The 70006-nt window shown below is 33.2% G+C and overlaps 8 protein-coding genes across 14 annotated transcripts; 3 read left to right on the top strand and 5 right to left on the bottom strand.

The window, feature by feature from the left end:
* Positions 1–5090: 5090 nt before the first annotated feature.
* On the bottom strand, positions 5091–6610 carry LOC108826072 (uncharacterized). Its single transcript, XM_018599450.2, has 3 exons — positions 6451–6610; positions 5581–6308; positions 5091–5486 (listed from the first exon to the last, which is right to left on the bottom strand). The coding sequence occupies exons 1-3, from the start codon at positions 6505–6507 to the stop codon at positions 5165–5167; spliced, it is 1107 nt and encodes a 368-aa protein (XP_018454952.1). The 5' UTR covers positions 6508–6610; the 3' UTR covers positions 5091–5164.
* Positions 6611–6899: 289 nt separating this feature from the next.
* LOC108825734 (uncharacterized) lies at positions 6900–8535 on the top strand. Of its 2 annotated transcripts, none has more exons than XM_018599082.2 (3): positions 6900–7091; positions 7291–8027; positions 8110–8535. In XM_018599082.2, the coding sequence occupies exons 1-3, from the start codon at positions 7035–7037 to the stop codon at positions 8423–8425; spliced, it is 1110 nt and encodes a 369-aa protein (XP_018454584.1). In that variant the 5' UTR covers positions 6900–7034; the 3' UTR covers positions 8426–8535. The 2 variants fall into 2 exon arrangements, with proteins under 2 accessions (XP_018454584.1, XP_018454583.1); XM_018599081.2 differs by having other exon boundaries at positions 6902–7091; positions 7285–8027.
* Positions 8536–9806: 1271 nt separating this feature from the next.
* On the bottom strand, positions 9807–11672 carry LOC108823652 (uncharacterized). Its single transcript, XM_018596906.2, has 5 exons — positions 11285–11672; positions 10908–11208; positions 10670–10828; positions 10287–10582; positions 9807–10209 (listed from the first exon to the last, which is right to left on the bottom strand). Exons 1-5 carry the CDS (start codon positions 11489–11491, stop codon positions 9964–9966), a joined length of 1209 nt encoding a protein of 402 aa, XP_018452408.2. The 5' UTR covers positions 11492–11672; the 3' UTR covers positions 9807–9963.
* A 28785-nt stretch (positions 11673–40457) lies between these two features.
* Positions 40458–44207, top strand: LOC108828311 (metal-nicotianamine transporter YSL3). Of its 3 annotated transcripts, none has more exons than XM_018601957.2 (8): positions 40458–40607; positions 41025–41081; positions 41168–41588; positions 41677–41849; positions 42272–42369; positions 42475–42615; positions 42696–43003; positions 43090–44207. In XM_018601957.2, the coding sequence occupies exons 3-8, from the start codon at positions 41213–41215 to the stop codon at positions 44016–44018; spliced, it is 2025 nt and encodes a 674-aa protein (XP_018457459.2). In that variant the 5' UTR covers positions 40458–40607; positions 41025–41081; positions 41168–41212; the 3' UTR covers positions 44019–44207. The 3 variants fall into 3 exon arrangements, with proteins under 3 accessions (XP_018457459.2, XP_018457461.2, XP_056851221.1); XM_018601959.2 differs by lacking the exon at positions 40458–40607 and adding an exon at positions 40635–40937; XM_056995241.1 differs by lacking the exon at positions 40458–40607 and having other exon boundaries at positions 40635–41081.
* A 347-nt stretch (positions 44208–44554) lies between these two features.
* Positions 44555–45760, top strand: LOC108828000 (cytochrome b5). The gene is made up of 4 exons (XM_018601533.2): positions 44555–44708; positions 44789–44893; positions 45073–45139; positions 45234–45760. Exons 2-4 carry the CDS (start codon positions 44807–44809, stop codon positions 45482–45484), a joined length of 405 nt encoding a protein of 134 aa, XP_018457035.1. The 5' UTR covers positions 44555–44708; positions 44789–44806; the 3' UTR covers positions 45485–45760.
* On the bottom strand, positions 45741–48494 carry LOC108827998 (rab GTPase-activating protein 22). Of its 2 annotated transcripts, none has more exons than XM_018601531.2 (5): positions 47863–48494; positions 47562–47697; positions 47420–47469; positions 47291–47344; positions 45741–47195 (listed from the first exon to the last, which is right to left on the bottom strand). In XM_018601531.2, exons 1-5 carry the CDS (start codon positions 48126–48128, stop codon positions 46031–46033), a joined length of 1671 nt encoding a protein of 556 aa, XP_018457033.1. In that variant the 5' UTR covers positions 48129–48494; the 3' UTR covers positions 45741–46030. The 2 variants fall into 2 exon arrangements, with proteins under 2 accessions (XP_018457033.1, XP_018457034.1); XM_018601532.2 differs by having other exon boundaries at positions 47562–47694; positions 47863–48430.
* Positions 48495–53310: 4816 nt separating this feature from the next.
* LOC108823623 (pyridoxal reductase, chloroplastic) lies at positions 53311–58492 on the bottom strand. Of its 3 annotated transcripts, XM_018596872.2 has the most exons (11): positions 58140–58492; positions 57631–57825; positions 57389–57522; positions 55643–55767; positions 54974–55497; positions 54666–54894; positions 54477–54570; positions 54268–54391; positions 53921–54174; positions 53749–53842; positions 53311–53663 (listed from the first exon to the last, which is right to left on the bottom strand). In XM_018596872.2, the coding sequence occupies exons 5-11, from the start codon at positions 55082–55084 to the stop codon at positions 53478–53480; spliced, it is 1092 nt and encodes a 363-aa protein (XP_018452374.1). In that variant the 5' UTR covers positions 55085–55497; positions 55643–55767; positions 57389–57522; positions 57631–57825; positions 58140–58492; the 3' UTR covers positions 53311–53477. The 3 variants fall into 3 exon arrangements, with proteins under 3 accessions (XP_018452374.1, XP_056851224.1, XP_018452376.1); XM_056995244.1 differs by having other exon boundaries at positions 54974–55767; XM_018596874.2 differs by having other exon boundaries at positions 54974–55767; positions 58182–58492.
* On the bottom strand, positions 57347–58188 carry LOC108824715 (uncharacterized). The gene is made up of 3 exons (XM_018598112.2): positions 58140–58188; positions 57631–57825; positions 57347–57522 (listed from the first exon to the last, which is right to left on the bottom strand). The coding sequence occupies exons 1-3, from the start codon at positions 58186–58188 to the stop codon at positions 57347–57349; spliced, it is 420 nt and encodes a 139-aa protein (XP_018453614.2).
* Positions 58493–70006: the final 11514 nt, after the last annotated feature.

The following is a 70006-nucleotide window of genomic DNA, read 5'->3' as shown; positions in this document are numbered from 1 at the left end:
GTAAGTTGATTAAGATAGAATGTCTCCACTCTATCTTTGTCTGTTATTGGTGCCATAGAACTGTTTATTTTATGGCATCGTTTTAACATTTCTATTGATATTTCTGTCTTTTGTATTTTATTCGATACATTTTTTAAATGTCAATACTTGTTTTTTTTAAAAATATCAGCAGCAAAAGATATGAATTACTTGTATAATAACCCATGTTTTAGAAGTTATATAATATCATTTTTGTTTCTTTACTGAGTTTTAAGAATTATTTTTGATTATGAATTAATTATTGGATGTAGTTATCTATCAGTTTTTATTTATTTTATGTACTTAAGGAGCGAGAAAAGAAAAATTTCATGAAAGTCACTTCTTATTTTATCTTCTATCTTATTTGGTCTTTGATTGATTAGACATGAGATAAACAAAATATTAAATGAATTATCATGTTGTATTTATGAATTTTTTATTTGTTCTTTAAAAAAATAAAAATAGTAAATAATCAGTTTAGAATCTTGAGTAACCTGTCAAAGTGAACTTAGGTTGTTCAGTTCGATGGTCAAGTTCCTCTGTATTGAAATCTAGTGTTGTCCTGTAAGTTGATTAAGATAGAATGTCTCCACTCTATCTTCGTCTGTTATTGGTGCCATAGAACTGTTTATTTTATGGCATCGTTTTTAACATTTCTATTGATGTTTCTGTCTTTTGTATTTTATTCGATACATTTTTTAAATGTCAATACTTGTTTTTTTAAAAAAATATCAGCAGCAAAAGATATGAATTACTTGTATAATAACCCATGTTTTAGAAGTTATATAATATCATTTTGTTTCTTTACTGAGTTTTAAGAATATATTTTTGATTATGAATTAATTATTGGATGTAGTTATCTATCAGTTTTTATTTATTTTATGTACTTAAGGAGCGAGAAAGAAAAAATTCATGAAAGTCACTTCTTATTTTATCTTCTATCTTATTTGGTCTTTGATTGATTAGACATGAGATAAACAAAATATTAAATGAATTATCATGTTGTAATTATGAATTTTTATTTGTTCTTTAAACAAATAAAAATAGTAAATAATCAGTTTAGAATCTTGAGTAGCCAGTCAAAGTGAACTTAGGTTGTTCAGTTCGATGGTCAAGTTCCTCTGTATTGAAATCTAGTGTTGATCTGTAAGTTGATTAAGATAGAATGTCCACTCTATCTTCGTCTGTTATTGGTGACCATATGTATGCAGTGCCGTTCCGGACTTGTCGGGCGCCTAAAACGAATCCAAAAAATATTACCTTTTTATTATATATATTATATTTTTATGTATACGATTAAAATAATGCTCAATATTGTTAAAAACTAGATATATTTTCAAAAAAAAAACATTAAAACATTATAGTTAATTCATATTGTCTTTTTCAGTTCTGAATAAAAGCTTTCAAATCTGTTTTTCCTTGCTTGGTTAATTTTTAATACTATTTTAGCAGAATTTCTTACAAATTCAAAAAAGTACAAAAATCTAGTTGATAGATAAAGAAAACATATGATAAAATATGCTAACATCAACTTCACAAATTTTATTGTTTTCACATAATGATAAAACCTATGATAGTTTTAAGTTTAAACAAAAAAGAAAATTCTAACTAAATTACAAACGCTTGCAAAGAAAGAAATAAAGAAAAAAAGACTTATTTGAGAAACAGAAAAGAAAGAGAGAACTTGACAAAAAAAGAGAGAAGATAAATTGGTTTTAAGAAATAAAAGATAGGGAAATTTGGAGACATAACCATTATTGAAAAAAGATTAACCATATAACCATTACAAGGCATATGCTATGATATACCATATATTTTCTACAATATATACAAAATACCCTCACATATTATCAAGTTAGACACGCGCTTCTTTTTTTTTTTTTTTTTTTTTCATCACAAATAATGAAGCTTTTAGTTTCATGACGAACTTTGCATAGATTGAAACGAATGAATCAAAGTAAGTCATGTTAGATTGAAGAGTCTATCTCATCATTTTCGAAGCCATCCCACCGTAAAGATTAAGAAACAGAGAATACACAGAATCATTGGAGAAGATAAATAGTACACGTTGTATTGTACTATTCTATTTGATAAACATAGAATATAATAGTTTCTTAGTGTTTTCTCCTCTTTCCCCTCCCCTTCCCCTCCTTCACGGCCCCCTTCCCCTCCCCTCCTTCGTGGCACCCCTCCCCAAACCCCCTCCTTCCCCTTTGTCGAGGCAGGACATCACTGTCATTTTTCTTAATCTATAACTGATTTACATTGTGATGTTTTTATGTATTAAGTTGTCTATACTATTTATTTACTCTATATAGTACAGTATAGTATGTTAGTTATGCATAACTGTCAACTGACTACAACCCTATTTGGTTATGTACGAGTGTACCAATTGGGATCCCCTTATGGTTCTTCTACCGGCAGATAACACACTCGTCAACCACATAATGGGTTAGAGTTTACGCTCTAGGGTTTGGGTTTAGAGTTTGGATTTAAGGTATATGGTTTGGGTTTAGGGTTTGGGTTTAGGGTTTATAATTTGGGTTTAGGGATTAGGATTTGAGTTTAGGGTATATGGATTTGTGTTTGTTTGTTTGTCTTTGCCTATACTATATAATATTTGTAAATAGTATAGAATAAATTATGGTATGGGTTTAGAGTTTAGGTTTTGGGTTTATAATTTGGGTTTAAGGTATATGGTTTGGGTTTAGGGTTTAGGGTTTGAGTTTAGGGTTTAGAATTTTGGTTTAAGATTTAGGATTTGGGTTTAGGATATATGGATTTGTGTTTATTTGTTTGTCTTTGCCTATACTATATGATATTTGTAAATAGTATAGCACAAATTATGGTATGGGTTTAGAGTTTAGGTTTTGGATTTATAGTTTGGGTTTAGGGTATATGGTTTGGGTTTAGGGTTTAGGGTTTGAGTTTAGGGTTTAGAGTTTAAGTTTTGGATTTATAGTTTGGGTTTAGGGTATATGGTTTGGGTTTAGGGTTTGAGTTTAGGGTTTAGAATTTTGGTTTAGGATTTAGGATTTGAGTTTAGGGTATATGGATTTGGGTTTAAGGTTTAGGATTTGGGTTTAAAGTTTGGGTTTAGGGTATATGGTTTGGGTTTAGGGTTTAGGATTTGGGTTTAGGGTTTATATTTGAATTTAGGGTATATGGGTTTGTGTTTGTTTTTTTTTTTTTGCCTATACTATATGATATTTGTAAATAGTATAGAACAAATTATGATATGGGTTTAGAGTTTAGATTTTGGGTTTAGAGTTTGGGTTTAGGGTATATGGTTTGGGATTAGGGTTTAGGGTTTGAATTTAGGGTTTAGAATTTAGAATTTGGATTTAGGGTATATGGATTTGGGTTTAGGGTATATGGATTTGGGTTTAAAGTTTGGGTTTATGATATGGTTTGGGTTTAGAGTTTAGAATTTAGGTTTAGGGTTTAGGATTTGAGTTTAGAGTATATGGATTTGTGTTTGTTTGTTTGTATTTACATATACTATATGATATTTGTAAATTGTATAGAATAAATTATTGCATAGTGTTATGGTTTATGCATTTGTTTCGAGTATTCTATACTATGTTATAATATGTAGAGTATAGTCATCTTATGGATGAAACACAACCTCGTAATTAGTTGATTTTTTTGTTTGGATTATACTACATGGTACATAGTATAGTATCAAACTTTTCGTTGTAGAGTGCCAAAATCAAGCGCACGCGCTTCGAAGGAGATTTTAGTCAGATTTGGGTACAAATTGTCTCATCCATCGCTTGCATCTGTAGCATGGCTATATTCTTATTTTTTCCCTCCCTTATGAATATACAGCAAAATCACCCTATAAATTAATTGTTCTGTACTATATATTTGACAAACATAGTATAGTAGGATATCAATCGTTGCATTAATCAAATCTCACGCGCGAGAAAGGAGAACGTGGTCCATTTCTACATCAAATTGACACAGCTTTTCATGAATGGCTATATTCTTAATTGTTAGTGTTTATATGATTATTGAACAAATTGACCCTAAAAAATATAATTAAGTTTTGTTGATTAAATTATTTATCTAATAACATATGGGTCGTTGGAACATGTAACTAAACATTTCATATCTTTGAATGAAGAAATATTTAGTGGTTATCTTATTTCAGAAAAAGAAAATGCTATTAATGTCAATAAAAAGGAGTTAGCGCAGGAAAGGTATCGAACTGTGGGGGGGGACAGAGAATCAAAGAAACTTAAAACCACTAGACTACAGGGATTTTCTGATATTTTGGCGCCCCTAAAATATCTATAACCAGTGGCGCCCAAAACTTTAGTTTTATGGGCTTTAGCCCAGGGCCGGCCCTGGATGTATGACTATATGTTTGATTATCCAAAACATTGAAAGATGCGTGGGAAGGTTTAATAATACGTTTTTAGCGGTTAGGCTTAGTGAGTCTGGAGATAAGGTATGAAGATAGATCGGATGTTAGGTTAAGGATATAACCTCTTAGATGTACTGGTATATGTGTTTCAATATCAAAAAAAATTATATTTATCTGAAATATTCAATATCTTATCAAAAAAAATCTAAAACGTCATGTTTATCCAAATTATTATAAATCATAAAAAAAAACAGGAATTGTGTCCAAATCGACTTAAACTCAAAATTTTATCAAATTCCTAATATTGTTATATGAACCAAACCAAAAACCAAAATAATCATACTGAAATCAAAACCAAATTGACAAATAATTGAATGGTTCTTATATCTCTTAAACTAAAAAATCCAAAATCCACAACTGAACGGGAACAAAAAAAATTATGGAACCGAATAAGAAAAACAAACATCCATGCCGAATCAAAGAAGAAGCAGATAGGTTAATAAATTTATCAACATAAAAATAATTCCATGTTTTGAAAATTGCGGATTAAAATCTAATTTTCAATTATACTTTAATGTGTCTAATGATTATTAAAATTATTAATAATTTTATTTATAGAAATTACAAGATGGAAAGCGTCCTAGCTAGATCCAAATATTTGGTCTCACTTAAAAATCGAACTGAATCATGAAAAAAAAAGAGAAGAAAGAACGTTTTAGATCTTAGCAATCCATACAGGTTAAGAGGAAATAAAAGCGACAGGAATAGTTATGATTACATAGAAAAGGGAGGAAGCCAGTAAGGGGTGGTGATAATACCACCGGGAGCTTTAAAATAATGTGTGTCTCCAGTAGTGAGATCATAAGAACCAAAGCCATGTCCCACAAAATAGATGGTGCTAGGTTTCAGACCAGGGCATGAGCTAGCTGGGATGCAGAAAGCCTCGTTAGTTGCAATGAAAATGCACATATCTCCAGTATCCTCTGTATAACACATGAATTTTCCTTCAGTCGTCTCCTCCACACTAAACACCATGAACCTCTTTGTTTTGTAATCAATTCCATTTAACACCGAGGAGTAGGAGCCATGAGCGTACCTGCACATATGCAACCACAAGTTATTCTCAACAAACACTCCTCTTCTTTTTCTAATGAATTAGCACTTGTTGTTTGATTGATTATAAAGCGTACCATTTGACCACGTAACGTTCATCACTAGAGGATGACTCCACAAGGTATTCCCTCCTAGAACACAAACTCAAAATCTCCCACTCAGACTGATCGAGCTCTGGATGATCGCGGTAGACCAACTGATGGTGCATAGGGTTGACATATGTTGTGGAGTTGAGATGATAGGATAACAAGTGATTACCTCCACGAGAAAGTAAGTATAATCTCTCGTATCTTTTCGAATACATGACATATGAGTTTTCACAGCAGTGGAGAGTGGTTAAGATGTTAGTCCACTCAAGGTCACGATCACGACCAAGCTTGCACAGACTCAACTGTCGACCTGAAAACTTGATAGCCACTACACAGTCTTGCTCACCAAGAGGAGAGGAAGACGACATTGCTACGTTACATACTTGTTCGATTTGTTCACAGGGGAGATCAGTAAGCCGAGGCAGAGTAATCACGGTGGGGTTTGATTTGGATGCCAAAGGGTTGAAAATGTCGCTGACCCGTACCGTACGATCACGCCGGTCATAGAAAAAACTCCATCCGTGGGAAGCTCCAATCATTTCTTCGTCCTTGAGCTCTTTAGGTATTGTTTTGCCCTGGAGAGTCACTATCTGTTCTTTGGCCGGGTCAAACAAGAGAACATCTCCAGTTTTGCAGCCGCTCGGCGAAACTTCTTGAACCCTAGTACCAAGTGTCAAGTACGGGCCGGTGGAGAACAAACGAGAGCACTGGTGGATCTGTCAATTGTAAACTCGGACATCAGATCTTGTCTAACAAAACTCAAACGCAAACTCACTACAGAAAGCCTATCTGAATAAAACCTAACTAATACAGAACTAAACTAATAGAGAGATAGAGAAGGGAGAATCTTTTACATACGAAAACATTGTTGTTCCGGGAAGAGAGCTTGGAGAGACGGATGAGAAGCTGAGACATTTTTCTTTTTTGCAAAATTATAAAACTACAAAATGTTTTGATAAAAAGTCTCGTAAATATTTTTTTTTCCCAGTCTTCACCATTAAAAGAGAGGAGAGCCACTCAAGATTAGTTACCAATTCTAAATTCCACTTTTTTTTTTTTTTTTTTTTGATTAAATCTACTTGTGGAAACTTGCAGAAGAAGGCATTTTTTTTTCAATTTCTCTATAATATATTCAAACTTTCTGTTTTAATTTATTTTATACAATATTCGTTTCAACATGGACCACTCGTTAAGTCTACAATAACTATCTTGAAAGAAAATATGTGGAACACGTGCCTACTACAAACCTTATTCCAATACAAAATCAGTTTTCTTATAAGACTGATTCGGTGATTCCCGATAATTTACTGCCCAGTGTGAAAGAAATATTAGTATTTGGTAACAATTAGTTATCATTCTCTGTCTCTTAAAGTTGGTGGGTGGGATATTGGTGAAAGATATTTTTACTTTGTAAATTCTGTCTTTGAAGTTTTATTGAAACAATGTCACAGCTTCTCCGCCGTCTCACCAAACTCTCGTTCCGGAACAAGGATGTAATTGTATGTAAAAAGCTTCTCTTCCCCTGTTGTTTTAGTTCTAATCTAAGTTAGGTTGGCTTTTGTATGGGAACTTAGTTGAGTTTGTCGCTTGTTACTCTCCATCAAGGATTTAATTATAAACTAGGCTTTAGAGTTAGACACATGAGTGTGTTGTTGGTTCTGATCTCTTGATGATGAGTTTAAATTTTGGCAGAAACAGAGGAGCGTTCGTTTGTTTTCAACCAGTCCTTGTTTGGCACTCGGCTTCGTTTGGGATGATGCTTTGGGTTTGGTAGAAGGTCGCAGCTACATCGGAAAAGTCCTCTTTTTTGATCCGGCCAAGAAAGAGATACTCGAGGTCCCCGAGAAAACAGTTCCGCAAGAGCTATTTAACTCGAAACTGATTGGAGCTTCACAAGGATGGGGATTTTTATCTGAACAGTCCAATCATAACTCTGTACATATCAGCCACCTTTTTAACCATCTGGCTGATTCCAAATCAAACACCAAGAAGAAGATGATGATTCCTCTGCCTCCGCTTAATAGTATTATGCTCTATGGTCAAACCAAAGTGGTTTGGAACGTGGCAATGTCTTCCTCTTCCCCTCATGAGGAAGATTGTGTGGTGGCTATCAAGTTCTTTGGTAGGCAACTGAGTATGTGCAAGCCTGGTCGTGACCTCTCTTGGACTAACAGACTAATCCCTTTCGACTGCTCCTCCGAGAACTCAAATCTCATGTATTCAAAGAGAGATCAAAGGTTCTATTTGCCTGCCCCTGGAGGCAAATACTTGTGCTCTTGGGATCTCCACTCCAATAACAACGACCCTAAGTTCAACGAGTTGGTGTTTCATAACCTTCCCCAGTTGCCACACTACGCTTGGGAGGTGTTAGATTCTTGTATCAGGGAGGACCACTGGGTGGAGTCACCTTGCGGTCAAAGTTTCCTTGTCAAATGGTAAAAAAAAACAAAACACGTAGACAGAGATTTTTTTTTTGGTCAATTCTTGCTAACGAATGTAACATGTGTGCGTGTGCAGGTATTCACGTATAGGAAACAATGACGTGATGGAGATGTTTCTGGTGTTTAGAGAGGAGGAGGAGGACCAAGTCACATCAAAAGGAACAAGAAACATGTGTTTCACACAAGACATTGGAGATCTTTGTATCTTCCTTTCAAAGAACGATCCTTTTTGCGTTGCCGCAAGCTCTTGCCCTGGTCTCATTCCCAACTCCATCTACATGATGGGAAATTGCTTAACTGTTTGTTCTCTCACCGACGGAACTCTCGGTAGTTTTGATCCTCCCAAAGAGATGCCTTTCTCCCACTTCTGGATTCCTCCATTTTCTGTCTAGTTCGTTGGTTGTTGTGTTTGCGTTTGGATTTGCTATGATTTTATGTTCCTTTGACTTGTGTTATTTAGTTTATTTATGTCACTTTTAATCCTCTATAATATTGGCCAACATATATGTCTCATTAATTACATGAAATGTGGGGGATTAGTCTTCAGCCAAATCTATGGATAGCAAATCAGATGTTTTGTCATATTGGTGAGCTATTCCATCAGATGATTTGCAGGGGGCAATTAGAGCCGGATACTGAACTTATAAATGGATAAAAGATGCTTTTTAGCGTCCATAACCACATGATTCCTGATGGTTGCTCCTCCCCAAATGTTGTCACTTACACCACATTAATTGTTGGGCTCTGCAAAAGGAAGGGGACTAAGAGTCAGGTAATGACCTCCTACATCAAGTGTGGAGTATAGGTAATTCACTCTTCAGCCAATTTTTTTTTTTACTTAATTTTCTATTGTCAAGTGGTCTATGTAAGCCAGGGAATATAGATGAGGCAATTAAACTTGTTGGAGAATTTGAAGCTGCGGTACTTGATCCAGATACTATCACTTACACAACCTTAATTTATGCCTAACTTTTTTTCCGATCAAAAAAGAAAAAAAAATGGATGCCTATATATTTAAAGTAGGGGATATGCGTAAAGCTCAAGAGATTTTGAAGGAGATGCTTGAGAGTTGAAACCTAGTGTTGTCACATTCAACGTCCTAATGAATGGATTCTGTTTGAATGGGATCTAAGGAGATGGTGAGAAGCTTCTAAACTCCTAATCCTACTATACATATGTGATGTAAATATATATAAAGACCATTGTATCTAAGTGTCCAAAAAAACATTATATCTACAAATATTTATTAATGACATTTTGGTTACTTTTTATTTTAAATTGTTTTTCAATACTTTTTGGTTATTGCATATCTAGATTATTTTTAATGTTGAGACAATATTATGTGAGTTTTATTACTTTAAGCTTGTTAATATTAAATTTTTAAATGTTGAGACAATATTAACATATGAGTTTTATTATTTTAAGCTTGTTAATATTGAATTTTTCGGTTTTACTTTACAGTTACATTTAAAAGTTGTTACTATGATTTTATCACTTTTACTTTATTATGAAGGTTTATTTATTAAATTTTAATGTTATATATTATTTTTTATTTTTATTTTAATAAAATTAAACAGATCAAATCGAATAATTTGTAACTATTAAAAAAACTCCACATATCCAGAATTTTCCGGATCACAATATTCCGCCACGCTTGTCCGCACCATACCTTTATACATTGTGTATCACATTGAATTCCGTACAACGTTTAGGCGTGAATGTGATATCAATACGCAACACCACTTATACATTGCCTTAGCTATAGAATGATGATAAATGAAAAGCAACTAATTAAATTTGCTAAAAACAGCCCAAAGAATCACAAATGATTTATAAGAAAAATGCCCATAATTCAGACATCTGAAAGAAGTGTAAATTTTCTAGTATATTTTTGTGGTTATACACAACAAACTCCAGATAAAAAAAATTTCTATTCTGAACCTCCTTCTGGATCACGCTGACTTGAATCCTGGGAATCCGACTGATGGTTTACAATCCGAGGGACAAAGAGCTTCGAGATGCCATTTATAGCTGCTTGTACCTCCTCGCTATCCCTTGGACTTCTCCAAACCGAAGCATGAGAGCTTGAACCAGAGTACTCGCTTGCAGCAACCTGTGTCTTCTTAGAAGTAGCAAGAACCTTCTCCAAGTCCAACTGTGTCAATGGCCTAGGCGCCTGAAACAAACAATGCAAGCAACTCAAAAACATCAGTACCCCAAAATCAGGAAAACATTAACATTTGTAATACTTACTGAAACTTCTCTGCCCTTTTTCTCCTCCTCCAGGATCTCTCTGATTGGGAAGTAAGCTGCTTTCTTGCAGAGTTCAAAGATATCCGAACCGGTATAGTCTTCACATAACCCAGCTATACGGTCATGGTCAATACCCGGTTCAACCCTCTCTCCTTTCAAAACAACTTCCAATATCTGAGCTCTCTCCTTGAGGTCAGGCATACCGATCTCAAACGCCTGAGGAAACCGTCTCAGTATTGCTTCATCAAGCTCAGAAGGTCTGTTCGTTGCAGCAAGAACCATCACCCTCGCGTTCTCTATTAACACAAACATCATACGTGCACATACTTAAAACAATTGATTAAAACAGGACAGGGTAAAGACAAAAAAAATTTCCAACTCACGGTCTGTAGTAAACCCATCCCAGAGAGCCATAAACTCAGTCTTCATATTCGCCATCGCTTCATTATCCGTCGCACGGCGCTGTCCAAGAAAACTATCCACCTCGTCTATAAAAATAATGGCAGGTTGGAGTTTCTCCGCCAAGCTAAACACAGCAGCCACTAAAAAGACACATAACAACTCATATTATTACCTAACAACAATACCAATACAACGAAATGAAGGTAAGAGGGGACCTACCAAGCTTCTGTGCATCACCGAACCACTTGCTCATGAGATTAGAAACCTTGACATTGATGAAAACAGCTCCAGATTCTTTGGCAATAGCCTTGGCGAGCATGGTCTTCCCGGTACCAGGAGGACCATAGAGCAAAACACCCTTTTGAGGTCCAAGCAGCTTCCCGTAAGCAAAAAGCTCAGGTCTTTTCAGCGGTAGAATCACAAGCTCGTACAAAGCCTGCTTGATCGACTCTAACCCTCCAATAGAATCAAACTCCACGTCTATGTTTTGTGGGTTTATTACATCACAAGCTATTACATCCTGTTCATGTTCCAACATAAAGAACAATGCTTTTCATTTGTAATACGAATTCTCAGACAAGAGACAAAGCTATTACCTCGTATTGATTGGTCTGGATAAGAGGACGACCAAGACGCTTGGCGAGTTCTCTCTTATGCTTGAGGGCCTTATTGGAAGCTTCACGATTGGGGTCGAAGTGACGGGCGCAGACGTATAGAGACAAGCTAGTAAATGCAGCGCCCGCGACGTAGAGAATCAATTGCTCTAAGAAACTTGTGTCCCTCTTTGCCGAAGATCTCCTCATAACTTATTTTTCTTGACACACAAACCCCTTTGATTACGGAGGATTTGGGGATTAGATCAAGAAAAGAAACCCTGATTCTTGAAGGGCGTGCGTGCGTGCGTGTGTGGGGGAGGGAGGGAGGTCGAGGAGATTAGACGAAGGAAGAAGAAAGCCCTTGACCGAAGCAACAGCGAACAGTTCCCGGTGGTATTTTCGTAATATTTTCTTCTATCTTCTAATAATTTTATTGAACTGGCCCATTAGACCTTTTGTGGTATTTCGATCATGGGCCTGCAATTTTGGATCCTTCGAAACCCTATTTAAATTCTGAAAATTTTTTTAGTGAATGCTATGTGACGTCAGAATAGGTCTAGGCACCTCTCTTCAAAAAAGCAAATTTATCAAATCGATTATAATCAAAATAAATTTTAAAATCAATGATAAATCAACTGAATATCATTACATTATTTGTAGTCACGTGTCATCATTAGATTTGTTTTTAGAATTTTTAGAAAAATAGATCGGTCCATCTAAATTTATATTAGTTTTTATTAAACTAAATATTAAATTAATTAGTAATGTATAAAAGATATTCATTATTCTTTCTTTAAATAAAAAATACAAAAATACTTATGATTAACATATATATGACAATTAATGATTGTAAATAATAAAAATTTGATAATAATTTTTGTATCATTCCTCATTTTTGTTTGATTTTATATTATTAAAAATAAAAATAACATTAACCATATAATAAAATATTTATATTTTTCTTATATGTTATATTTTTAATTTTTCAAAATGCCTCTAAATTACTAAAAATGTTAAAATCCACTTTAAAACTGATCAATGACTTAATTTGTTTTATTATAACAAGATACAAATGATCATAAAATTGTATGAATATGAATTCTTATTTAATATTTATATATATATATATATATATATATATATATATATATATATATATCGTTTAAATTAAACTATGTACCATATAAAAAATACATAAATATGTTAATTTTAAAATTTGCATTGAAAAAGTATTGAGACCTTAATATTTTACTTTTGAAATTTGCACTGAAAAATATCACATCAAAATTTTTGAGATTAATGGTTTAAATTTTTTTGTTACAGCAAATAAACAAATGTCAATAAAATCATATGAGAAGAAAGTCTCAATAATAAATATTTATATTAAAATGTACTATAAATCAATATCACTAGAATCTAATTATATACCATATACAATAAATAATTTGATTATTTTGATTTATTTACCATAATAATATTGTAAATAAACATGAGGCATTGTTTTTGATCTATGTAATTACTCTAATCCTCTATATATTAATTGAGAAACAATTGATTACTCTAGTAAGTGTAAGATTTTATTAATTAATATTGTTCAAAATTTTGCAAGAGACTGTGGAACAAAGCTTTATTTAGAAACTATTGAAATTATCTTAGCGAGAACGTGGATTGCACAACAAATTTATTTTCCTAACCCTAAACTCATTTCTCTTCGTCATATCACCGACAAAGAATAATTTGGAAGTGTCGATTGACAATCTGAAATGGTAACGTTTTTCATTTCAGCTTATTGTTTTCCTTAAATATGCCTAGAACAATTTTTAAAGATGATGAGTATGCAAATTTCTTGTACGATAAAATAGAGTACAAGTACGTGAAAGAAGAAATGAGTAATAGAGAAAGCTTGCAACATCTTTATCTCTCTCTCGTATTTATTCACACACACACATAAATAATCAAGATCACCATTTATTCTCTCCCTCTCTTACCAAGAGGAAATAGTTACACTCAGATGCAGTTTTGAGTTTTTTATATCACAATAAGGCAGTTTATACTATAGATATATATGTGGAAGCACCTTAGCCTAATGGTTAAGGTCTAAAGGCTTCTACACCCAGGTCTGGGGTTTGACTCCCAGACTATGCAATTTATTGCAGATTTTCTCAGATTCAGGTTTCAAGTCCCGGAGAGAGCGCGATTTATTAGACAACTATGCAGATAATGGAAGGAAGGATTACAAGAGATTTTCAACATGGTGCAAGTAAATCTGGTCAGGCGTGGATTTTCATAGGATGGCTCAGATGATGCAGTTAGGCGTAGATCTTCATAAGACAGGTAGTATTGTCGGTTGTCAAATCGTCTTTGTAATGTTCCTAATAATTGTAATATCATAATAAATCAGCGTTAAAAAATACTATAGATATATTTTTTTCTAATTTTAACACATATTGTTCAGGTTTTCAAGTTAAAACGTAACTGTATTGTGAATAGTAGGACCCACTTACATCTCTCTTTTATAACTTTGATCAACTTTCGTTTCTCTCATATCTTCTCTTTCTTTTCTCTAAATTTTTTCCGCTTCTTCATTTTAAAATTTTTGCAAAAATTCAGATTGAACCACAAATACATATTATCGTCACAAACCATAAATCTTCTTTTTCTACATAGATCTCCTCTTCTGCATATCACAATTAAAACAAAATTACATATTGTCCATGTACGTCTATTTCATACTGTAAATATGTACATCAACTTTGAAGTATACATGTGTACACTACATGTGTTCATTTACACCCAAATGAGACATAAAATTATCTAAATAAACTAAAACAACATAATCAAAACCATTAAACTCATCCAATATCATAGTTTAATGTACGAATGAATCAATGTATATGTGTTTTTTCTGTAAAGCATTGTACATGTGGACAGTGTAATTTATTGTGTACACGTTGGTGATATTTTACCGTTCAAATCTTAAAACTTGCAAACGTATTAACACATGTCGTTCAAATATTGAAACTTGCCACATATGTAACACATCTATCAGTTATACATACGAATCATTGTGCATTTACATTGTTTTAGTAATACACATATGTACATATGTAACATGTACACGTGTACACAAGGAATCATTGTACACATAATTTTAATAAGTGGCTTTTTCGTAATTTTATCATCTGCTTCCTAAATCAATTAGGGATTTCTGCAATTTCTCTTTACAGCCGCCAACCATTATTTTCACCCTATTCATATTTTTTTTTTTTTTCCATGATTCGTCGACAACGACTGAGGCAGAGTGATCTGGGTCTCAAATTTTTTTATTTACTATGGCTTCACATGAGACTTCCAGCAAAAATAGAGAGCTTGGTGGTTTGGTGCTCATGAGCGGAGTCTAATTAGGTGACTATTGAAAAAAATGCTAAACAAATTGAAAAAAAATATGAGAAAGAACGAAGTGGGTCCTCCTAATTGATACTTTAGTTACACTTTGGTTAGAAGAGAACCGAATAAGTTAAAGAAAGTGTATTAGGAGCACATGTCTTATTATGTAATAAAAACTTGGAAACTGCCCTATAATCTAAAACTCCATATATATATATATATATATATATATATATTCAGCCTCATCTATCATTTCACAACATTGACCAAAAGAAAGATAAGTAAAGAATAAAAACTTCAAAACGGACAAAGTGGTCAGTTTTCATGCCTGTCAGGCTGTCCAGTGTGAAAAGAAATTGCGTCTGGTGGTTGGTCGCTCTGATATAACAGTTGGTCCTGATTGATAGCGATTATAATAGAAGTGAAAGAGTCACTAATGATTTTATGAAGAATTTTGATCTTAGCATCCCAACGCATCAAACTTCAAATATATATGAGAAATGAAATCTCAAACTTGTATATAAATTAAAGAAAATAATCCTCATCATGACGCTATATATCTCTAGGAATACACAATCAACTAGTCTTATGAAGACATTACCGGCAGTCAAAGAGAGAAACCCTATCCTCAGTATGAATTTTTTTGCTTCACAGTATCACGAATTTGTCAACTAAACTTAACTGATTGATTGATTGACTCGTAGACTTTTATTGTATGTTTGAATAACTAAAAATAGAACTAGATAAGCCAAAATATACTAATTGTGATCCACCACTAATTATCTTCTTATAACACTACCCACGTTATTTGCTGAATCATCATTTTAATGTAAAAGTATTGCTTTCTTAATTTTTTTGTTGACTAAACTTGTACTAAACAAGAACCAGGTAAGGTTACAACAAAATCAACTTTTGCTATTTACTTTGCAAAATCCATTTGTTATTAATGTATGGCTTTATCTGACCATTTTGATGTGTACACATTGAATGCCCGTCTAATTTTTTTTTACATACCTTATGGAAAATTTAAAATATATTTTCATACATTTTACAAAACACACATATTTGTAGAACAAAAAATTACGTTAAAAGTTCACAAACAGACCAATTCCATAATAAAATTTATTAAAAAAACAAATTAGTAACAAAAATTGTTGTTAAAAATATGTTTACATTATTTAGCAAAATGACTAGTTAAATTAATGTTGTTAAAGTTTAACTATAATCATCCAAATAATTTAAAATAAAATTATTTATCTGAAAAAATATTATTCATTAACAAAAGTTAGTCGATATTGAATAGGTCAATAGTATAATGTAAGTGTTTAGATGTGGAGAAATTGCCAAAAATATCATTTTTATAGTACCACTTTTCATGTTTACACTAACCACTTTTACCACTACTTTTAATGAAGGTTCTAGATTTAAAGGTTTAGGATTTAGAGTTTAGATTTGATGTTTTAGGGTTTAAGGTATATAGTTTAGGGTTTAGAGTTTAAGATTTATGGTTTAGAGTTAAGTATTTAGGGTTTATAGTTTAGACTTTAGGGTTTAGGGTTTAGGATATTGAATTTAGGGTATATAGTTTAGGGTTTAGGGTTTAGAGTTGAAGATTTTGGGTTTAGGGTTTAGAATTGGAGGTTTAGGAATTAGAATTTGGGATTAGAATTTTAAAAAACATATAAAAACAAAGATATAAGAGTCTTTACCATTTTAATAAATAAGGTATTATTGAAAATGTGTCTTTAGTGGTGGTAAAGATGAATAATGGTACCTTGAAAGTGGTATTTTTGAAAATTCCCCTTAGATGTGTTTGATAATAGTTTTTTTTATTTTCCAAAAGAAAAAGAGTACCATACACTTTCATAAAATATTAAAAATATATTAATTTCGAAAAAGCAAGAAATATAATAGAATCTTAATTGTTTCTAAACACAATTTCACTGATACAAATAATAATCATTTGAAAGTATTTTATCATTAAATTTTTTAATAAAACATTACTAAAAATTCTATAAGTATATGTTTAAGGCATTTCCAATAGTTTGCATCATTTTTCTCTTAAAATGATGTAAATTCAAAATGAGTTTGTGTTTTATTCCGATGATTTCTCTCATTTTTCTTCAAAATATAAATATTCTATATATATTCTATTATTAGTACTTAATATTAGTTCTAATAATTCTTGTTATTTTAAAACTTACAAAGTTTACCCAAAATAATTTTATTTTGACTATATCTTTATTATGTACATAAACTTAGTTTCTAAAAGAATATTAATTACTTATGTAATCTTATAGTTATATTCTTAAAGTTTTAATGGAAATATTAAAATATAAAACACCAATATTCAATCTCTTAGATACAAAACAAAATTTTATGAAATTTTAAAATTAATTTATAAATAAAAAGTCTCACATTAAAATGAATTTGTGAATAATATTCTTTCAAACTTGAAGGAACACTATCCACACGTTCATTTTTCTTCAAAATGATGCAATAAGAGAACACTATTTACAAACTAGTTTTTTCTCAAAATAATGTACCGTTAGAGATTTTTCTTCAAAAAAAATGTATATATATATATATATATATATATAATATATATATATATATATAATGATGTTTTCCGTTAAAAATAGCATTAGAAATGGTCTATTGGTGTATTCACACCCTTAATTACAATATAAGTCGGGCCTGCATCTAATATTACCTTTCAAAGAATCAAAGTTACCAAATGGATAAAAAAGTATCAAACACTAAAGCACGATCATGATCATCAGAAATATAGAATGATTCGATTTTGGGAATCTAGCGCACATTACTTTTCGAGAGAGGGAGCGTTATACCAACGCAGAACTAATAGACCAAAGGTGCCACTCGTGAACAGTACACTGGCTACAAAAGATCGTTATACAGCCTAACCAGTAACCACTTTAACAAAAATATAAAAACGTATAGTTCACAAAGTGATAAGCCAAAATCGAGAGGATGGCTTTGGCCGGATGTTGGATATGAACCGAGAAGTCGAAGGAACTTTTGGAACTGGGATGGATTGAACGGATCGTCAAGAGGTGCGGAATGACTCTTGATATACCAACGATCTAAGGCTAACCACCAAAGAACGGATGAATGTGTTGGCTAACCACCAAATAACACACACAGATGATTGGCTGACCACCAAATCAACAAGCCGGTTCAAACCGATGAACTAGCTAAAGAACTCTCTCTCACTCAGAGAAGAAGAACAAAAATAAACAACCAAATTGATCTGATTTTATTCATGAAATGAATTACATATTTATAGTAGAATGAGTCAAAGAAAGACTTAAATAATTGTGGAAAACTAGAAACATAGAAAACACAAACAAAGACTAAGACTAAAGACTTTTGTAGAACCAAGAAGTTGAATTTTGACTAGTATTTGAAGAAATCAATGCAGGCCACGACTTTGACTCTTTTTCTTGATATTTCTTGATGCAAATGGGCAGGAGACCATCAGGAAAGGCCTGGTCGAATTTGGTGTAAAACGGACCCAAATTGAATTTGTTATGAATTTTTCGGTGGGCCGAAAAAGGCTCATTTCACCCAGCAGCTAAACCAGCTCCTTCTTCAGTATCACTTAGCTCATTCAGCTCCAAGTTAGTGTCACTTAGCTCATCCAGCTCCATAGTAGTGTCACTTATCTCACTCAGCTCATCTAGCTCCAAAGTAGTGTCACGATCTGATGGAAAATCTCGGTTGGATCAAGCTGGTCGACATGATCACCATCATGGACCGTTTCCATGAACCAAAAAGGACGGTGCTCGATTTTGGTTCTATCATACTCTCCCTCTTCAAAAAGATTTGTCCTCAAATCTGAAACATTAAAAGGAAAAGGATTATAAGCAAAAGAATTATAATCAACACAATGCTCACCTTGAATGTGGTCTAGTTTTTGATTGGAAGAAGACCCTTCTTGGTTGGCTAGATGACCACGGATTTGTTCTTCATCTAGCCCCTCCATTGCCTCATGTGTGAAGTCATCGAAAATTGGCAAACGGTCTTCCTTTTCTGGTTCGGTTTCAATGTTCTTCAAGGTCACCAACGGTTTCTGTTTTTGGCACTTGTTAGCATAATGGCCGACCTTATGGCATTTGAAACACCTGGTAGAAAGAGCCTTGCTTGTGGGTTTCACAGCTTTGCTTTTATCAAAAGAATTATCATTAGTTTTCAAATCATAATTTGAAAGATAAGAAGACTTACATTGCTGTTTTGGTGCTGAAGAAGTGTTGGTGTTTTCCTTCCTTTTGAGTTGTCGGACAGCATGAATCGCCTTATGCAACATCTTCTCCAAACTGGCATAAGTCTGAATCTTATCTGATCAAACACATCACGGCTGCTTCTCTTGGTTTTGGTGAAGGGACGATCACCACTTCTGACCCACTTCTCATCATCGGACCTGTTTTGTCTCTTCCTTTTCTGCACAAAATCAAACCTATTAGCAGCAAACTGTTTCTTTTCAAAAATCAATTGCTCCTTTTCAAAAACAGTTTTAAAAGGAAAGTAGACATCTTGTTGTGGTTTTGATTTCTTGAGAAGTCCAAACATCCTGAAAACACTTAACAACCAAGTTAGCACATAAAAAATCCTCACACTCTCAAAGTGTTTAGCTCACGATTTTTAGGTGATCACTCAGAGTTCTTTTACTGGTTCAAAGGATGATAGGCAGTCAAAATTTCAGCAATCAAAAACCCAAAACAAACTTTGTGGAAAAAGAAAAGAAATGAAGATGAAGAGATTTTTTTTTTGTGTGGATCCGCCTTAACTGTCCTAAGGCCAGATTTCTCCTCGGCCAGCAGGCTTTCTCTTCCACCACTCCCCCTGGATTTCTCTTCAGAAGTGATTCAAACCAAGACTTTTACTTTTTCTCTTTTTTTATCGATTTTTTTTTCTTTTTTTTTTCTTTTTTTTTCTTTTTTTTTTATATGGCGATCACAAGGGAGTAAAGGAACAGCCCGGATCCAAAAAGAAATAAGAACAGAAAATGATGAAGAGATGAGAAGGTGAAAAGAAGATAGAAAACAAACCAGCCAAAGTGGCTCTGATACCAAATGATAAGCCCAAAATCGGGAGGATGGCTTTGGCCGGATGTTGGATATGAACCGAGAAGTCGAAGGAACTTCTGGAACTGGGATGGATTGAACGGATCGTCAAGAGGTGCGGAATGACTCTTGATATACCAACGATCTAAGGCTAACCACCAAAGAACGGATGAATGTGTTGGCTAACCACCAAATAACACACACAGATGATTGGCTGACCACCAAATCAACAAGCCGGTTCAAACCGATGAACTAGCTAAAGAACTCTCTCTCACTCAGAGAAGAAGAACAAAAATAAACAACCAAATTGATCTGATTTTATTCATGAAATGAATTACATATTTATAGTAGAATGAGTCAAAGAAAGACTTAAATAATTGTGGAAAACTAGAAACATAGAAAACACAAACAAAGACTAAGACTAAAGACTTTTGTAGAACCAAGAAGTTGAATTTTGACTAGTATTTGAAGAAATCAATGCAGGCCACGACTTTGACTCTTTTTCTTGATATTTCTTGATGCAAATGGGCAGGAGACCATCAGGAAAGGCCTGGTCGAATTTGGTGTAAAACGGACCCAAATTGAATTTGTTATGAATTTTTCGGTGGGCCGAAAAAGGTTCATTTCGCCCAGCAGCTAAACCAGCTCCTTCTTCAGTATCACTTAGCTCATTCAGCTCCAAGTTAGTGTCACTTAGCTCATCCAGCTCCATAGTAGTGTCACTTATCTCACTCAGCTCATCTAGCTCCAAAGTAGTGTCACGATCTGATGGAAAAATCTCGGTTGGATCAAGCTGGTCGACATGATCACCATCATGGACCGTTTCCATGAACCAAAAAGGACGGTGCTCGATTTTGGTTCTATCACAAAGGGTGGTCATAATATGTAAAAGCGTGATTAAATTTTGTTTACTATATTTGTTTTGCTAAAAATGTAAATATTTTTTATAATTAATGAAAGTCTGATTATAAAGAAAATACAATCTCATCTATTTAAAAGCTGGTCCGATGCAATGAGCCGCAAAAAAAAATTAAAAACAAGCAAACCGTCAATATCAACTTATGTTTCCTACTGAACCCGAAGATCTCTTAAGCTGCGACAGCAGAAGATCTGGTATTCCACTCTAGTGCAAACTAAGGAAGACTCCGTTAAAACCGGATACAATGGCCTCTTCAGGAGCTTTGTTTGGAACAAGACTCAGACATTGACATTGATGTGAGACACAAGAGGTAGCAAAGATCATGCGCAAACGGTACAAATTATCTCCGAACCGGCCACGCGACACAAGGAAACACTAAGAGGATAGCGAAGATGTCAAAGTTGTTGGAAGAGGAACTACTCAGAGCTTGGGGAAGGATATAAATAACGGGAGAAATCTGAAGACCTCTCTAAACATGTGACCACTACTGAGGCAAGACTCTAGCTCTGTTACCGTGAAGGGAAACATTGGATTCATCTTCAAAGATTCTGTTACGCCCCGACCGTCCAGGATTAACGTGCCACCCACGTCCGCTCTTTCGGCCCATGGGTCTCATCCCTTTCCAACGGTCGGTCCGTAAATTTTTCAAGCCTCGAAATCATTGTTTACTGAGCTGCAATCACCACATGACCTATCCCCGTACTTTGACCTCACTTGCACGGTATATCGAATCACTTCCCAATAGATTATCCATCATTCCACTACTCCAGCTCAAGCACGCTTAACTCTGGAGTTCTAAACGGATTTGTAACGGAAAAAGTAAGCCAACTTTGGTGGCATAGATAGCCAAATCAGTTCTCTTAAGCCTTTACATATATCACAACTCAGGATGTTACAATTCATCACCTCTCAAAGAACGCAACGTCCTCATTTGCACTCCACGACATGTCTCAAGATGCCTCTCAGGTGAGAACCGAGATGGCTAACCATATCAGATACCACTTGTTACACCCCGACTGCCCACAGCTAATGGGCCGTCCACACCCACTCTCTCGGTCCATGAGCCCCAGCCCTTCTAACGTTCGGTCCGTAAAAATTTCAAGGCTCGAAATCATTGTTTACTGACCCTGCAATCACTACCTAATATTTCCTCGTAAATCACCACCTGACCTTTTTCCGTACTTTGGTCTCACTTGCACGGTATCGCGAATCACTTTCCGATAGGTTATCCATTCTTCCACCACTCCAGCTCAAGCACGCTTAACTCTGGAGTTGTAAACGGATGTGTGACGGAATAAATAAGTCAACTTTGATGACATAAGTATATCACAACTTGAGATATTACAGATTCTAAGCATCTAAAGCCCATCCTTCCATTATTCTCTTAAGCCTTTCTATATATCACAACTCGAAAAGTTACAGATTCTAAGCATCTAAAACTTCCAAGCACATAGGAAAGTGAACAAGCCCAAACAGGAAAGATAACATCGAAGTTGAAACTTGATATTAGAGGAAGAGGCAACAGAGTATCACCCAATGGCGGAACCAGCATTATTTTTTATGGAGATCATTTATTAAAATTATTATGTAACATTACTAACAAAATATTAACATGGGTCAAAGAAAAAGTTCGAACTTATGATATCGGAGTCAAACTAAAGAATTTTTACCAAATTTTCCGGCAAAAACCTAACTTACATAAGCTAAATACATATTTTTGTAAAAGTCATAAGGGTCAATTGACCCCTTCTCACCACATGGCTCCGCCATTGGTACCACCGCTCCATTGCTCTTAACGGAGGAAGCAGATAGACAAAGACACCGGGCTTCGCGAACTCTCATGACGTCGTCTGCACTCCAAAGAAGAAAGGCATGCACCCCATCTTCCATTTAGTTTGTCGCAACAGAGATCCAGAGCTGTAAGGACAAGAAGGTTGCGATGTATGATGAAAGACGGTGGGTATGGTGGAGATGAACGTGACAACGTCTATGCCTGCCCAAAATGGAAAATTTTTAAATAATAAAAGTTTTTTTTGTAAACACCAAATAATAAAAGTTTATACGGTAATACATAGCATTCAGAATATAAAAATGATACAAATTGCTATAGAATAAAAATATATAAGAACTAAAATTAACAAACAAAATATTAATTATAACGTCATAACTTTTCAAAAAATGGTTAAGTGTTTATTCTTAACTATTATACTGTTTTATTAGATTGCGGGCATAACCATCTTATAGTATTTATTAATTATTAATATATACATGATTAATTAAAAAATAGTTTGGTAAGTTTCTTTTATAATTTTAAGCATATTTATATAATTTTTCTTGTCAGTCCCATCTTTTAAATATTAATAGACTCAACAAAACTATAAAACCCTAACTACATATCCAACATTCTTTATGCAATAAAATTAAATAAGACGAACTTTTATCTCTTTCATTTCATATTTCCTCTTTAAAGCGGTGACATACATAAAGTGATAAAACAACTAACAATTAAGTAAACTAAACACTACAATAAAAACAAAACAAACAGTTCTCTTAATACATTTACCAAAACAAACAAAAAGTATTTCATTGGTGTACTTGATAAATATACACAAACTTATTTTAATATTTCTTTAATTTTCAATATTTTGAACGAAAATAAATAATACTAATTTATTATTATGATAAATTTATAGTTAGTTATATATAATAAATAAAATTATTTATTAAGGATAATGTATGCTAACTATTGAAACCTATCTCAACGAAAACAATTGTTTAGCTGTTCACATCTTAATTTCTATCTATTGTTTTCTGATTTAAATTTATTTATTAAAACCAAAGTAGTTGGTTTAAAAAATATGGCATGCTTTTCATTAATAAAAATACTTTTATTTGTATCAAAGGAAGTGGCTCACATTGAAATTAACGTAACATGCACTTTCTCTATATACACACATGTGGGAGGTTTAATATTTTGTATTTACATCTATACTATTAAAGTACAAGCACATTTGGATTTTTTACTAAACATGCCCTTTCTTTAACTCACATTGCTTATTTCATTAAGGGCAATCAAGTAATATTAATAACATATCTATATTGGGTCATTTTTTTTATCCAGCCCACTCCCCATATCAGATCTTTTTTGGGTCATTTGGGCCGATCAAGAAATCATATCCAATTCTTATTTTTTCCTCCAAGTTCAAATAATTTATTTTCAACCATTCTTAATATTTTGTGTAGTGAAAAAAAAATAATCACTTAACTATTATGTTTTTTTCTTTTTAATATAACTTAAGCATTCATAAAAAATTTTGAATTTTTTCATTGAAAAGTATAAATCTTTATTAAGAGTATATAATTTTTTATCTAAAAAATTAACAACATAATAAAATTAAGTTATACCAACTTAGTTCATTAAAAATAAACTTTAATTTTCTAAACATAAATATTCATTAGACCTGAACGTTCGGGTACCCATTCGGATACGGATCGGTTTTTTCGGGTATCAGGTTTTTCGGGTTTTGAAATTAAACTCCATTCAGATATTATAAAATTTTGGGTCGGGTTCGAGTCGGGTCTTTCCGGGTGAGTTCGGTTCTCATGCATAAGAACATGAAAATAACCAAATAACCAAAGTATCTAAAACGGGTTTGGTTATTTGTACTCAAAGTAACCAAAGTATCCAATTCAGTTCAAATTTTTGTATCCAAATTACTCAAAAGTAACCAAAAATAACCAAAAATATCCAATATATACAGTTTTTTTGGATAAACTTTTATCCAAACTATCATATTTTATCCAAAAATACTCAAAAGTATTGAAAATAACTACTATATTTAACTTATAATATTAATTTAAAATATTAAAATAATTATAAATATAATTATAACATAGATTTTTAGATATATATTCACATTTCAGATATCTTCGGGTACTCATTCGGTTCTCGGTTCGGGTCGGGTTCGGGACCGGTTCTTCGGATATAGCAATTTAGAACTCATTCGGATATTTACCCCGGGTCTGATCGGATTTGGAACCCTGATTTTCGGGTCGGTTTCAAGTTGGTTCTTCGGATCCGGATATTGTGCTCAGGCCTATACTCATTTGAAATGAAACACGATAAAGAAAAATAAAAGGCTTAAGTCTTTTATAAAAAAAACAAATATATGAAAATATGACATTTACTAAATATTTGTCAATTTTAAAAAAAATAAAGGAAAATAAATCCGCGCTGTAATTAAAAAAAATAAAGGAAAATAAACCCGCGCTTTGAAAGCGCGGGTCAAAATCTAGTCCACAATTAAAATATAAGTTAGAAAGATAATTACATACTGTATAGATAAGAAAAATCACTAATAGAATTTGTTAATATATATTTAATAATTAATTTTCTCAAATATATTAAAATATGTACATGTGTATATATATAAAATAAGATAGATTTTTAAATAATACTATTATTAAAATTAATCATTCTTCCTAAAAGTTAACAAATAAGCAAAATTACCTAAAATCATGGAGAACATGATACATCAGTCAAATCACTTCATAAATAATAGTATAGATATAAAATAACCAAGTCACTTAAATATTTTTAAAAAGTATAATTTTATCAAATTAGTTTTAAAATTTACTTTAGAATATATACAACCAAAACTTATTATAGTTGATCACTCTAATTACTCTTATTCATTAATATTAACAATTATTTACATTATTGTTACTTGTGAAATCCATGTTTTTAATCACAAATCCATATTTTTCTTTATCCTAACTGCCACTATGCTTTCACAGTATAACTAGATTTTTTCGTGCAACATGTGCAATAACAAAAATTTTAAATCTAAATTATATTTAATAATAAAATTTTGTTCATATTTTATATTTTATTATTTTCCTATAAATATTTTAATGGATTTTGATTTAAGTATACATAAAAATTAAAATTAAATAAACCATTTTGTTTAGTTTAAACTTGTATTTACTAATTGATATGTATATCTTTAAATTATAGTGTTAGGTAGATTTTTATCTATTTCTTTTGATTAAATTATGTTAATTAACTTGTATATTTTTTTATAAAGATCGAAACAAAATTTTATAATTATCAAAAGTATAAAATAAATAATGTTTCTAAAATGTATAGATATCAAAAGGAAACTAATGGGCATTAGAATTTAAAATTATATATTTTTTAAAAAAATTTGCATAGAAGTTTGAAGAAATTTTTAGTAATAAAATTTTTATTATTATAAAAGTAGAACAAAAAATATTTCAAAATTTGTAAGATGTTGTCATATTTTTGTCATTACATTAGCTATTGTTATATTTAAATATATTTACTTTAGTGATGATATATAAATTATTAATATGTATAATTAGATGTGATTGTCCATGTCACAAGTAGCCATAAGCCATGTCATAATTGCTAGTATGTCATGCCATTTTTGTTAAGTGAAAGTGATTATAAAAATAAAACATAAGCAAAATTTGAGAAAATCTCAAATAATATTTAGGGAATCTCTTATTTTTATAATTATAGTATGCCCTTAATATTTACATAAGATGATGCCCGTAATTTTCTTTAAAAGTTTGCTGCCTAAATGAATGTTTACTTTTTTATTACTAAAGCACGGGCTTGGTCGGATGGGGAGGGGTCCGGCGGCAATTGTAGCCATCGTCAGCTTCTTTGAGCAGAAGAAAATAGAGTGGTGACTAGAGTTATACGGAAGAGGTGGGAGAAACAAAAAGGAAGAATCCTCGTTTACTATATTCAACCGCATTTGTTAAAATAATCACTCAACGTTAATTTGTTTCATTCCTTCTACACATTTTATGATCGCAGAGCCATGGCTAGAGCTTTTCATGAAAAGCAAAATAAAATTCTAGTATCTGTTTAAATATTTTCATTTCTTATAAAATATTTTTTTAAATAAAAATAAAGAAAATAAAAATACAATGAAAATGTTTATAAATAAATTGTTGACAAAAATATTTAAGTCAAACATATATAAACACATATGAAGCTATGATTTACAAATGATATATATACTTAACACCTAAAGGGAAAGTATTACCTAGGACGTATAATAAAACATGTAAAAGTAATTATCAACAAAAAAAACTGATAGAAACTGATTCAAACACATAAGAAGTTAGTGAAAAGTTAAATATAATAAATTTGTAGACAAATGCAAAAAGATTTAATGGATTGAAATAGCATAACTTTGTTTTTGGCATGACGAAAGAAAAAAAATATCTTTAAACACAAAATCAAATGTCTTAGTTAGAGACGATCCTGAGATTTATAAGATCATAAATAGTTTTTAAAATAAAGAAAACTTTGATATTTAAGGAAACACACATATTTTACAACAGAATAAAAACTAAAGGGTCAAATCACAAATTCTTTTCATAATTTTGAAGTTATATATATACACAAATTTGAAGATCAAAACAAATCTGACTATTAAATTACAAGCACATTTGGATTTTTACTCTGTTTACCCTTATTAAATAGGTTTTCTTTTGTATTTATTAATGATATTTTGGACATTCTGCATTGGTTTCTTTTTTAATTGTTTTTTGTTTGTCATTAACCACCGGTTTCCTAATTCAATTTTGGTATGTGATTATTCCGTGTTTGATACTGCATCATTTTAATATTTTTCCAACCGGACATGTTTGAAACTGCATCGTTTTTTCTCAAACTATTTAATAGTTTGGTTTTAAACCGCTTTTTCCTAAATATAATCTCAACTATCTAACAAAAATTATTTATTAAAAATAAAAATTGTTTATTGGTTCAACCAGTGGTTCAACCGGTAACTGGATTTCGATTTTAGTAGTTTTTATTGGATTTTTAAATTTTGTTTTTTTTTCAAACCCAAACCCAAACTGAATTTATCTTTGATCAACCGGTAATTCATTCAACCGCAGGTCTCAGTCAAATTTCAAAACACCGATCAAAACTATAAAACTGTTATATTGATTTATATTTAAAATATCTAATTCAAAATTAAAAACCTAAAAATACATGTATAATATAGTTTTACCAAACATAAATCTGGATATAAAATACATATATGAGACGGATTATATAAATACATGTACAAGACGGATTATTTAAATGTGATTATATAAAATTTTCACCAAACATAAATCCGCGCTTTGAAAGCGCGGGTCAAAATCTAGTGTCTTTAACGAAGCGCAGATCAAAATCTAGTGTTTCGTTAAAGATCAAAGCCCATGCGGCCATGCCTTAAACCTCTTTTCCTATTTAACTGAATGACACGGAACTGATAAATCGTATGTTTTACACTATGCTATTTTTTTTTTATAAATAATTTGTTCCAATTATTTTGCTGAACGCTACATACCGTCATTCGATCGCTACAACTTTGAAATTTGAAAGAGCACAACTTTTTCAGTATTCCACTAGTCATTTGTCACTTTCCGTTTTGGATTCTAATATAATATCCCATATGTATGTTTTTTTTTTGACTAAGATTCCATATGTATGTTTATCCTAAAGAAAACAAGTAACCGTGAATGGTTTACTATTCCCTTTTACAAAAAAAAAGTGAATGGATTACTATTCACTGGAATATCATGAATGTGGACGAGAGGCGGCTATTACATTACGATGTATATTTGTAGTGTAAAAACAATGGAATGGATATATCGATGATTTTGAGTAACGCTTTTAGACCTAACTACATATTATCTTCGATAGTTCCTAGCGGAATCTCTTTATAAGTAGCTAAAATAGTTGTAATACACACGGAAATAGATCATGAATGGTGTGGATAAGGAAATAAATGTACCGAACAAGTTGAACTTACCATACTGTGAAAAATAATAAGTAAAACTGTTCTTACTTTTTTACATAATAAATTCAACGTACAGACAAAATAATAAATGAAAATGCAACGTTTGCTTCTTCAATAATTGGCGTGAGAAAAACAAAACAGTATCAGAATAATAATAATAAAGTAAATAAGTGAATGGATGTGCTATTTTATACCAAATCCTCTTTGCTTGGTGCTTATAGTTTGGCATAAAGTGAGCTATGATACAAATGTGGACGTCCAATATAATATTCCCAAGATGAAAATTGGGTAGACTGAAAAAGAGTCAATTGATCAAACATGAACAAAAATTGGGTACGATCACGTTTTCAATCATTAGATAGTGATCCATGAGGTCTAGCTATAAAGATAGGCATGGTTAAAGTGGGAATCGTAAGACACATATAGAGCATTCTTACCAATAAAATATTTAAAAGGGAAAAAATATAAATGTAAAAGAATGAAGGGAAAACCTTTTTGTTTTAATAAGCAGCTATTCGAAATAATGATATTAAAAAAAAAAATTTAAGAGGCTCAAATTACACATATTTAATAAAATTAATTAAAATATATATGATCATTTATATATATAGTTTTTTGTAGAGTTCTTACCGTTAATATGATTTTAGTGTATAAATGGTCTAACTGGACCGAGAAATATTCAATTTATCGATTAGTATGATTTTCTTTTTAAGTATGATTGTTCTTGATTTCTCGCACTTAATATTAGATAAAATGTGGTTGATTCAAACCTCTTTTAAAATATAAATGCTAAACTACTATAATTATGATAACATCCTTATAGCATCTCCAAAAGAAATTATATAATATTAAATATAAAATCTTTTGCTCTCTAAAAAAAAATTTCAAAACTTTAAATTTAAAGTTTTGATAAGTTTTTTTTCAAAACAAAAGTTATAAGGAGTTCAACTTTATATTTGAAGTTCCAATAATCAAAACTTTAAATTTGAGCTTCATATTTTTATCGTTTTAATCTTTAAATTTTTTATATCACATAATTATTTCAGATTTGTTTTTATAAATTTAACAGATAAAATTAAATAAATAAAATTTATATTATTTTAAAACTAGAATTAGAAAACAAATATATTACAAAAAACTTAACAATTTTTTTAAAAAAATGCATGAAGAAAAAAATTACTACACATATTTAAATATTACAACAACACTAATGGTCAAGTAAAATTGATTCAGAACCTCCAAAATATTTGTCCAAACAAATTGTGTAACCGAAGATGTGGTATTTTTCTTTTATTTTAATATTTAAAATGTATTTCTATTTTTAATTTTATATTGTAGCGTAAGATTTATTAATTACTATTGTTGTAATATGTTTTATACATGTTATAGTTATTTATAAAAGTCTTATAGATCTATATTAATTATAATAAATATAAAGACTATTGAATAGATTAAAAAAAATTTGAAGCTAAGTTTGAATTTTTACTTTTGAAGAAAAATACCTTCAAACTTCAAATAATATTATAGAAAGTTTTCTTTTTTTTTTGCAGATGCTCTTAAATGATGTGAAAATACTCAGAAAGACAGCGTAAATGCATGTAGTCAAACTTTTGGACCCTACATAGGTTCATCAAGTAACCAAAATGTATATGTAAACTCGAATTCAATATTTATATTTTTTTCAACTTTGTGCATATCATCAGCAATACTTCACTAGCATAATTCAGAGCATAATTACTTTACATAAGTTGTGAAATAATACAAAATGCCAAACAATTCATCACTTTAACACCAATTGCTAGACCTTTTCAATTAATTGTTTTCTCTCATCACTTTGATAATGTTCTCCAAAATTTTCTTGATGAGAGAGAGAGTTGTACAATTTGCAAAAGTGGAGAACTCTCTTTGTATTTCCATTGCCTCAATACATCGTTATTATACAGAAAAGAGAATATATGCAATCTCATGATTATAGGTGATTGATATGTATAAGGAAAGATCTATAACTACTTGACATATATATATCAGATCATAATACTCCCCTCAAGATGGTGAAAGAAGATCCTAAATGCTCATATTGGACAAAATATAGTTGAGTTGTTGTCGACCAAGTGTCTTGGTTAACAGGTCTGTTAGCTGTTCCATTATCTATTTTTTTGTCGGCTGCCCACCTTTACTAGATTAAGTGGTGGTCAGACGAGCCGATTCTCCAAGGAGCACCTCCGTCTAGCCGGATCTCATCTATATGAGAAAAGATATAACATATGGTCCCTTACTTCTTTTACTAAAACATCTGCCCGTCCATTCCTACTCCGAGGAATATGAGAAAGACTCATATCCTCGAAATCCTCTTGTAATCTTTGGAACACCTCGATCTCTATCGTAAATGTTGGTCAATGCATCGGTTTGTAGTCATATACACTAGGTCTGAGCAGAGGTTATCCTCCTATCTCTCATACATGAGACTGCCCAAAGTAAACATTTCATCTCAACATGCAAAGCTGAGTGGCTCTTGCGGCAGGTCCGTAATCCGAAATATTCAGAACTCATTTGATCCTTAAGACTCTACCCTAAGCCACTGACACTACCACAATCGTTCCATGACACATCAATTTGATATGTAGGGATACGAGGTATTCAAAGGGGCACTGTCTCAAACTATGTAGTAGGAGGGTCGTCATGATTCTCGTTTGCTCCCTCCTTTTCGTTAACCTTTCTCCAGCATTCTGCCTCAAGCGAAGCATATTGGAGAGTGTAAATCGGGGATACGACGTCTCCATTAAAGAGTTTGTCGTTCCTCGCCTTCCAAATGTACCAACAAATCCATGGGAAGGTATCAAATTGTGGTCTCAATGGAACCACCTCTTTTCTCTTCCAAAACAGAAAGTTCATGTTTTGGTATATAGATGTACTCGGAAAGTAATCCGGAAGGGAAGGATAGTCCGATAAAGCCCAAACTTGCAGAGCTGGGAGGCATTCAAAAAGGAAATGATTAATCGACTCCACTGGGCCAGCACATCTAGGACAACTCCTATCGGCGCCCAAAGTGTTTATAAGTGAGCCTCTCCGCCATCGCCATACAACCCGAGATAGCCTACCACAAGAAATGCTTCATCATACTCTGGGCCTTTATCTTCCACACCTGGATCTGAAGGCTCGTGATTCTTGGTTCTAGAACCCCTTTTGTGTAAGACTCAATTTGGTCGATCGGGGTAGGTCATAACCGGTTTTAACTGAATACACTCCTAATTTTGTGTGGTTCCAAACATATGGATCTAGAGCAACAGAGCGTGAGGTTTTATCCCAAGTATCAAAGAGATATCATCTGGTTGGAAAAGTGTTGTGGTAGTCGTTATCTTGACATAGCAAATGTTGATTGTGTTATTTTTGACTCCATCTCGTATAAAGTGACAGCCGGTTTCTATGTGTTTAGTTCTCTCATGGAAGACTGTATTTGTTGTAATATGAGGCGCTCATTGATTGTCACCAAACAGACTCATAGGGCATTGATGATCAATGCCTACAGTCGTGGGAATGCCTTGTACAAAAAAGTTCTTGATATGTCATTGCCATTGCACGATACTCTGCTTCAGCTGAAGATCGAGAAACTGTGTGCTATTTTTTGGCTTTCCAAGAGACAATTGAGTTACCCAGCATGATGAGATAGCCTGTAAGAGACCTTCCTGTAAGAGGTCAAGCTGTCTAATCTGAATCACAATAGGCAGAGATGGTGAGATCATTAGCTGAGCTGAGGAGTATGCCTTGTCCAGGATTCTTTTTCAGATATCGAACAAGACATAATGCTATTTCCCAATGCTTACTGTGAGGTGTTTTGAGAAATTGTGCAAGGATGTGAACAGCATAGCTGAGCTCTGGTTTGGTAACAGCAAGATAAACTAACCTCTCCACTAAGCGTCTGTACTGCTCCGGTTTTTTGAAAAATTGTCTTCATCTTTGGAGAGATTGTGGTTTTGCTCGATGGGAGTGTCTACAGGTTTTAAGCCAAGAAGACTGCATTCCTCGATGATGACTAATGCATATTTTCTTTGTGAAAGATATATGCATTCCTTTCCACGTAAAACGTCAATGCGCAAAAAATATTTCAAAACTCCCAGATTTTTTATATGAAATCAACGACTGAGATAAAACTTGAAGTTAGAGATAAGCGCCGAGTCATTGCTTCCAATGATCAAGTCGTAGATGTATACTAACATATAGACAAAAGATTTACCTTGTGTTAGGGTGAACAGAAAAATAATTTGACTGGTTTTTGATGAAATCAAACTTTGTCAATACATTGGATAACTTTGCAAACCAGCATCTTGGAGCTTTTTTAAATCCATATAGAGATTTCTTTAATCTGCAAACTGTGTTTCAATCTGAATATTCAAACCCTGGAAGAAACTTCATGTATACCTTTTCTTCCAAGTCATCGATATTCGTACTGGTGTGAGAATGTTTTCTTGTAGTCAACCCCTTCTTGTTATACGTTTTCCAGTACTACCAGACGCGCTTTATAACGCTCAATGGTACCGTCGAAATGGAACTTGATTTTATACACCCATTTGCGAGTTGAGCATCAACTTCGCCTGGCATTCATAGTTGACTCCATTCAATAGAATTGGAGTTTGCCTGGTACTGTCAGACATATGCAATTAGTAAGGAGAACATAACTTGAATATCTATATATATATATATATATATATATATATATATATATGTATATATATATATATATCAGATCGTAATACAATTCTCTTTTCCCTGCGGCCCGAAATATCTCGTTAGTGTAACCATGACAGTTGGTATTAGGCACGCGATAAAATTCGATCCCACACACGCATATGAGAAGTCCGAGAGTTTTTTTGGGTGTAAAGTCCGAGAGTTCTTATCTAATGGTTTGTACTAATACAATTCTCGTGTTTGTGTTTCAGATTAAATCTAATAATTTCTTTTTTCTAATAATACAAAAGTTCATATATATTAAAAGAGAAGCATTATCATATAATGTTTTCACACTACATTGGACATGTGGCAGTCTCACAGCGATTTTAACTTGAGTATGCTGGCGTGTCGGCATCACAATCATTTAATAATTAATGCGTTCACACATTTTTTTTTTAATTCCACAGCAAACAATTTAATGTGTTCGTACCCTAATTTTTTTAATCAGTTCATTTTAGTTATTGCATTTCTGACATTTGTATTAGTGAACTAAAATTATCTCTATACAACTACTGAATACTATCATTGGAAAAAAATCAAAATCATTAAGATTCACATCAAATAACTGGATTGAAAATGTTCTTAGAAATTGAAAAGTTTGTAACTTGCTAAAATTGCTAATGGTTGAGGGTTCACGAAAATAATAAATAGTTGTGATTGGTTATGAATTAAGGAAACTAATATAAAACACTAGACACAGAGTTGGATCTTTAGTTTAACCAAATATTACCTTTTGTATGGAGTTAAAATATCAGACTAAGAATTAGAAACATAACCATATTGTTAGAAAATTCGTGAAACCGATTGACAATAGAATTCATATACCGAGTGAAGAGATCACATTATTTTCCATCCAAGTCTAACATTTTTGGTTATGGACTACATCAATTTTGCACCACTACCAACAATATTGACCCGATGCTCAACCATTTTTATTGGTATTTTTAAAATAAAATCCAATAGTTGTTTTTCTCTTGTGTCATTATAACCAGGCTTGTGGTCTGGTGGTGATTAACTTGAGAGTAAAATCTCAATACGGTGAAGCCACGAGAGTTCGAGTTCCGGCCACTGGGAAATTAACATTTCGGCATCGCCAGAGACAGATGACCGACACATGGCAACATGTGACTACTCTGGATCACTTCTGTGAGACCAGGATACCTCTGTATAATTCAAAAAAAAAAATCCAATAACTATGTATGTTAAATAAGCCCATAATATTTGTTTTACATTTATTTTGTTTTGCTTTATATTAGTAGAAAAGCTAACATAGATATAAAAGTTTAATATCCACATAACCAGACATGAATCTGTTCCAAAATAAAATATACTGGATACCAAAAATATATAAATCATAATTATATACTTAAATATATTAATTATTTTAAATCTTATATCTATTAGATATTCAAAAATATGAAAATATCTAAAAACTATCAATATAGTCACAAGTAAATATCTAAAAGTAACACAAAATATTCAAAACACAAAAAAAAAAAATTCCATCCAGATATTTAAATTAAACTATTTTATGTTAATTTAATATTTAGTCTTACATCATTCAAAATCTTATGTTTTATATTATTTTATTATTGGATTCTAAGGACTTAATTTGGATTTTGTTAAAAAATGCATAATTAAAATAGGTACACAAATTTGAATCTGAACCGAACCCGCAATAATCTGAACCAAATCAAAAGCAAAATTTGTGAATATCCAAATAAAACTTAAATATCTAACTCTAAAAATTCTGAATAAATCAATTAAATCTGATCGGATATATTGGATGCCCATCCATAAAAAAAAACTATACGAAAAATTCTTTAATACAACATACAATAAATAATTTAATAAACTATTTCATTCCGTGCACAAGCGCGGATTACTGCATAATGTTAATTATACTTGAAACTTGGAAATCTACTTTGGACTGACAAAGCTAATATTCCTGATATTTAGAATTAGGTGTGTGTAGTTTATCTTATAAGTTATTTGTAAGACCTTTTTTCTTCTTTTTTCATAAAATGGCTATTTTATTATTTAAACTTATTTGTAGGACCCTATATCCCACTAGTTATATAGCTTTTCACAATAATTATCCTTTGTATGGATCTAAATGTGTAACGCTATAATATATTTGTAGTTTACTGAAGCCTCACTATATATCATATATGAAAGAAATATCTATTACTAATATTTTTATCACAGTTAAAAAACGTTCAATTCATAACAAACTAGTGCTACTAAAAACGGATGAAAGAACTATTCCAACTATCACTACTGCCTAATCCAGGTCTGACTCAGATCGATTCTTTCAAATCCAAATCGGTTTGATCGATAATTAAAATACCTGTAAAATATCAATAATTTTTAGGTTTATCAATTTGGATTGTGTTTGGTATTTAAGACAGAAAGAGACTCAAAATTCAAATTTTATCAAAATTTAGTCAAAATTTACCATATTTATCTAAAATTTTGTATTACTTATAAGTATTACAAATAAATAATAAATATTGCAGACAAAAATATATTATAATTAAATTATAAATTAAAATTTATAAGATAGAATATACAGAGTAATAGTCTTGAATATTTATATTTTTGGTTAGATATAGATCAGCTTTAATTGGTTGGATTTATTCAGGTTAGTTTTTTTAGGTTTAGATATTTTCGGATTTTTTTGGTAGAGAAATATTAGATCTAACTAAATATTTTTAAATTTTTGTTTCATGAATCGGTTTCAGTTCTGATTTAGGATCCATGAAAATACCTAGACCCAGCGTAATCCATAGGGTACAATATTTCAATACCACTTTGTCTTTTAAATTTTTTAATCTTTTAAAATTTCATAACTCATAAATATTTCAAATTTATTTTTATAATTTTATTTTTACAAATAAAACTAAATAAAAACTTTAAAATAAGTTTTTTCAAAACTAGATTTAGATAACAACATTAGAAAAAAACTTAACAAATACACTAATGGATCATATATGAAAATATTACGAAAATAGTTTTAAAGAATAATGTAGTATTTTACTTGTAATTTAATATTTAATTATGTATTTTTATGTAAATTTATATATTTTACTGTAACATTTTGTTAATTAATATTTTTTTAATATTTTCAGATCTGTGCTATTTATTTACAAAGTTTTATAAATTTAAATTAATAATTAATAATATAAGGACCATAATATAAAATATAAATTCGTTTGAAGTTAATTTTGAAATTTTGCTTTTGGAGATGAATAGCTTAAAACTTTAAATATGAAGTTTTGCAAACTTTAAAATAGAATATACTTTTGGAGATGCTCTTAAGATGTGCGTTATCTATCCAATAGTCATTTTCACGTTAAATACTATCCTTCGGAAAGAATAGCAGCTACATTAGCTTGTTGTCCAACTCAATGAACGTTATGACGAATTGATTCAATTTGTCTTTCAAAACGGGGTCATAACTTTCAATTTTAAAAAGTTTTGCTTTTATTCTATTCATAAAGAACAATACAGGTTGAACAAAAAAAGAGACGTCCCAATCCAATACAGTTCAGCTCTACTTTTATAAATTTGACGTGTAGACGAAAAGACTCAAAAGTCGAACATGTATATTTAATCAACTTGGTATATAGTTGACATTTACCAGTTTCTTGCTTGACTAGCTTGAAAAATAAGATAATTTGATTTTTTTTTGTTTTACAAAGAGTATCACTTAGATAATTTTCAGACATATTAAAAATTGATTAAAAGATATTAATGTTTTCATTAATATCATCTATTTAACCAATAATATTTTAGATAAATAAATTTATTTATAAAAACAATTCATTTTACAATTAATTTGAGGTGAAAATAAGTATAAGTTATATTGATATTGTAAAATAATATTCCTTTTTTGTATAACGAAAAAAAACTCGCACTTTTTATCAATTTATAATTTACATCTATTATATTAAAAGAACAGTCACAACCTTAATTCTTGTGTGTTTTTTTTTAAAATGGATTCTTAACTAGAAATCACTTACTATTTATTAATTATTAAATATATGGTTCAATAATATACCATTCTTAATAAATTTTCTTAAAAATCAGGATTGGTTAACAAACACATATTTGAATACTTATGAATGTATACTCAAAATATTGGTAAGTCAAAAAAAAAAAAAAAAAAAAAAAAAAAAAAAAAAAAAAAAAAAATAAGGAAATAATAATCTAAAAATATATATTATATAGAAGAAAATACAAATACATGTGAATTTGAAACAATATATTCAATAAAATTATAGACACACCTCGTATATATTATAATATATACCAAACAACTATTAAAATAAATTGTTTATATAAAAATAAATGAAAACATACGTCCGTACGATCAGATCTAGTTGAACGTTAAATTGAGTTACGTTTTCAATTATTTTCTTAAGTAGGTAATCATGTGTCAACATGTCATCATCGTGTTTATAAAACACAGCCACATGAACCGGTCATCTCGGGCTACACAATAAATTCAGCCTTATTAGTCAAATAAAGAATCAAAGCCATCGCAGTTGTTCCCTACACATGAATATGAATACCCCCAGATTTCATTAGATTAGTCGTGAGTTATCTCAAAGGGTTAAGAATGGTATTATATTTAGGTCTTCCAAAGGATGATACAGTAAAGTATAATAGAATGAATATTATTGTGTTGTGATCAATATGAGAATACAAGAGGCATATATATATCGCTAACATTAACATAATGTTAACAATAGACAATGCTAACTTTCCTAAACACTTAATAGAAATATGTTAAGAATATCTTGAGGTTAACTTGATCTTCAAGTCTTTCCTTTTAGTCTTGAGGGTCTTCATGGGTTTCACGGGTTTCACAGACTTGGTCCGTAAGATACATATCTTCCGGCCCAACATATCTCTAATACTCCCCCGCACGACAAACGTGGGATGCAACACGCAAATCTGCAATCACAAAGCAGACCACGTATGTCGTGGACACTATGTCGAGGAAAACAAATCAGTAGATTTCTTTGGGAATAAACTTTGACTTTAGACAAGGGGATGAAAACTTCAGCTCTTCTTTGGTCTTGACAATGGGAATACATCCCGTGAGCGCAACTGCAGCTCCAGAAACAATCGTCCTTAACTTGGACAATCCATAAACCGGACTAAAACCTGACCTAAGAATTTAAGCGTTCAACTAGAACTCCCCCGTAATGGTTAAACTATAACCAACAAACCCCAAACTATGGGAAAACAACTCTTGAGAAATTCTAAACTATAGAATAAGTCTCATAATTTTTTTTTTTTTTTTTTTTTTTTTTGTGAAAACCCTGATCCCATGAAATAAAACATAAACCCACCTATTTGATGATTCTTGCACCAACTAACATTATAGCTAATATTATAAAACCAGACCACTAAGAAAAACAGAAGACTCAACGTTTAGTGAAATTGGATACCCAACCACTAACGTTTCTAAACTAATAAAACAAAACCCTAAAAAAAACTTATTTTAAAGCACATATCACGTGGACATTAGTCCAAGTTCACGTCGATTCATGCCGTCGTCCAGATCATCTTCATCTTCGTCGTCTTCATCATCGTCAACACCACCGATGATTAGCATCTTCAAATCTTAACTTGCGGAAGCTTAAATTTGATCCCTAAAAATCGACCGCTCTGATACCAAGTAAAGTATAATAGAATGAATATTATTGTGTTGTGATCAATATGAGAATACAAGAGGCATATATATATCGCTAACATTAACATAATGTTAACAATAGACAATGCTAACTTTCCTAAACACTTAATAGAAATATGTTAAGAATATCTTGAGGTTAACTTGATCTTCAAGTCTTTCCTTTTAGTCTTGAGGGTCTTCATGGGTTTCACGGGTTTCACAGACTTGGTCCGTAAGATACATATCTTCCGGCCCAACATATCTCTAATAGATACACTTCAGTTTCAAACTGTAAATAGTTTTAGACTAAAACACTAATATTAAGAAAGTTATTATTTTCTACAAAGTATTATTTAATATATGAATTCAACAAATTATAAAATTTACATAATTTGAATGGCTATACAATATCAAATAAATGAAAAATGTATTGAAATGTTAAACTACTTATACGTTGAAACAAATAAATCTTTTGAAACTACTTATACTGATTTTAAAGATGTTAGATATCATAATCTGCGTACAGTAGTTCTACGTTTAAATATCTTTCACTGAGAAAGTAATATTTTCGTAAATGATTTAAATCATGCTACAATATTTTTTAAACGCTGAATCAATCAATACTAGAGAAAGTAATTCGTTATCAAAAAGGCCGTACATAGACGTACGAAAACATGCAAATACCACAATGCAGAAGGAAAAAAACAACAGCTATCAAAAACTAAACCGATACCAGTAGGTATCATTCAAAATAGAAAATATATTATTTTTCATTCAAAACTGTATTTATAAGGATTTGAAACCTACCTTGACTCTTTATACTGCTCAAAAGAAATAAAGAACCATTGAAATTCACAGTATTTTAGTGTACGTTTCTTAAAACATTATTTTGGATAATTTTTAAATGATATTTTTATAAAAAAAAATTTTGACAACGAATCAGATATTTATATAACTTTCATCATACAAAATTGTGACTTTTTTATATGTGACAATAATGTCATCTTGTCTGTTCACACAGAACAATACTACATAATGTAGCGGTTGAATAGTCATGCCTTTGGAAAAAAATTAAAGTGAGTTTGATTTTTACTATGTTACATTTATTTAGTTTTCTTAATGACATATATCAAGGTTGTTTGGGTTTAATTAACAATTAGCCTCCATGATCTTATACTTTTATGCATAACTTTTGAAAAGTTTTAAAGTTCAAAAAGAAACTAGTAAAAAGTTTAGTCCCTTAATGATTATTGTACTACATCAACCAAAAAATAAAGTTTTATCTTTTGTTTTGTATCTTGTGTAGTACTGATATGTCAACGTGCGGTACATAAGAACCCAAGGCAAGGCCCTTTTTTTTTTTTTGGTAACTCTGGTATCTGGGCAGCCACACTCCCAACTATCCTCCGTAGGGGGTCCAGCGCCCCAACGGAAGGGATGTTAAATCCGTTGTGGCCAAGGCTCGAACCCGGGTGGCGGGCAGTACAGCTTTTTTTCTTGATTTTAAGCTTTTTTTCTTAATCTTCTTGATTTTAAGCTTTTTTTCTTCTTGATTAATCTTCTTGATTTTAAGCTTTTTTTCTTCATCTCTGCTTCTATATAACTTTGAATGAACACTAAATCCCATTTAAAAAAATCTTCTACGACTACCATTTTTGGCTAGTAATTCTTTGGGTCTTCTTTCCGTGTAAGCATTTAATGTCTTAGTCTTGTTTTTCTTCTATCTCTTTGGGAAATGGAAGTGTGGTCTTCATGTGTACCTGTTTCATCATCAAGTTTACGTTTCTCTTTCATTTTTTCATTCTCTTGTCTTCCCCAATAAGAACACAAATCTAGTTTCCTGTTTAACAGATTAAACTATGTGATTGCAAAAAAAAAAAGAGTTTGTATAAAAATTTTGATCTTGTTACTGTTGTAGATTAATGGCAGATTCCAGAGTATAATCCAAAGTCATCAACTTTATAGATTAGATCTCTGAGCAAAAGAGATCATTTGCGTCATTTGATTCTATTCTATGGTTTTTGCTTCTATAGATTATGCAATATATTAAAATAATCTCTAGATTTATCTTTTTCTGTGTTGCTAAGTAACTGCTCTGCTTCAGATACTTTGGGCGTGGAAAGCAAGAAAATTCTCAGAATAAGACTGATCCATAAAGAAGGTACCTTTTTACATATGTCTCGTCATCCCTGAAAAGAGCAAGTTTTTAATTGATATTAAAGGATCTGTCTTTTGGGTTCTTTGTAGCGTTTTGCAACAAAAAAAAAAGAAAGAAAAAGAAACTCTGTGAAAATGAGGAGCTCCTTGATGATGGAGAGAGAAGCAAGAAATGAGACAGAGAGAGAAGAAAGAGACGACTTGGAAGAGACGCAAAACGAAGCAGATGAGTTCAGGTCAATTCCTCCATGGAATAGTCAAATCACTTTCAGAGGAATCGTTGCAAGCATAATCATTGGTATTATCTACAGTGTCATCGTCATGAAGCTAAACTTAACCACAGGTTTGGTACCGAACCTAAACGTCTCTGCAGCACTTTTAGCCTTTGTGTTCCTTAGAAGCTGGACCAAGCTGCTCACAAAGGCAGGGATTGCGACTAAACCGTTTACTAAACAAGAGAACACTGTGGTCCAAACATGTGCTGTTGCTTGTTACAGCATTGCAGTTGGAGGTAATTTTGGTGAATTTTTGACAATTTTTTAATTATGTTTGATCAGCTTTTGATTGGTTGGTTGAACTTATGTTTGTGTGACTTGCAGGTGGGTTCGGTTCGTATCTTCTTGGTTTGAGCACAAAGACTTATGAACAGTCAGGAAGTCACACGGAAGGGAATAGTCCGGGAAGCACCAAAGAGCCAGGGATCGGTTGGATGACAGCTTTCTTGTTCTTTACTTGCTTTGTTGGTCTCTTAGCACTGGTTCCTCTAAGAAAGGTCCATACTATTCCATCCATTTCAATACAGATAATGTTTCAAGTGATGGTTGTTGTTTCTCAATATATGTTTTCACATATTTAAGTAATTTTAACTTTATAAAAAATTGTTTAGCTAATTCTGTTTTTACTATTTTTATATCTAATTATATAAATTAGTTTTAAATTATATTCTAACGATTTTTTAGATATGTGTGCAAAGAGGCAAAACTTCATCCCTTATAAAACGTTGACAGAGTTCTTTACACACTTTTTTGTTGGTCTTGGGCCTCTTGGCCCGGCCTTCTGGGGTTTGTGTGGGCCAACCCTAGACTACAAACCCCGGTTTGGCTGGTTTGGTCTATCCCAACATTTTTGTTTTTTCACTTTGTTGGTTTGGGTCTCGATTGCTAAGATTCATTTTCCTTTGTTTTTGTTAACCAGATAATGATCATAGACTATAAGCTGACATATCCGAGTGGAACAGCTACCGCGGTTTTAATCAACGGTTTCCACACTTCTAAAGGCAATAAAATGGCCAAGTAAGTACGACACCTATGTTTTTCTTATTCTCTTGCTCTCTATAGCCTCTGCTTCTCAAGTTTCTGATTTGAATAAAACAATTTGTTTGCTCTGTTTCTTTTCAGGAAACAAGTGTTTGGGTTTGTCAAGTATTTCTCCTTTAGCTTCATATGGGCTTTCTTTCAGTGGTTCTTCACTGGAACCACTGGTACAGAGTGCGGTTTCATTCAATTTCCAACTTTTGGATTAGAAGCTTGGAAGAACTCGTGAGTTTTTATTCTCAGTTCTATATACTTTAACACATCTCAACTTAATCTTGATGATCTTGAAAATTACTACTTCACAGATTCTACTTCGACTTCAGCATGACATACATCGGAGCAGGAATGATCTGTTCACATATTGTCAACCTATCTTTGCTTTTCGGCGCGGTTCTGTCTTGGGGAATCATGTGGCCTCTCATTAAAGGTCTTAGCGGAGATTGGTACCCATCTACTCTTCCTCAAAGCAGCATGAAGAGTCTCAATGGTTACAAGGTGTTTGTATCTATCTCGTTGATCCTCGGAGACGGGCTTTACCATTTCATCAAGATACTTATGTTCACAGCAAGAAACATATACTCCAAGTTAAAGAATCACCACTCTGGGAAATCTAGTAAGTATATATAATATATAATACCGAAAACTATTAAACTCGTTACTATATAATTATTTCGTATCTGATTAGAGATATTACCGCAGATTCGGAGAAGGATAAACAATCTATCGCAGAACTCAAAAGAGACGAGATCTTTGTAAGAGACAGCATCCCTCTATGGGTTGCAGCAGTTGGATACGCAGCTTTCTCTGTTGTCTCCATCATCGCCATCCCTATGATGTTCCCGGAGCTCAAATGGTACTTCATTGTCGTAGCTTACATGTTAGCTCCATCTCTAGGCTTCAGTAACGCCTACGGAGCAGGGCTTACAGACATGAACATGGCTTACAACTACGGCAAAGTCGCCCTCTTCATCTTGGCCGCGATGGCAGGGAAACAAGACGGTGTAGTCGCGGGTCTCGTCGGATGCGGCTTGATAAAATCGATCGTCTCGATATCTTCCGACCTAATGCACGATTTCAAGACGGGGCACTTGACTCTGACTTCGCCGCGGTCGATGCTTGTGAGCCAAGCAATCGGGACGGGGATCGGCTGCGTCGTGGCTCCTCTCACTTTCTTCCTGTTTTACAAAGCTTTCGACGTTGGGAACCCTGAGGGAGAGTATAAAGCTCCCTACGCTTTGATATACAGAAACATGGCGATTCTCGGAGTCGAAGGCTTCTCTGCTTTGCCTCAGCATTGTCTTCAGCTTTGCTACGGGTTCTTCGCGTTCGCGGTGGCTGCGAACCTCGTTAGGGATACGTCGCCGGAGAAGATAGGGAAGTGGGTCCCGCTGCCGATGGCTATGGCGGTTCCGTTTCTTGTCGGAGGGTACTTCGCTGTTGATATGTGTGTGGGGAGTTTGATAGTGTTCGTGTGGAATAAGAGGGATCGAGTTAAAGCCGGTTTGATGGTACCGGCGGTTGCTTCCGGTTTGATATGTGGAGATGGGCTTTGGATTTTGCCGTCTTCGGTTCTTGCTTTGGCTGGTGTCAAGCCTCCCATCTGTATGAGCTTCATGCCGAGTAAATAGGTTAAAGTTTACTGAAAATGTAGAGAGGTTTTATATGAGTTTTGCTCTCTGTGTAGTGTTTAAATAGCTAAAGAAATGTTTAAGAAAAAAAATAAATAAATAGAGTCTGAGAGAAAGAGAGGTTATATAATTCAATAACTGTGTATACAAATAAAGACTTCTTAAATAAATTTTATAGTTTACGTTTTTTTTTAAATGCTAAGAATTATATAATTTTACATATTACGAGTCGGTATTTCAGAATAAGAATAAATTAAAGAGAATTAAAAAGAAAGTAGCAAACATTCTCAAAATGAGAAAGCAAAGATTACATTAGAATGTATAGGTTGACCAAATGTGTGAGATTTCTTTCACCTTTCCCCAATTTGCAAAACTTTTATTTTATTTCTTTTTTTGGTCGTAAGAGAATTGGTGAAAGAGCACACTGAAACCACACGTCATATTGCTATCGGGGAGACACTAGTTTGTTTGGTAGGTACGGCATAGACCATAAATTAGATCCGAACCAAAGTCCAATTTGAATTGCGTTTAATAGTCAAAACCGCAACTTGACCGCAATCCAAACATTTCAAGGGTAGTTTAGTAATAAACATTTTAATACTAGAAAGTTCTTAAGTAGGTGAAAGTTACCCCGGGAGGAGGTGCTATCCCAATTCTGAATCTGAAAGCAGAAAGATTCTCCACCTTTTGGTATCACGATCTTTTCATCATCATCGTTCTGATTATTTCGATTTGAATCTGTGTCTCTACTAATCTTTGGTTATTGGTAGATTTGAGAAGAGAGAGAGATGGCTTCAGAGAAGAAGGTTCTAGCTTTCGAAGAAGTTTCACAGCACAACAAAACCAAGGATTGCTGGCTTATTATCTCTGGCAAGGTTAGTTAGATCTCGTGTCTTTGTCTGATAATTCTCTAGTCTACACGACATAGTGTTTTTGTAAGCTATTGATTTGTCTAAAAAGCTTCGATGATGTGACACTCGAGAATCATAGTCTGATGTTTACTGTCGATAGTTAGTTACTGATTGATGTTTGGTTATTTTACTTTTGAGTTTAGGTCTATGATGTGACCCCTTTCATGGATGATCATCCTGGTGGCGATGAAGTCTTGTTGTCCTCAACAGGTTTTGATAAAAAAAAAATATATATATATATCTTTATATATATAACTTTGGTTTCTCCAGTCGATGACTGTTGCTGTTACGGTGTTTGTTGCAGGGAAAGATGCTACGAATGACTTTGAAGACGTTGGTCACAGCGACACCGCAAGGGACATGATGGAGAAGTACTACATCGGCGAGATCGATTCGTCTACTGTTCCAGCGACAAGGACATACGTTGCACCAGTGCAACCGGCGTACAACCAAGACAAGACACCAGAATTCATCATCAAGATTCTCCAGTTCCTTGTTCCAATCGTGATCTTGGGTCTCGCTCTCCTCGTCCGTCAGTATACCAAGAAAGAGTAAGAAGCAGAGAGGCTTCAACTTTTGCTTCCCCATTGGATAAATCTTTCTGATCTCTCTGTATTTGCAAAAAAAAAAAAAAATACATTTACGGTTGTTTTGTACTAGTCTAGACTGCATCGATGTTCTTAAAATTATTCTTGTTGGAGCTACTTCGAACCAATAATCCCAATGTGTTGATTGAGATGTTTTCAACTTTGGTGATCAGATAAAAGAGGGCTTCTTTGTTGGTGCTAAAATGTAGAAACGAGAAATTGAATAAGATACAACAATTGAACTTATATTATCCATAATACAGTTGTGGAAAAAGACAGTAGCTTTAAACTCATCCCTTACATTTTTTTTTCCCAACATGATATTGTCGATAGATAGATAAATAAATAGTAGTATCATGTTGTCTCTGTGATGATGGAACAGAAAGAAAGAAAAGCTGAGGGACAAATAAAACGGTAAAGAACCAAACCGTGATTAACCTTTGACAAAACGAATCCATTTGTGTAGTAGAGAGCACTTCTTCATTTCTGGCTTTGAACAAAAACACTTTCTCCATCAAATACTGAGAGACTGTGAGGAAAGAGTTTCGATCTTATCATGGAGCGTGACGACAAGGTGATGCGCATCATCAAGAAGCTTCCAGACATCAAGCTGACCAGCCATGCTATTACACTCTTCCACAATCTCATCCATACTACTGTACTTCTGTATGATCAGTTTCCTACGCAGAACCAACGCCGCGATGGCGTAGAGCAACAGATCATCAGTGGGAGGCGCTTGCTGCCTGATTCTACTCCACGGCGACTTCCCAACTCCAGCTCTAATGGCAGCCTGATCAGCCCACATCACTTCCCACAGACAAAGCGTCTGCTCAAAACTCAACTCCCTCCTAAACATAACCAAAACCATCCTGTAAACGAAACTACAATCCTCGGCTTGGAGATTCTCCAAGTGTTTGTAGAGCTGGGAGTCTTTGGATTTGATGATTTTCGACACGATACCGAGCTGTCTCTGGATCCCTGCTTCGTCTAGCCTGAAGTTATGCCGAGCTTTCTTCATGAAACCAACGAAGCACCAGAAGGCCTCGTGGTCCTCTGAGATGACAGCGAGGATTGGTGATAAGAGATCGCTCATCCCTTGGCAGTAGCCTATCTCGGGGTCGTAGAGAGCGTAGGCCTCGAGTATCGCAACGAGACGTGCAGCGTGGTATAGCCTGCAGGTTTCTAAGTTATCATCGTAGTCTTTTAAACCTACGGACTCAGCTAAACAGCGAGCTTTAGTTTCTGTGATTGCGGTGGAAGAAGAAGAAGAAGAGTATGTAGCCCAGTCGGAGTCAGCACGTAATGCATCGAGACGGATGATACGTTGCCACGTGGAGAAATCTTCGTGTACAGTAGTGACTTCTACTTGGATCTCAGGAGAAGGAGAAGGAGAAGTGTTCTCTCCAGAACTATTATTGTTTTCTTCCTCTGGTTTTTTCTCATCGCTGCTGTATACAAAAGAGGGAAGAAGCTGAACGTCTTCGTTGTCTTCACAAGAGTCTGTGTCTGAAGAATCAGTGTTCACAGCAGAGACCGCATCTTGATTCGTCATTGGTCCGGGAGTCCTGTAATCATCCATGAATCTAACGCACTGGTCGTCTGCTTCTTCCTCCTCAAGATCATCGGTGCCGCGCTTGAGAAGCATCTTGCACCGTCTCTGTAGTTTCTCATACTCCTTCCTATACATTCAGTGTATCCCAAAACAATGAATACATTTTGTCATACATATATACAAAAAAAAAATACATCAAACCAGATCTCAGTATCTGCTAACCTTTTTTGAGTATTCACGGCTTCTCGTTCTTCACTAGTACTGTTCAAATCATATCTGCCATAGAGAGAAAGAAACAAGTTGAGAATCTCAATTCTCAACAGAGAGTGAAATAAAGAAAAGAAGACTCACACTCCGAGTAAGAAGAGCCACACTTCTGCACGTATACTTGGATCAACACCCTACAAAAATACCATACAATCAGAACCATAAAGAGACAACGAACGAATCAATGAAGGTATATAGTTGCTTGCTTGTTCAAAGATTTACTCACTCTGCTTCTAACTCTCTTGAGAAACCCAACTCCACCGTCACGGAGCTTACCCTCAGGTGTAAACAAACTCCTCCACTGATGAGGCGTCAAAGGCCATTTTCTTTTGCGGCGAGACCAGGGTGATTTCCGCCGGCTTCTAACACAAGACAAGGAAACCAAGTCAAGCTAAAAAAGCCACCAACATTGGCTGAAAGAAACATTCCGAACAAAGACAATCTCCAATCTCTATTATTGGATCAGAAAGGAAGAAAGAGAATCTTAAAGATCCCATCTACATATTCCAAATCTGAAGAGCACTCACCGATCGGAAGAAGTAACCGAAGATGGAGAAGATAGATTAGCTACAAAGAGAACAGATCGGAGATGGATCCACGACGTAGAAGAAGATGAAGAAGAAGAGGAAGAGGAAGATGAAGAAGAGGAAGAGGAAGAGTTAGAGGAAGGAGGTGAAGTGGAAGACGTAGTAGTAGAAGAAGAAGACGGCAAGGAAGTGGAAGAAGGTAACGAAGGAGAAGATGAGTTTCCAGAAGAGGTTGTTGAAGTGTGGCTTCGCCGTAACGCCTTCATTTGATTTTTTAAATCTAAAAATCACCGAACAACTTCAAAAGTCTCCGTCTTTGCATCAGAGATCTACCCAATATTCACTCAAAAGAAACGCCATTCCTCAATATAAAACGGCGGATCACCGCCGGAACTCTGCCGGTGTCTGAGAAACGGCAGTGGGATTCTGGCATGAGAGTTCAAGATAATGACCGATTTGCCCCTCCCACAATCACTATCTATCACTTGTGATTCGCTAACGAGGCTTCTTCAGCACGCCGAAATTGAAAAAAAAAAAAGATGAAGAAGGAGAAGAAAGCTAAAGCACACAACAACAACTGAAGCCCATCTTAACCACTTTGCTCTTTCTTTTTCAGCTCGTCTTTTTTTTTCTTCTTTTCAAAATAACTCTAGGCGCGTTCGCTTTAAATTTGCACGCGCATTAAAGCTACACGCGATATGGTAGGTGAATTTCGAGTGATTTAACGACGTCGTTTTGTTTAGTCGTCGTTCGTGGATTTTTACGCGATAAAAGTATCAACAATCGGGAGTAACCAACGAATATGGGACACGTGTCCAACACTATTAAAAAGGCAAGAGCTGGAGATTTTTATCGCGTCTCAGACTTTTACCGCGGCTTTTAAAGGAACATAATCATGATTAATTTTGGTAGATCTTCATGTAAAAAATTAATCTATGCTAGAAGAAGACAAATATAATCATCGAATGCTGACCTAATGGACCTACATCTACTCAATGTAGATTTGCACCATGGCTATGAATACAAGTGTATGGTGGTGCTCATACCAAAATACTCTATTTTAGAATAGTTTTTGTTTGGTAGGATATTGAAAATGTGTCACAACTCTATTAGCAATTAGCAGAAAAAAATGCTTCTTACATATAAACCATATAGTCATACTGTCATCTAAGTTAGGATATATTTTCTTGTCTAATGTTATAGGTAAGAAAGACGACATTATTTCTTCACTGATGTATTTCCAGTCATTACTCCTTCTATTTCATAAAGAGTATTTCACAAAAGAGTGTTACTTATACATTTTTCACACATGAAATGTATCTGTACTTTTATGAATATTATCAATTTAATCAATAATATTTTAGATAAATAAATTTATTTATAAAATCAATATACTTTACAAATAATATTAAGTTGAAATCAGTATAAATTGCATTGGAATTATAAAACGACATTTTTATGCAACAAAAAAACATGTTAAAATGACACTTAATATGAAACAAATGAAATATCAATCACAAATGACTGATTATATGAAGATTAGTTGTCAATTAAACTAAAAGTATAAATGGTGATTACTAATCAGTAATCACTAAGGATTCGATTCATTCTTTTTTTTTTTTTAACACTTAATCAATCTCATTTGATATAAAAAGTAGTAATACAATGATCTGGGTATCATAACTGAATGGAAAAAGAAACACAATAAACCAAACTGAAATGAAAACATAAAGATACCAGTAGGTACCAAAAGAGAAGATCACTCTCATGAGAAGCAGAACGAGCATTAGATCCTTGTACTCACCAGTAGGTGATGTAAGAATGCTCAAAAATTAACAGAACAACTGATCATTCAGGAGAAGAAACAAACCAAAATTTTGGTTCAATCAGATCAAACTCCATGATATCTTTTTTTCATGCTGTAGTTTCTTCATTCCAGAAACATTAACCATACCTAACACTGTATGACTGAATATGCTGAGCGCGAGTAACACGTAATCACCGTAGGACCACCGTAGGACTGTGATTTCGTATCAGCTAGTCCAGTGAACAAGTATTCATTTTATTGAAGCATATCCCAAGAACCTTCAATTGTTGCCAGAACAGGAACAACCATCAAACCACTCAAAATCTTACGACGATAAAACAAATGAGAATACAACCCGGATAGAACAAATAGATGAAGACGAGCCTCCTCTGCTTGAAACCCGTTGGAAGACTCAACAAAGATAAGAACATATGAGGCTAAAAACCCACATAACACCCATGGATCACTGACAGCAAGACAGGACGGAGACCAAGCAAAGAGAACTTCGACTTCCCATACCTAATCAAGGCCAATCAAAAGCGAAAGAGAACAACCAAAACTATGACAAGCCATCCATGACAGAGTGTCAAGCCAGATCCGTAACATACAAGACCATTGCTACCATTTAAGCCCCACAAAACTCTATAAAACTCACATAAACTAAATCAGAAGAAAGTATAGGAGGACAAAGGCCTTCTCCGGCGCCGTCGAAGAACGACAGACACCGGAGAGGCAGAGATCTACCGCAAAAAAAGCCTTGGCGGCTGAGAGAAAACAGAGAAAGAATTTGGATTCGATTCATTCTTAAATACCAATTAGAAGCTATGTTTGATATGTAAATCAAACCTTGATCTAAGGCAAACCAAAACTGCAGTAGCTATTTTTTAGAATATTTGTACATAAACAGTGACTGGAAAGAAATGATTAATGGGTTTATTTGCTTAATAATCAAAATCATAATGGAAATTAAGTGCATGATATTGATATTAACATAATTAAGAAACTATCATTTGTGTCTCATATTATCCGGTTATACTTTCTGTATGTGCAAGTTGCTAGTACCAAAAAAAGAAAGAGGTGCCACGATGGTTTATGAAGTCAATCCATTTTTTTCTTTTTTTTCTTTTTTTTTGCTTAAACCCCTTTGTGTTATTGGAGATGATGTAGCAAAATAATATATGGTAAATTAAGCACATACGTATGATGTCAACAAAATAAAATGTGGCCAATATTTAGTGTACACTATTCATACTTCACACAGTCAAACCTGAGTGTTATATTCCATATAAACAAAATAGTATACAAGAGTGAGTTAGTGAAACCCCCACCCAGATGATAACACTAAACCCTAACCTGGAAATGTCAACCCATATCCGAGATATAAACAGTTTTCTCCATTTTCAAATAATGATATTCACCAGGTTCATAATATTATACTACATAGTAGATATAGTATAGTACTTTTAGAGGTACGGGGAACTAAACTTTAGTTCTCGTTCAATAATTCAGAGGACTTTAGTAGTAAGGTTATATGGATGTTGTACTACTATATTATTGAATAGAATCGACTAACATTACGACATAGATGAGTTCATATCACTAATACAAGTAATAGAGTAATGAGGGTGAGTTAGTAAAACTCTCACCCAGATGATAACACTAAACCCTAACTTGGAAATGTCAACCCAAATCTGAGATATAAACAGTTTTCCCCGTTTTCAAATAATGACATTCACCAGGTTCATAATACTATACTACATGGTGCATATAATATAGTACTTTTAAAGTGTACGGGCTCGTTCAATAATTCAGGATGAGTTAGTGAAACTCAACTTAGATGATAAAACTATACTTTAACCCGGAAATGTCAACCCACATCCAAAATATAAACAATTTCCCTCTGCTGTGAAATATTGACAGTAACCAGATTATTACATGTTTATGAAATAGTATAGAAATATGTCACGAATAGTATGGTACCCTTGCATAAATAACTACACTAAAGAATATATAGTATACTATTTCGTTGACTGAATATAGTATAGACGACGAGTTCATCTTCTTCAATTCTTCTTTTTTCAAACGTGCTGATACACTTCCACTTTGTTTACCGTCGTTATTCTTCACCACCATGTAAAGATTATCTTTGTCTCCTTTCTTTTTTTTCTGACACATCGATTTTTCTACTGGTCCGTCATAGTTATTTTTCACCATTGGAACACTAAAACAAAAAACAAAAACAGAGTAAAAAACAGAAACAGTAACAGAGTATAAAAACAGAAACATAGACATAATATAAAAATAAAAATAGAAACAAAGTATAGGCAAAAACAAAAACAAAGTAAAAAGTATGATGTCATCTCATTCTCTACGGTGCCATCTTCTCCTCCAAATTTAATTTCGTAAGTCATGAATCTTTGTTTCTTCTTTGTTTTGAGATAAAGTGGTGTGTATTTGTACGTACCAAGAAGAAACAAAGATTTGGTGAAAAGAGGAAGAAGAAGAAAATATATGTGTATCAATAATAGCCACAATTTATCATATTGTTTATTTAATATTTATTTTAATATATATTTCTTAACAGGTTACACAGGTCACAACTAAAAGATAATATGGCTATTTTTTATATTGTAGAGCTGGTACATAGATGATTTAGGGTTTTAGCTATGAGGTGAATTAACATTTGTTTGATGGTTGTACAATCCAATTCCCCTTGATTTTAATATGCTGTTTATTGTGTATTTTGTTGTCACTTGTGAGTCGTTAAAGTGTAACAGAATAAAGAGAAAATAACTATGCTTTTTTCTTTCTTTTTTGACTGACATAAAGCAGAAGATATGTTATTAAACTAATGTAGCCGCGTATGTTATCAAACAAATACTATGGAATATAATTAGTAGTATTAAATTTACAAAGCATATGGAATATAATCATTCTTATAATGTACTAGTTGTATTATATTTAAAATTATTTATGAAAATATACTTGCATGTTCTTGGGACTATAATTGTCCTTAAATGATATTCCAAATTACAAAGAAGAGAAGCTAATGAGATTTGACTGAGGAGATTAAGTTCGTTGGATAGAGAAGACTCGCAAGACTAGTAGCCAAGTTGTAGGTATATAATAGTAACATTTTATTATTTTATAGGGACAAACACTTGGTTGCTTGAAAGATAAGTTTTTGTCTATGCAAATACAGAAACTACAATGATAAGTTTGCTCACTACGGATAGAGAGCTTTGCAGAGCAGACAACACACAACAATCGATGATTTTGTTTCTGTTTCCCTCAACAGTGCTATAGTGTCCCTCAACAATGTTGACTCAACACCAGTCTGTTGTCCAATCATAACATAGAACGGTCTAGTTTGTAAGCGGGTTAATGGTTACAACAATCATTCAAATCCGAAAGGAAAATCTATGATATCTACTGACCAAAACTCAAGGACCTGAGCATAACCAAGTAAAGTAATGGTTTAAGATCTCTAAAATTTCAAAAGCTTTATATACATAAATTCTAAAACTCTAAACTTTTACAAATAAAATTTCATTATTAAATTGTTTATAGGCACAAAACCCTTATGCGAAGCTCATTAAGGATGATAAGTAACAGTTGATAACATTATAAGTTCCATGACATTTGCATTCTCAATCTTTGTTGATTTTGGTTTTCAGTAAAATACATGAGATTTTGATTTGAATGATAGCTAGAAGGTGTATGATGCATACATATAAACGCTTCTGTTTATAGACCCCGTTCTAACTTGTGGTCTGAATGTATAAACTTTTTTTTTCTCATAATCCTATCATCTTGTCTGAAAAATGTTCTGAATCATAGACCTTGGTGATTCTTGAGCTGCATATTCTAACTGAAGCTGTTCATCATTTGTAAGTCTCCATCCCAAAGCACCCAAGTTATCTTCAACATGTCTAACCGACTTTATACCCGGTATAGGCACTGTCCCTTTGCATATACACCAGTTTATTGCAACCTACAGATATTAAGCACACATTCTTTTTCAAACTGTCACATTTCTTCTTCCGCAAGAATCATATATGGAAGTACAAAAACATTACCTGAGGCATAGTCTTTCCTCGTTTCTCCGAAATCTCTCTCAGTGCTACAAGGAGAGGCTCTAGTCCAGGAAGAATCTGTCTAAACAGCAATGATCTGTACCACAAAACAAGAAAATGTTCAAGCATTGTTACAAACAAGAAACACTATGGACAAGCCTGGATGATACTTAACCGAGGACCAGTGGGAAGCTTTGAAGAGGAGTATTTCCCGGTTAGCATTCCTAAACCAAGAGGACTATAAGAGATCAAACGAATCCCGAGCTCCTCGCATACTCTCCTGATCTCTTGTTGCTCTTTTCCGTAGCTTAGCAATGAGAACTGCACCTGAGCAGAACATAAAGGAACCCCTCTGGTTTTGAGGTAATCATGAATCTTAACAAGCTGCTGAGGTCCATAGTTACTGACTCCAACAGCTCGAACTAGCCCCTGAGAAAGAGGAACCGGTAATCATCAGCTCTCCAGAGAGCTTTATGTAGATTAAAAGAGATTTTGTGTAATTTCAGTAGATGACAAAGCAACCTTCTCGTACATTGCCGCTAGACCATCCCAAAGAGCAAGTTCCTGTAGAGGCGCGTAGTTAGCGGTTGACCAGTGAAGCTGTCCGATCCCGAGCTGGTCTATCTGAAGCCGCTCTAAAGAAGCGCTGGAAACATGAAAAGAACATATATATTCTATCATCAACCTCCAAACAACCCACAAGTAAAAGTAAAAAAACAGAGAGACAAAACCTGCAAGCATTGACAAACTGTCCTGAAGTTAACCGCCATGGATAAGCTGCAAACTTGGTAGCTATCACAACTTCACTCTGTTTCCCTTTTAAGACTGACATTCGCAAGCAAGCAGACACAAGAGCAACATTTCAAACAGCTCCAAACACAAGAATGGATCATTAAGACCAACTAAATTGAAGATTAAACCTTGAGATTGTTTGATGAATTGTCCCAAAAGTCTCTCACTTTGGCCATTGAGCCGACCAGTGCCATAAGAATCTGCAGTATCAAACAAATTGATTCCGTTTTGCAAAGCCAGCTCGAAAGCCTGTTGGAGCTGATCGTCCATGGAAGTCTGGTAACCCCAAAGAAGCTGATTGCCCCAAGCCCATGTCCCAAAACCCATTGGAGAAACACTTAAAGGACCCATTTTCACCTAATCACTCCATCCAGTTACAATCCTAAAGAGAGAGACCATGGATGACGTGTATATTTAAAGTTGTGCATCGTTTTACCTTTTGCCATGGCCAGAAAAGAGGGAGCTTGAGGGGCTTAAAGGAGGTTGTGTTTGAGCAGTTTATGTTGGTGGTGAAGGTCTTTGCGGTGGTTGATAGTGTGAACGCCATTTCAAAAGAGTGGAGAATCTTAAGCCTCCGTTCTCAGTGTGTGGCCCAAAATATCTGGATGTCTTTAGTGATAAACTTCTCTCTACGCTTTTATTTGATAAACAACAATACAAATGTATTTTTTTTAACAACAATTCAAATACATCGGAATAGTTACAATTTTTGGTCAACCGGGACAAAAACACTAGAAGGAAAAATTAGGCTAAAGGAACTAACAAACATGCAAATTTAAAGAGGAGATGAAAAAATGTGGTAAAACTATGACAATCATAAGCGACCAACAAATAAAACTATGTGTCCACGATGACATTTCAGAAATGAAACTGCTTCCACAAACTCGGTTGATGCCTCGGCGTCACACAAGTTCCAGATACCACTCAGAGCTCCAGATTCAATCAGGCTAAGAGAAGATTCTGTGTCCAACATTTTCACTATTTAGAGGAATCGCCATCCTCTAAATAAAGTCCAACGAGCTAGCAAGGCTATAAAGCCCTTGTAGAGGTTCACCATACTAGAGCCTCAAAAGAGAAAGAGATATGCCTCCAAGAACTACCATACCATAGTTACTGAGGATTGATGATGACCGATAAATAAAGAAAGGAGAAATGAGTCATTCTCACGAATCGGCGAGAAACATCGAAGACTGAAAGAACTCCTACAAAACGAGAAGACGAACAAGACTCCTGAAAAAATATTTAGCGTGTGAGATCCATGCAGTCTATATATAATAGCAAACCCACTTTTTTGTACTTGCTGACATCATCTTCTTTTTATACGAAAAGAAAAATTCAATTGGTCAAAATTTTCTTTTCTTAATGATCTAATTAGAGACATAAAATACTTGTGTTGATATTATCAAAAGAATTAGATGTGGTCACTCTTCTTTGAAGAATTATCTATTTAAATAACATTAGGTGTTGTCTGCACATACGGACATAATCATTTTACTAATAATTATTAATATATATATTATGACTTAAATATCATGATAACTTATTTTTTATATTCTTATTCTATTTAGTTTTTTTTTTTTGGTCTACGTCTTCTTAACACAAAAAAAATGCTGTAAAACTATGAGACAATAAGATCATAAGTACATATCGAAAATATTTCACACAATAAGATAAATCAAGAATGTGAACTTTTGGTCTCTCTTAATCTACTTTGTATTTTTGAACCAGAAACAAGTATTAAATTACCAAAAAAACAATATAACACACAAAATGAGAACAAAATAAATAAAAAGTATATATAAACTAAAGTTCAATGATAATTTAGAAAAAACTTTTAAAAAAACAACTGAGATAATGACAATATTTCATTGGTTTACTTGATCAATATATACATCGACTTATTTTAATATTTCATAAGTTTACTTTTAATAAAAAAAAATAGATAATGATAGTTTTATTATTAAAGTTAATTTATGGTTAATTATATATAATAATAAATCTAACTATTCATTAAAAATATATCTACTTTAGGCGTTTTAGAAATTAAACCATTAAACACATGTTCATAACATAATTACATAAGCAACTCTCTAAACTTAATATCAACGCCATATTTTTCTTATAGATTAAACAGTAATAAAACATACACGTGAAATAACTACCAAAGTAATTCATAATACCTAATTCATAATTCCAAACTCCATGTAACAAAATTGATTTGCTCTTAGTCTTTCAAACTCAAAAAAATAAGAAAAACATAGAGCTCCATATAAATATAGATATCAAAAGTACATATAAATATAGATGTCAAAAACTATAATCGAAACAACTTGGAATGAATGAGAAAAATAAAACTACAGAGTTTAAAACATCTTACATCATATGGAATATGAATTGGTCCTAACTTGTTTAAAATAATTATAGTTTTAATTTTAGTTCCAATAAAAAAGTTTGAGATAGTTATATTATTTGAATTAATAAATTAATGATTTAAGCTAAAAATACTAATAAGAATCTTATGAAAGTAAAAATAATTATAATCATAATTACAATTAGAAATTTCGAGATACTTATATTATTTAAATTAATAAATTAATTAGAAAGTTTGAAATATATATATATATATATATTATATTAATTAATAAATTGATGATTTAATCTAAAAATTAATAAGAATATGACAAATAAGAAAATAGCTAAAATCATGGAGAATATGACAAATCATCAAAATCACTTCATAAATAATAGTATAGATAGATAGACTAGTAGTAGATTCTCTTTCCTGAATTCGTTATGGGACTTCAGGAAACTATGGTTTGACATAGTGAATCTTGTAATGTCTCGAGCTCACCAGAGATTCAATAACGGGTTTGAAATCAACTGCGGAGTCTCCCATGATAAGGAACAGGTTTGATGGACTGGGACTATTAGATGACCAGACACGAATGTCTTCGAGCATCTTGGTGTGCCGATCAGTGTCAGCTCCTGAACAAACCAATATATGTATAAATAATAGAGAAAAGGACTGAACATAGCCAATTCAACCATTATATGTATAAATAACAGAGAGTTTATAGGGACAAACTTATCAACCTGCTGGAAAGGAAGTGAACTTAGCTTCCTCCTTGAAGTCATGACCATCATCAACGCCATAAGCCATGATCTCAACTTTACCAAGATGACCAGCCACAGAAAGCGTCCTTCTGATGTTCTGCGCAGTGGAATAAGCATTGCTCTGAGCATCAATCTTGAATTGGTCTATATCCCAGAAGATGCCAGTCCGAGCAACTGAAAGGTTTCAAGCATAAAAGAAAACACACACGCAGTTACCAAAAAAAAAAAAAAAAAAAAAAGAAAGGAACAACACATGACCGAAAACTACAAATCGTCATTATAATATTACATTAGACCCATTCAGTTACTCCTATGACCCTAAATTCCAATCTGCTGAACACTGAATCAGATCTACTCTCTATTTCGTTTTAACCAGTCAAAAACATCATCAGATCCTTTGAAAATTCTAATATAACAAAGCAGATTATCTATCCCAGATCTAAACATTTGAATAACAAACCAAAGAAAAAGAGATTGAGACAACTTACCCGCGAAAAAGCCGGGGAATGGGTTCAGGGGTAAGGGATAACCCGACATTATTAGAGAGTTTTAGATTACGGGACCGAATCTATTAAACGAAAGGTAAAGGTTGGTTTTTATAGCATTCCAAGGTGAGACAGATTAGGGTTTACATCTCCAGAAAAACTGACTACTCCGATTCTACCCTTGAAAAGCAAAATACACTTTTAATTTTCCGAGGGTATTCTAATAACTTAGTATCAATCAACGCTGGTGAACATTGTAGGCTTCAGATATTTCGAAGCCATCAAAGAATCGTGGCTATCCTAAAAGACACGCTTTCGGCAAATTGGATCTTTTTTGTTTTTTGACAAATTTCGGCAAATTAGATCTTGTTAACTTTTTTTTTTTGTTCAACAGATCTTGTTAACAAATATACAATTTAATTGGTTTCTTGATTTACCAAGAAAAAACGCTTTTACTTACAAGATATTCTTATGCATTTTCAATATCTATAATTTTATGTGTATATTAAAAGTTGCATTGTTTATATTTATTTAATTTTAAATTAGGTGTTTTGTCCGCAAATACGGACATAATCATTTTACAAATATTTATTTGTTTATATTTATTAATTTAAATGTTCTCAAAAAGTTTAAATCATACATCAAATTATTTATATGACAATTTTTCATCAATATATATATATATATATATATATATATATATATGTTTATTACTGAGTGTAAATTTATAAAACACTCCAAACTAAAAAAAAGATTAAACATATCTTTATAGAAACATTACTGTATAGTTAATATTTAATTATAAAATGTTTTTATCTTAATTTTTTAGATTTTATAATTGAAAAATATTATTTCAATATAAATATGATTTAAAAAAAAAAAAAATTCCACCGGTGTTTTCAAAATGCTTAGGAGATCTTTTTTTTTTGTCAACTTTTGGTTTTATTAAAACCATGCCCAACGGACCAGTTACAATAGGCATCGATTTTTACAAATTTAAGCCCATAGAAATTCAAATTACAGTCTATTTATCTAATAGAAATCGAGAACCTTCAGGTACACGTGTTCATCCATCCTTCCATGATTGGGAGACAGCTTCGACATGTGTTTCACTTGCGGTTAGCGACTGTTACGGTCACGTCTTGCCGTTTCACCACCGTTTCACCGCTGAACCTTCTCTGCAATGTTTCTCGAATTCTTTACTCCATTTCAAGGAGATGTTGTTCAAAAGAATCTCCGCCTCATAACATGTGTAAAACGCCGATGCCCGAACACCTTTCACTCGAACCTCAACTCACTCGATCAAAGAGACCATGATTCATCGCTGATTGAAACCGGGGGAAGCTTCCGTCGGTTGAAGAATGACTTTTTGTTGGACCGTTAACAAACGCCAACTCTACTAAATCTTCTTCAAAAAGACTTCAGAGACCCATAAAACTCAATCATCCTTCGACAAAGAAGCTTTACCTTAAAACACCAAGTGGTTATATGATACGGTAAAGACTGACTCTCATGGAAGGATGTTCAGTTGAGACGATTAACATGGTATTCAATCAGAAGTTTGAGGGATAGAGATGAAGAACCGTGAAAGGTGAGAACAACTTAACACACCAAAATCGCCATGCGAAGAGGAAAGTCCGCTACCGGAAACATAAAGTCAATCGTAAGATCGAAAGTATTTTACAAATGAAGCTCTAGAATAATAACGCTCCGTTTTGACTAAGGCGAAAAAGGCGATAGCGAAGGCGATATTGGGGATTCTTGATCATTCGATTCCGGCGGTTCCCACGGCGGAAGGATGGGTTCTCGGGAGGTTCAGGAAGATCCTCCTCCGATCGTATTGAAGAAATCGTGGGCTGAGGTGACGAAGGAAGAAAAGGTTCTGAAAAAGTACGATTTCGATATCTCAGTTTCGGAAGGGAAGCAATCTGTGACGGTTCCAGCAGAGATCGTGGAAAAGGCAAATCTATTATGGGATGATTTTGTGATCATCAAGTTCTTAGAGACGGCACCTCATGTAGCGAAGGTACACGTGATCTTAAACAAAATTTGGGCGTTTGGAGAAAAGGATCAGAAACTGGATGTATTTGAAATGGATTCGACTACGATGAGGGTAAGAGTTCCAAATGCTAAGATGAGGGACAAAGTGATTCGAAGAGGTATGTGGAATATAGCAGGGATTCCGATGGTAGCTTCAAAGTGGTCTCCGATTGAAGATGGAGAAAACAAGCTTACTCCGTTATGGGTGTTTTTGAAGAAGGTTCCGATGAGTATGTACTCGTGGGAGGGTCTGAGTTTCATAGCAAGCGCAGCTGGTACTCCTGATTATTTACATCCGGAAACAATAGCCTGTACAAACTTTGAGATTGCAAAGATCTGTGTCAAAGCAGATCTCTCAAAGCCTCTGCTGCAGGAGATTGATTACAAAATAAATGGAGAAGAAGTCACAGTTGAGTTCAAATATCCATGGTTACCTAACAAATGCAGTGGATGTGGTAAATGGGGACACACGGTAGCAAGATGTGGATTAAAAGAAAAAGAGATGGTAGAAAAGAAAAAGGAGGAAAGTAAAGAGGTGGAGGAAAAAGTGCAGGAGAGTAACAAAAAAGAAAAAGAGATTGAGCAGAAATCTGTGGAAATTGAGGGAGATAAGGAAGAGGGGCAGATTGTGGAGGAATGGTTAACACCAGGAAGGATAAGAAGAAGTTCTGGTAAACAAAATCAGAGTTTGAAATACGGAGAGGTGAGAATTATCACACCATCAAGGTACTCGGCTCTAAGTATAGATGAGGAAGAGAGTAAGGAGACTGATGAAGAGAAGAAGGAAGAGGAAACACATGAGGTTGAGGTAGTTCAGAAAGAGATTGGATGCATAGAAGAAGCTGTGATCCAATTATACGAAGAGGAAAAGGAAGCAAGCAAAACTCAAAGACAAATTTTGCCAAGAGAATCCAAGACGAGACATAAAATTCCTTCAGAGGCTACTCAAGATGCAAAGGTCCCTGGGCCAAGCAACAAGAGTAGGAAAGGTACTCGAAAAAATCTTAATTAATGGCCAGCTTCTCATGGAATGTGAGAGGGTTCAACAAGCCCACAAAGCATTCTGTAATGAGTAGGTGGTGGCAGAGTAGTGATTTGAGTTTTGGGAGTTTGCTGGAAACTAGAGTTAAAGAAAGGAAAGCAGGAAAACTTGTTTCGGAGGTGTTTAGAGACTGGGAGTTCATGTCGAATTATGAGCATAATGCGTTGGGAAGGATTTGGGTGGTTTGGAAACCGAGTGTTAGACTATCACCGGTATTCAAAAGCGATCAGATCATAACGGTGTCAGTGAAGCTAAAAGATATGGAGGAAGAATTTTTTTGTTCGTTTGTGTATGCAAGAAACACGGTGGAAGAAAGAAAGGAGTTATGGGAGGATATGTGTAATCACCATGATTCATCCATGTTTAGAAATAAACTATGGATTATCATGGGTGATTTTAATGAAGTTTTGGAAGGTAGAGAACACTCGAGCTATGAGGTTGATCCAAGCATTTTAGGAGGTATGAGGGATTTTCAGAGAGTAGCAAGACACTGTTGCCTATCAGATAACAGCTATCAAGGGCCACTATTCACATGGTGTAACAAAAGGGAATCTGGTCTCATTTGTAAGAAGCTTGATCGAGTGCTAGTGAATGATGTCTGGCTACACAAATATGCACATGTTTATAGCATATTTGAATCAGGGGGTTGTTCGGATCATCTCAGAAGTAGAACTCAGATAATGAAACAAGAGGAACAGAAGAGAAGGCCTTTCAAATTCACAAATGTTATTGGAAAGATGCCAGAGTTTGCAAAGCTTGTTGAGGAGTTTTGGAAAGAATCAGAGCCTTTATTTTAGTCCACATCTGCTATGTATCGACTTGCAAAGAAGCTAAAGGCGTTAAAATATCCGTTAAGGGAGCTGAGTAAGAAGAAGTTAGGTGATTTGCCAAGAAGAGTTAAAGAAGCATATATGATTCTTTGTGAGAAGCAGAAAGAAACAATGGAGAATCCTACAGAAGCTGCAATAAAAGATGAAACGGTAGCGTTAAGAAGGTGGCAGAGACTTGCAGATTTAGAAGAAGAATTTTTCAAGCAACGGTCTAAACTGCATTGGTTAAACGTAGGAGATCACAATACGAAGGCGTTTCATAATGCAGTGAAGCTGAGACATATTCGGAATGCTATAAATGAGTTAAGAGGTCAGGATGGTACAAAAATTGTTGGGGAGGATATAAAGAAAGAAGCAGAAAGATACTTTTCTGACTTCTTGACTCATAAGCCTCAGGAGTTCGAAGGAGTTTCTGTGGAAAGACTGCAAGAGTTACTAAATTTCAGTTGCAGTGAGGTTGAGAAAGCTCAGTTGCAGAAGGAGGTAACAGCAGAAGAAGTAAGGAAGGTTATCTTTAGTATGCCTCTGGATAAATCACCGGGTCCTGATGGATATACAAGTGAATTTTTCAGAGCTGCTTGGGGAACTATTGGAGGAGATGTAACAGTGGCTATCCAGTCGTTTTTCGAGAAGGGATTCTTACCGAAGGGGGTAAACTCTACCATCCTAGCTTTGACCAAAGAAAGACACTGCGGAAGAGATGAAGGACTACCGTCCTATTTCGTGTTGCAATGTTATGTATAAAGCTATCTCAAAGATCCTGGCAAATAGATTGAAGAGTGTGTTGCCGAAGTTCATTGCTTTGAATCAATCAGCTTTCATCAGTGATCGACTTCTAATGGAAAATCTATTGCTTGCTACTGAGTTGGTTAAAGATTACCACAAGGAGGAGATCTCTTCTAGATGTTGTATGAAGATTGATATCTCAAAAGCCTTCGATTCTGTTCAATGGTCGTTTCTGCTTAACACTTTGAAGGCTCTAGGATTTCCAGAAAAATTCATTCACTGGATCAATCTATGTATCAGCACAGCGTCTTTCTCAATTCAAATCAATGGAGAACTCGCAGGCTACTTTCAAAGTGAAAGAGGGTTGAGACAGGGGTGTTCCTTATCACCTTATTTGTTCGTGATATGTATGAATGTTCTTTCAAAGCTGATTGATGAAGCAGCGGAGAAGAGAAAGATTGCCTATCATCCGCGGTGTAAGAACATTAGCTTGACTCACTTGTGCTTTGCAGACGATCTCATGGTGTTTACAGATGGTTCAAAGAGATCCACTGAAGGGATTTTACAGGTCTTTGAAACCTTTGAGAAGATATCGGGTCTGAAAATAAACTTGGAGAAGACTACCTTGTATGTTGCGGGGTCCTCTACTCAATTACAAGAAGATATCAGGGAGTTTCCTTTTGCAAAGGCTACACTTCCAGTCAGGTATCTGGGTCTACCACTCTTGACCAAAAGAATGTCTGTCGGTGATTTCCTTCCTCTGATTGAAAAGATCAGACCAAGAATAAGCTCTTGGACTAGTAGATTTCTGTCGTTTGGGGGAAGATTACAGCTAATAAATTCTGTTATAACGAGTTTAGCAAATTTCTGGTTAGCGGCTTTCAGACTTCCAGCTTCGTGCCCTCGAGAAATTGAAAAGCTCTGCTCTGCTTTCCTCTGGTCAGGTCCAGAACTGAATACGAACAAAGCAAAAGTAGCTTGGGGGGCTGTGTGTTATCCAAAGAGTGAAGGGGGGTTGGGCATAAGGCCACTGAAGGAGGTAAACACTGTAAGTTGCCTTAAGCTTGTTTGGAGGATTCTCACGGCAAAGAACTCTCTATGGGTCCAATGGATCCAAGCTTACTTGATTCGCAAAGGTTCTTTTTGGACAGCAAGAGAAAATTCTCAAACAGGATCTTGGATGTGGGGAAAGATACTGAAATATAGAGAAAAATCAAAAGATCTATACAAGGTGAAAGTTAATAGTGGGAAGCAAACATCTTTTTGGTATGAATCTTGGTCAGAACTGGGCTGTCTAATGGATATCATTGGTCCGAGGGGGTTTATTGATATGGGGTTGAGAAGTGAAGCGACAGTAGAAGATGCGATGATAAAGCATAGAAGAAGAAGGCACAGAGAGCAGATTTTCAACTTGATAGAAGATGAAATTATAAAACACAAAGAGAAGGCGTCCACAGATGATGATGTTGGTCTTTGGAAGCAGAAGAGTAATAGTTTCAAAAGCAAATTCTCATCTAAATTGACGTGGGAACTGCTTAGAAACCGAGGAGATAAGGTGGAGTGGAGCAAGGGTATTTGGTTCTCTTATGCTACTCCAAAGTATGCTTTTCTTACTTGGATTGCTGTTCTAAATAGACTTGCTACAGGGGAAAGAATGATGAGATGGGGTGGTAATGCAAATGTTGCTTGTTCTCTATGTGATGAGCCATTAGAAACAAGAAGTCATTTGTATTTCGAATGTGTATACTCAGCAGAAGTTTGGGAAAAGTTGGTGAGAGGAATCATGGGGAACGAGTATACAAATAAATGGCAGTACATAGTGACTATAATCTCAACAGATAGAAGGGATATAAAGACGTCACTTTAAGGTATATCTTTCAGGCAACGATCCATGGATTGTGGTTGGAGAGAAACAACAGGAGACATGGGGAAGTAGCGTTGCCATCCACGAAGATGATCAGATTGATAGACAGGGGAGTGAGAAACAGATTCACATCGATTCTAAGGACGGGTGATAGGAGAATGGAAGAGGGTTTACAATACTGGTTTTCCACAAGACTAGTAACATGAGTATAGAAGTTTGTATAGAAAAGTTCTTTTGAAGTTTTTATTCATTTGAAAGGAAGCATTGTAAAATGTAGGAAGGGTTTTTTTGAATAAGAATTTAACATTCATTCAAAAAAAAAAAGTATTTTACAAATCAAAAAGCAAAAGGAAAGGTTGGTAACAGGCGGTGTAAACCACCGGCCACCGAACGTCGAAGTTTTTAAGAACTTTTCTAGTGAGAGGTTGCTTAGGAGATCTCTTATGCTTTAAAATAGTTATCTTTTTTCTTTTCAATTTTTTTTTGTATGTATCTCATATGACATATATAATCGACTATTAATTTGGTAGAACATAAGCATAAGCTTTTATATAGAAAATTTGCGGTTATTAGAAAACATATTTAAAAAAAAATAAACACAATAAATTTTATAATGTTATCTATGAGTTTATATTAATGAACTCCAAAAATATATAAAATTTTAATACCAAAAATATAGATATAATCCTTTAGTGACTTATAAGAAAAAAATGTTTTTATAAATATTATTAAAATAATATCAAATAGTTGTGTAGATTATAATTATCATATTTAAGAAAATTATTTATTATCTAATATATAAATTTCAATAAAACTAATTATTAATGTCACTGTCTCACCTAAAATCAAATGGAATTTTTATATAATAAAAACAAGATAATATCAAATATTTGTATAGCTAAAATAATGTATTTTTATATAATAAAAACAAGATAATATCATATATTTGTATAGCTAAAATATTGTAATTATCACATTTCTAAAACTGTTCATTATTAAAATATATTTAAGGAAATTATTGATTAAGCCTAAAATCATGGAGAATATAATAAATCAGCAAAGTCGCTTCATACATATATTTTTTCAAAATTATGATTAACAAAAAGTAAAAAAAATTCACCAATGTTACATTTAAAATATTTATTTTTTTCTTTGCAAACTTGTTTTTTGTACGTTTCTCATACGACATGTAATCAAACATTGATTTGGTAAAACATAAACATAAGCTTTTATGATAACACATATTAGAAAATTTTAAATTTTAGAAAACATATTTAAAAAAAACTAAACACTAATATATTAAGATAATAAATTTTATATGTTTTTATCAACAATAAAGTGTATGTGTTATCTATGAGTTTATATTAAAAAATCTAATAATATTTAATTTTAATTCCAAAAATAGTTATATAATCCTTTAATGGCATACTAGACCTTGACCCGCCCGACCGGGCGGGTTTTTATTTTTTTGTTTATACTAAATTATATATTTCTAGTATTTAAACATAAATTTATATTGAAAATTAATATTTGTAGTTATAATAAAAATTAAAATTAAAAGTTTAATGCAATATTTTGATATAAATTTTAAATTTCTTAACTAAAATAATATAGAGATGGGTCATAATTTTTTCTAATTCCAAAATCTTAGTATCCCTTAAAAACAAATAAAATAACTTTATAAATACATAAAATATATAAATAAATTTTGAATTAAAATAAATTTGTTAAAGAAAATAATCTTGCGCTATTGTCGTTTATTTATATAGCTTGTCCCGTGACCGTATAAATATTTGCTTTCACTTTAATTTTTTTTTGTACTAATGATAATATATATGTAAATTAAGATGTATTACATAATTGTTAATTTAACATTTGAAAACAACAATTTTATTTATTACTTTGAATAATTATATTTAATGATTTTAATTGTCTATTATATTACAGTGCAGCATATATAAATTCAATATTTATAACTAATTGGACTTATATTATGAAAATGTTATACTAATAATTTATGAATAAATTGGTTTATATTTTATTTATATGTTATATAAATTTATTTTGATATGTGATTTTTATTTAATTATTTCTTATTAATAAATATTAAAAAATATTAATATGTACCAAATTTATTAGGAATCTATTTTGGTTAAGACTCGATTAAAGAAATCTATTATTTAAATTAGGAAAATACATTAAATACTTGAATTTATTATTTAAATGAGGATAAAACAAAACCTCCTTAAATATAGATTTACTTAATACTTCAATACTATGTCATTGTAAGTACGATGAAAAACTTATGGCTAATTCAATATTATATTTCTATTTAATAATATAGATTGACTAAATCTCTTTACAGTTACTAAGAATATTCTGTGTTTAATTAAAAATAATTTTCAGTTTGTAGTTATTTGTGGTCATATTTAATGATATAGATTTGTGGTAACTTTTTAAATAAGAATAATATATAGATTTATTGGCCGCTTATATAGGAAGATAAATCTCATATTAATCTATCTCTGAACTAATTCATATATTAATTGATTATAACGAAAGTTCTTAAAGAGTAACAGATAATAATCTATTTATATAAAGTTGAGTTACCTCCCTCCTGGTGATGCCACGTTGGATTACATGTCAAAACTCAACTCCTGTAATTGCGCCACGTGTCAACATAAACAATGAAACCTCGCTGATGGTTTTGCTATTCTTCTTCCGATCTCCTATTAGAGCATCTCCAAGGGTTCACTCTATTTTTTACTCTAAAATAGAGTGACTCTATAATAGAGATAGAGTTTGCTCCAATGGTATTCTATTTTAGAGTAGAAAATAGAGTGATGAACAAAGAAAAAACAACTTACTCTATATTTGGAGTAAACTATTTTTAACTCTATTATAGAGTGAGAAATAGAGTACCATTAGAGCATTTTTAACTATAAACTCTATTTTAGAGTGAAAAATAGAGTGGGGTTGGAGATGCCCTTAGCAGCCTACGAAACCAGAAAGCCAAGAGTTTAATCTCTTCATATACCTTACAATTAAATTCTCATCTTTAATAAGCCGGTTGAGTTTCAAATTAATAGTAAAGACAAATGATTTCTACCGCTTCATCTTTGATGTATAAGTGGGAAATTTCAGCCAAAGCCGAGATATGATTCACCCCTTATTCGGATTTTTTCCACCTTGATTTGAATCTAATGGTAAGACTCTTTATTTTCTTCAAGTTTCTGTAGTGTCTAGAGATCTTTACAGTTACAAGTCTCTCCCTGTTTGTTTGCTATTTTGTTATTTTTTGCTTTAATTCTCTCCTGATTGTTGTTTCTGTGATATATCAATTCTGTTTTAGTCGACCATAATGCAAGCCACCATTGCCGCTGCGTCTCCTGATTTTTCGTTGCGTCAGTCTCATGCTTCCTCGCTGCGTCTCCAAACTATCCCTCTCAATTATGGTTTACTTGACATCTGATTCTGCTTCACCCTTTTGTTTCTTGACTTTGACTCAATTTGATTTAGATTGCAGATGAATCTCCTAGGCATCACGAACAGTTAAACGAAGGCGTCAATCTTAATACTGTTTCCTTCATGGCTCAGTTCCACAGCTCGCGGCCTGATTGTAATTTATACGCTTCTTGGGTTAGGTTCTGTCTCTGTGAGTTTTGTTTCTAACCCACATTTAGATTAGTGAAAATGATGTTTAAATGAAAATATTGTTATGTTCTTAATGTAACAAGAGAACCTGGAACCCTTGCTTTTATTTCATTTTGAATGGTGCTTGATTTATGATTTGACGAGTGATTAGATAAAAGGATGAATGCTTTACTCACTTTGTGTTTCCATGGTCATAGGTTTCTGTAAACGATGAAGTACTGTGTACTGCTTGATATCAAGGTGAAAACTTTGAAGAAGCTATCTAAGCAGCAGGTGTGTTCTCGACTGTCTTTTTACAACTGTTCTAGACTCCCTTTGTTAGTTTGTTTTCTATTCATTTATATAAAATGGGTTTGTTCTAAAGCTTGCTCCTTTATGTGATCTTGACCAGGCTTTAAGTCTCAAACACGTGTAGTCAGGCAGAGAATAGCTGTTGTGTGAAGTGTCCACTCTAGAGGTTTGCGTGTGTGGACCGTGACGTTCCTTGGCGTGAATCTATGAGCTGTGAAGAGTTTCAGATTCTTCAGGTTCGTGAAATATATCAAGATGATAGTTGCATCGCTTGGCGAGGTATAAGAGGTGGAGACGGTGTCAGTATTGTCGTGTAATGATTTTTAATTGCTCAAGGCTGCAACCACATGACTTGCCGGTAAGACATACACCCATAGAACGTTTCATATATATGCATTGTTTGGCTTTGTGGTTTTTTCTCTTTAGTCTTGGTTAGTAGAAAAAGGAGATTCTAATTCTTTTTTTTCATATAACTAATAATTCGTTGATTAAGTTTTATTTTCTTTATATAACTTCTTTTAGTTAAGTCTTTACTTCTTGGGTTTGTTTCAGTTTTGAAACTTGAGTCTTTAATTCTTGAGAGTGAATGATGAAAAGATCTTCATTTGGACTTCTTGAATTTCATATGTAATAGGTATTAAAAAAGAGTGAATGATAAAAAGATCTTCATTTGGTCACAAGATGAAACCGGTTTAGCACCGAGTGGACAAGTAAACCAGCTGATGAAGGTTGACATCTCATTCTGGGGTTGTAAGTCTCTAACTTGCGATCTCATTGTCTTTAATAAATTGACTAGATTTGATTTTGGTTTTATTTGAGATCAGGAGATGTAAAAGTATTTTCTTTAATAAATAAAAAGGTAAAACAATTGAGCTAAGCAGATACGAGTTGTACATGGAGGAATACACAGTTTGCACACATGTTTTGGTTAATTCAAGGATCCGATGCACCAAAGAAAACCATTCATTTTTCTACAGAAGATAAGTTTTGCTAGAAACAAGGTGCAACCAGCATTTACTGCTCTTTTCTCATATGTTTTGTCAGTTCTTCACTTTTTTATTTAAGATTGGATATATTTCAGGTGAAAGCTTTGCACCACGAGGTTACTTGCAAAAAAGTTTTGCTTAAGGCTAAATGTTCTGTACAAGAGGTTTGGTTTTCTTGCCTGTTATTTTTAAATCATCTTTTGAACTTATATATATATATATATATTAACCAAAATCTCTCTGCAAATATGGGGTTCCGCTACAAATCTCTCTGCAGCTTATCATCCTAGATATTCAGTTATAGTTCTTGGCCTAACTACAGGTGAGTGAGAATAACTGGCTCGGTTACGAAACATATTTTGAAGTAGGACTCCACTGAAGAAGTCATTCAACATCTTAGTGGAAATGAAAATGTTTTCAGCTTTTTATTTACCTGA

Source organism: Raphanus sativus, chromosome 9, assembly GCF_000801105.2.
Source record: "Raphanus sativus cultivar WK10039 chromosome 9, ASM80110v3, whole genome shotgun sequence".
Classification (NCBI taxonomy): Eukaryota; Viridiplantae; Streptophyta; class Magnoliopsida; order Brassicales; family Brassicaceae; genus Raphanus; species Raphanus sativus.
This window is presented reverse-complemented; position numbering and strand designations above follow the sequence as displayed.

What these genes read in the sequence shown, in the direction of transcription:
- LOC108826072 (XM_018599450.2), bottom strand. Translation starts at nt 6,507, where the DNA reads ATGTCTCAGCTTCTCATCCGTCTCTCCAAGCTCTCTTCCCGGAACAAC. An exon ending in CCCGGAACAACAATGTTTTC is followed by an intron (nt 6,309 to 6,450) that starts GTATGTAAAAGA and finishes TACAATTGACAG; the next exon opens with ATCCACCAGTGCTCTCGTTT. An exon ending in GAACGTTACGTGGTCAAATG is followed by an intron (nt 5,487 to 5,580) that starts GTACGCTTTATA and finishes GCATATGTGCAG; the next exon opens with GTACGCTCATGGCTCCTACT.
- LOC108823652 (XM_018596906.2), bottom strand. Translation starts at nt 11,491, where the DNA reads ATGAGGAGATCTTCGGCAAAGAGGGACACAAGTTTCTTAGAGCAATTG. An exon ending in TCCAGACCAATCAATACGAG is followed by an intron (nt 11,209 to 11,284) that starts GTAATAGCTTTG and finishes GAACATGAACAG; the next exon opens with GATGTAATAGCTTGTGATGT. An exon ending in AAAAGGGCAGAGAAGTTTCA is followed by an intron (nt 10,210 to 10,286) that starts GTAAGTATTACA and finishes TGTTTGTTTCAG; the next exon opens with GCGCCTAGGCCATTGACACA.
- LOC108824715 (XM_018598112.2), bottom strand. Translation starts at nt 58,188, where the DNA reads ATGTCGGGTTATCCCTTACCCCTGAACCCATTCCCCGGCTTTTTCGCG. An exon ending in ATTCCCCGGCTTTTTCGCGG is followed by an intron (nt 57,826 to 58,139) that starts GTAAGTTGTCTC and finishes GAAACCTTTCAG; the next exon opens with TTGCTCGGACTGGCATCTTC. An exon ending in GTTCACTTCCTTTCCAGCAG is followed by an intron (nt 57,523 to 57,630) that starts GTTGATAAGTTT and finishes TGGTTTGTTCAG; the next exon opens with GAGCTGACACTGATCGGCAC.
- LOC108828311 (XM_018601957.2), top strand. Translation starts at nt 41,213, where the DNA reads ATGAGGAGCTCCTTGATGATGGAGAGAGAAGCAAGAAATGAGACAGAG. An exon ending in TTACAGCATTGCAGTTGGAG is followed by an intron (nt 41,589 to 41,676) that starts GTAATTTTGGTG and finishes TGTGACTTGCAG; the next exon opens with GTGGGTTCGGTTCGTATCTT. An exon ending in TTAGAAGCTTGGAAGAACTC is followed by an intron (nt 42,616 to 42,695) that starts GTGAGTTTTTAT and finishes ACTACTTCACAG; the next exon opens with ATTCTACTTCGACTTCAGCA.
- LOC108825734 (XM_018599081.2), top strand. Translation starts at nt 7,035, where the DNA reads ATGTCACAGCTTCTCCGCCGTCTCACCAAACTCTCGTTCCGGAACAAG. An exon ending in TCCGGAACAAGGATGTAATT is followed by an intron (nt 7,092 to 7,284) that starts GTATGTAAAAAG and finishes AAATTTTGGCAG; the next exon opens with AAACAGAGGAGCGTTCGTTT. An exon ending in CAAAGTTTCCTTGTCAAATG is followed by an intron (nt 8,028 to 8,109) that starts GTAAAAAAAAAC and finishes GTGCGTGTGCAG; the next exon opens with GTATTCACGTATAGGAAACA.
- LOC108823623 (XM_056995244.1), bottom strand. Translation starts at nt 55,084, where the DNA reads ATGGCGTTCACACTATCAACCACCGCAAAGACCTTCACCACCAACATA. An exon ending in TTTTCTGGCCATGGCAAAAG is followed by an intron (nt 54,895 to 54,973) that starts GTAAAACGATGC and finishes TGGAGTGATTAG; the next exon opens with GTGAAAATGGGTCCTTTAAG. An exon ending in GAGGAAAGACTATGCCTCAG is followed by an intron (nt 53,664 to 53,748) that starts GTAATGTTTTTG and finishes TAATATCTGTAG; the next exon opens with GTTGCAATAAACTGGTGTAT.
- LOC108827998 (XM_018601531.2), bottom strand. Translation starts at nt 48,128, where the DNA reads ATGAAGGCGTTACGGCGAAGCCACACTTCAACAACCTCTTCTGGAAAC. An exon ending in TCAAGAGAGTTAGAAGCAGA is followed by an intron (nt 47,470 to 47,561) that starts GTGAGTAAATCT and finishes GTATTTTTGTAG; the next exon opens with GGTGTTGATCCAAGTATACG. An exon ending in GCCGTGAATACTCAAAAAAG is followed by an intron (nt 47,196 to 47,290) that starts GTTAGCAGATAC and finishes CTGAATGTATAG; the next exon opens with GAAGGAGTATGAGAAACTAC.
- LOC108828000 (XM_018601533.2), top strand. Translation starts at nt 44,807, where the DNA reads ATGGCTTCAGAGAAGAAGGTTCTAGCTTTCGAAGAAGTTTCACAGCAC. An exon ending in GGCTTATTATCTCTGGCAAG is followed by an intron (nt 44,894 to 45,072) that starts GTTAGTTAGATC and finishes TTTTGAGTTTAG; the next exon opens with GTCTATGATGTGACCCCTTT. An exon ending in AGTCTTGTTGTCCTCAACAG is followed by an intron (nt 45,140 to 45,233) that starts GTTTTGATAAAA and finishes TGTTTGTTGCAG; the next exon opens with GGAAAGATGCTACGAATGAC.